General features: G+C 44.5%; 2 long non-coding RNA genes and 1 pseudogene across 2 annotated transcripts; 1 reads left to right on the plus strand and 2 right to left on the minus strand.

The window, feature by feature from the left end:
• Nucleotides 1–36,538: 36,538 nt before the first annotated feature.
• Nucleotides 36,539–41,398, minus strand: 4930484H19Rik (RIKEN cDNA 4930484H19 gene). Its single transcript, NR_131015.1, has 4 exons — nt 40,236–41,398; nt 39,806–39,940; nt 37,765–37,851; nt 36,539–36,903 (listed from the first exon to the last, which is right to left on the minus strand). It is a non-coding gene; the product is annotated as an RIKEN cDNA 4930484H19 gene (long non-coding RNA).
• Gm51788 lies at nt 37,323–42,300 on the plus strand. The gene is made up of 3 exons (XR_003948980.1): nt 37,323–37,558; nt 41,575–41,623; nt 41,702–42,300. It is a non-coding gene; the product is annotated as a predicted gene, 51788 (long non-coding RNA).
• Gm9111 (predicted gene 9111) lies at nt 57,278–57,988 on the minus strand (annotated as a pseudogene).

Consider the following 72,089-nt stretch of genomic DNA (forward strand, 5'->3'; position numbering starts at 1 on the left):
TGAGCATCAAAATAATGATTGCCGTTGGTTACGATACACAAAATCCACTGAGAAACTTTCTTATGGCAAAAGGAAAAATAAAAAATAAAAAAACTTTGAAGACAATGAATTGAGAATTCAGCTTACCTTTCTTTTAAAAAAGAATGTAATGATAATAATTCAGAAAGCCAAATAGCCCTATCTGAGGGACAGAAAATGACAGGATTCCAACTAAGAAATGGAGCAGGAACCCATATTAGGAAGTCACCATTTTGTGACCTGCATTGGGACACAAGCTCAGGCAGCCAAGAGACATTGAAACCGTGAAAAGACCACACGCAGGCATTAGCAAGGTACCAAAGCAAGCGACGTTCTTCCAATTGTTTGCTAGGCATTCGGAGGAATGCTGCTTTAGCATCTCCACAGCAGAAAATGCTTCCAGCCACGGTGTCATGTGGAGTACCAGCTCTTCTCTAGGCAACCTTGGAGGAAAGAGTTGGATTTGAACTTAATCAAGACTCTGGCGCTCGCTCCCGGTTTACGGGAAATAGAAGGGGAAGAAGAATCCGTTGAATGTCACCATTTGCAAACAGATACATCAGAAACGTGAGGTAGGCTCCATCACAAGCCATCGGGAGCTGAGGCACAGTTCCACACTGCCACCTGCAGCCTGAGATGTTCGCTTCATGTTCTGAAACTGGATCCTTAGTTATTCCACAGAAAAGAATCTCAGGGCGAGCCAAGGTGAAGTGCGGGAGGGGTTTATTAAAAGACATTTTGATGCACCAAGTTAAGAGAAATTGCTGGGGAAGAGGGTAGGACACCTGGGAGCATGCCATGACTTCTCAGAGGAGGGTCACACTTTATCGTCTTCGCAATGGTCATATATAAGCCTTGGTGGTTTCTGAAGGCATTATCTTTAAAGGGTTGCTGAGGAATTTCAATGATGCTGCGGAAGCCACAGAGGTGTGCTGCTAGCGGACTGTGCTCTCTGACCCATTCCCTGCCTCATGCTGTCGGCTTTCTCACCAGCCCACCCACCTGCCTAAGGATGGTACTACCTGTAGTAGACTGGGCCCTCCTACAACAGTCAGTATTCAAGACCACACCTTTATAGGCGTGCCAACTGACAATATGGTCTAGACCACGCCTCCATGGGTGTGTCCTTGGGCAATCTGGTCTAGGCAATTTCTCAGTTGATGTTTTTCCTTTATCCTAGGTTGCATCGATGACAATAAAGTCTACAGAGGAATGTCATCTCTTTGTCAGCAACCTTTGCAGCAAATTTGGAATTCCTGATTCTCACCTGGCTGGAGGCTTCACACAGACTCCAGAAAAAGGGGCTCAGTCTCCTTCCCGTGTCCTCAAAAGTTGCCCTCTAGTCCCCACACCACATAAATACACACATGTGTGTGCGCACGCGCGCACACACACACACACAGTTTTGGAAATTACAACATTAAAAAAAAAAAAAAAGAATTCCTTAACTTTAACCACCAACCAAAGAGCATGCATGGGAGGGATCTCGGCCATACACACACACACACACACACACACACACACACACACACACATATATATATACATATATATATGTGTGTGTGTGTGTGTGTGTATATATATATATATATATATATATATATATATATATATATATATGTAACCATTGTATAGCTTGGTCTTCTTGTGGAACTCCTAACGGCAGAGACGGTCTCTGACTCTGTTGCCCACCTATGGATCCCTTTCCCCTAACTGGGCCGCCTATTCTAGCCTCTATAGAAAAGAAAGTGACTAGTCTTACTACAACTTGATCTGCCAAGGCTAGTTGATACCCAAGAGAGCCACCCCCTTTTCTGAAAAGAAATGTAGGAGTGGATGGGGGAGGGGCAGTGGAGAGGAAATGACCAGAAGGAGAGGAGGGAGGGGAAACTGTAGTTGGGATGTAAAAATTAATAATAATAATAATAATAATAATAATAATAATAATAATAATAATAAAATGAATTCCTCAAATCTGATAAGATGTCAGGATAACTATGATTATTTGGAGTATTAGAAAATGAGTGTAGGCTTTCAAAGTGACTATTAAAGTCTCTGAAGTCTCAATTCCAAAATAAACATTTGTGTTACTTCCTGTTATTGGCTTTCGTCAACCAGGTATTAGATTTCTTCTGAAACACTCCCTCCTCTAAGGTTTACATCAGCTTCCACCTGCTCCACTATGATGTCTGCCTAAGTCTGCTCATTGATTCATTTAACAAACAAGTGTTGGTCCCAGCAGCTATGCAAGCCATAAGGCCATCCCTGATGCTGTGGGACTGGTGTCTATATGCTCAGAACAAGAAGAGAACCATGGTACCTGAAGAAGTGTGCTATGATACACGGGTAGGAGGGTGTCACAGGAGAGGGACCTAACCCAGTCTAGAAGTCATAGCTATGAGCAGGTTCCTAAAGAGCCAGTCAGGAGATCAAGCAAAGCCTAAACACGGAGAACAGCTTGTGCTTGTTCTTAAAACCTGAAGGAGTTCATCTGTGTGTCAGCTTGATCGGGAGTGAGGGTGCACAGGCATTTAATGAAACATTATTCAGAAGGTATCAGTCTGGATTACGTTAGCTTAAGTGTGGTGGTTTGAATGAGAATGCCACACACACACACACACACACACACACACTGGCTCATTTATTTGAATGCTTGGGAAAGATCAGGAATGTATCATGGGGGTGGACTTTGAGGTTTCAAAATCCCACACTCCCCTCTTCCTCCCTCTATTCTTCCCCTCCCTCTATCCCTCTCCCTCTCTCCCTCTTTCCCCTCTTTTCCCTCTTCTCCCTATCTCCCTCTCTCCCTCTCTCCCTCTATCCCTCTCACCCTCTTTTCCCTCTCTCCCTCTCTCCCTCTCTCCCTCTCTCCCTCTCTCCCTCTCCCTCTTTTTCTCCCTCATGCTTGTGGGTCAGATGTAAGCTCTTAGCTACTCCTCCAACACTACACCTGCCTGCCACCATGTTCCCTACCATGATGAACATGGCCTCATACTCTGAAACTCTGAGACATCCCCCAATTAAAAGCTTTCTTTTTTAAGTTGCCATGCTCATGGTATCTCTTCACGCAGCCATAGAACAGTGACTACGACACCAAGTAAAACAAAATTGCCCTCCCCAATGTGAATACGTCTCAGCCAGCCAAAGATCTGGGGATGGAAGAAGCTAAGAGAAAATTGTTTTGCTTCTAGTGTGTGGGGGCGGAAGGGTGCCCATATGAATGCAGTGCCCTTGGAAACCAGAAGAGGGCGTCAGATTCCCCAGGACTGGAGGTACAGGCTGTGGGTCACCCCTCTGGAGTACTGCGAACTGGACCCAGATCCTCCGTAACAGTAGAAAGAGTTTTTATCTACTGAGCCATCTCTCCAGCCTACAAGTCCAGTCTTATAATGTGTGGTTGCCTGCAGAAGAGTGGGTAACGTTATTTACATAACAGAGAGTTGTCATGTTCATGCTGTAAAGCCACTTGATCCTCATGTTTTATGAAGGTCCGTTTGGAGCCTTCGCTACGTATGAATGCTTGTGATGTATCAACGCGGCCAAGGATGTTGGAAAGAAGAAAGAAGGAAGACTAAAACCCAAAGAAGAGAGCCAACGCCAGCCAGGAGCAGAGAAGCAGGCCCTTCTGCAGTGAGAGGAGACATTACAGGCTATCTTGGCTCTGCATTAATCTCTATTGTGCAGAGCTGCAACCCCAGTGCTTTTGAAAACCAAGGATCAGCAGAATTTCGCAGCTTTAATAGAATGTATGAGCAACTGAAAGTTTGCGGGAGTCTTCCCTTCGCCACCTCGGCAGTCACAGCCTGACCTTCGGATAGTCCTCGTAAAAACACTTTTACGTTTTTTTTTCCACATAAATGGAATTAACGTTTCCCACCCCCACCCGCTCCACGGCATGGACTCACGGTGAGTGAATGTTTAATAGTTTGCAAGTAGTTTTTCAATGTCACATTTCTGTAACGGTGTTACGGAACAAAACTAATTGTCATCCGTAGCGGAGGCAATTCTGTGCACAGCGAGAGAAATTGGGTTTCTAAACTGTGGCTTCCATTGTATTACCTCTACGTGGCATGAAAGTTACCCTGATGTGCACAGCAGTCGGACTACTTACGGATACAGCAGATACAGCGGAGGCCAGCTCTGTGCTGAAGCCATGGGCTCTCCCTCCCGAGGGAGAACAGAAGCATGGTTATGCCCCACCGTCTAATGGAGGAGGTTAATGAGGAGACAATGTTTTAAATATCAGTGCGAACATTCAAAGATTGTAAGAAAACAACCCACTACCTCAGACAGTTAGGCACCGCTGTAAGTTTTGCAGTTTGTCACTGAGGACTTCCACATATGTGGGCCTATTTATAAAAATGCTTTTCAGATATATATAATATATGTGTGTGTGTGTGTGTGTGTGTGTGTGTGTGTATACATGTGTATGTGTGTGTATACATGTGTGTGTGCACACACACACATACATATCACTATTCCAGAATATAAACTACCATCAGTTAAAAACAAGCCTATCCCATAAATTCATACATTTTGACTATACTAATCATAAATTTTAATAAATTATATACTAATTTGGATGGCATTTTTTATTAATTTTCATTCCAGTTATTGCCCTCCTTCCCAGTTCCCCAACACACAGTTCCTCATCCCATTCCTCCTCCCCCTTGCCTCTGAGAGGGTGCTCCCCACCACCCCCAGGCCTCCCCCTTCCCTGGGACCTCAAGTTTCTCAGGATTAACCACATCTTTGCCCACTGAGGCAAGACCAGGCAGACTTCTGCTATATATGTGCCAGGGCCCTTAGGCCTTGTGCCAAGGTCCTTGGTGCCCGCCCCCCACCATGAGATGCATCCCAAGTTGGGCTGGTCATTGGACAGCCTTTCCTTCAGTCTCTTCTCCATCTTTGTCCCACATTTCTTTTAGACAGAAACAATTCAGTGAATTAATGAAGTAAACCTTGAGCCCGTGCACCACGATGCTCACACAATCTGAGCATAGTGGTGCACTCCTTTAATGTCACCATGCACTTGGGAGGCAGAGGCAGGTGGATCTCTGTGAATTCAAAGCCAGCCTGGTCTACATAGTGAGTTCCATGACAGATACTACTGTATAGAAATATCTGGTTTCAAGAGGGGGAGTACCCAAGGTTATATGAACACGAGATCTAGAGCTGATCCATATTTGTATGAAGCTCGATCCCTCTGCAGTTGTGATCCTGGACAAATCGTGGAAATGTGCCTCAGCTTTGTCATCCATAAAAGTGGGAAGAGACAAACAGACGATGTCTTAGATACTTTCCAGTTGCCGTGAGAAGACACGGTGACCAAGGCAGCTTATAGGAAAAGAAGTGTTTATTTGGGGCAAATAGTTCTCCGGAAGGTTAGAGCCCATGACCACCATGGCAGAGAACATGGTGGGAGCATGGTGGGAACATGATGGCAGGCTAGTGTGACACTAGAGCAGGAACTGAGAGCTCATATCTTGAGACAACCACCATGAGGCAGAGTGAGAATTAGATGTGAATAGTGTGGGCTTTGGAAACCTTGAAGACTACCACTCCCAGTGACACGCCTCCTCCAACAAGGCCACACCTCCCAATCTTTCCCAAACAGTTTTACCAATTGTGAACCAAGTATTCAAACAGATGGGCCTATGGGGGTGGGGGGAGCATTCTCATTCAAACCACCACAGTACATTATGGCAGTTATGTCTTTGGAAGGGTTAGATTAACAACAGACCCAGAAACAGAAGCAGTGGTGTGTGTTAGCAGTGTGTTAGCATTTTGTCTGAGCTCCGCCTCACAGTTACCTGGCAACAGCCAAGTATGCCTGACTCGATATAAAGGGGGCTGCTTGAGCCACAGTGGCGGTGCACACCTTTAATCCCAGCACTTGGGAGGCAGAGGCGGGTAGATTTCTGAGTTCGAGGCCAGCCTGGTCTACAGAGTGAGTTCCAGGACCACCAGGGCCATACAGAGAAAACAAAAAACAAAAAGAGGGGGTGTTTGCCCCCTTCTCTCTCTTGCCTTCCTGTTCCCACTCTGTCCCCTGGTCCCTTCCCCATCCACATTTCTCTCTCTCTCTCTCTCTCTCTCTCTCTCTCTCTCTCTCTCTCTCTCTCTCTCTCTCTGCCTCAACTACTCTCTTGATTCCCCTCCCCATGACCTGAATAAACTTTATTCTCTACCATTGTGTGGCTGGTCCCTCAGCATGGCCCTGCAGAGGCACCCCCTTCCCCCACACTGTACCACACATCCACCAAAACATATTCCTTCTTTATCTTTTTTAACACATCAGTGTGAGCGATCAGCATTAGTGTGAGCCAGAAGCATCATTTTCTCATGAACCAATGACGCTTAGTCACCCTGGCACACCTCCTCACTCCTGAGCTGCAGTGTTGTGCCCTATACACATGACAAGTATCTTTGAAAGCAAGGAAACCGAATGCCTTAAAAAGAAAAGAGAATGAAACAGCTGTCTCCAAAACATGTAGGAGAACAGCTGTCTCCAAAACATGTAGGAGACAGCCAATGGCTGCAGGCCTGGCCTGCTGCACACCAGAGCAGGCACCACTAAGACAGAGCGAGCGTGTGGTGGAGAGGTCGGAGGGAAAGAGAAGAAGTGGTTTGTGTACTATGAAGAAAGGAGAATCTAGAGACATGGAAGTGTTGAGCCTAATGTGAGAGCCCTGTAGCCACCCGAGGCCACGGTGACCCCTGGACCTGTGCAGCTGCAGATGGCCATGTCTGTGTCCATGGCTCTTCTGCAGCAGGGGTCTGACCTGCATTACCTCCAAAGCTGGACTAACCCCTCATCAACCACTCCAAGGTGGTGCCAGTGGTGTCACAGGCACAGAAGAGATGGCCCCACACCCCTCACTGGATGCAGAATTCAGGAGAGCTATCCCTGCCCCTCACCTGGACAGCACAGGAGAGCTGGCCTGGTGGCACAGGTACAAGAGAGCTAGCCCCCATGGTATGGACATGTGAGAGCTGGCCCTGCCCCTCACCCGCTATGACACTCAGGAGAGCTGGCTCCAGGGAAAGGGGTATGGTGGGCTGACCAACTCAGCTACTACCCAAGTCCAAATCCAGGGCTTTGAGCTGGCCCACCCCAGCACCTACCCCATCTAGGTGCTGCTGGAACACACGAAGGGGCCTGTTTTGCAGAACCAAAGCTGCAAGATCTCCATGACACAGGGCAACAGTAGGCCATCTAAGAGGAGTCTCTGTGAGGGTCCAGTACTGACGATGTAGTAGAAACCAAAGACCTCAAATCAGACTAAGGACTCATTGCAATGAACATTTGCAAGGAAAGATGTGTGGACAGAAGGGTACACTGTGGGACGCACAGCAGCTTCCACCGTGAGACTTTTTTTTTCTAATTTTTATTTTCTATTTTCTTTTGGAGAGAGGTTACAAGGGTGGAGGGCAGATGTTTGAAATGTAGTACAACCAATTTAAGTTTACCCCCGTCTAGCTTACAGGTAAATGAGACTCAGACTGTAATTATTTTATTTGGATTTGACAATTACTGGAGGGTAACCACTAATCTACTAACTGCAGATCTGGCTACCTCTCCAGCGGTGTACCCCAGATACTTGCTGTTTCTCCTGGACAAGTAAGTGTTCATGGTCTCTCCCCTCCTATAGCGGCTTCCTCTTCTTCCTCCTTCTCCCCCAACCCCTCTCTTCTCATTCCTCTCTCTCCTCCACCCCCAACCAGGTCACTCCAAACCCATCTACCTCTAATCTCTCCAGTAATTGGCTACAGCCATTTTTCTTTTTTTTTTTTTCCATTTTTTATTAGGTATTTAGCTCATTTACATTTCCAATGCTATACCAATAGTCCCCCATACCCACCCACCCCCACTCCCCTACCCACCCACTCCCCCTTTTTGGCCCTGGCGTTCCCCTGTACTGGGGCATACAAAGTTTGCGTGTCCAATGGGCCTCTCTTTCCAGTGATGGCCGACTAGGCCATCTTTTGATACATATGCAGCTAGAGTCAAGAGCTCCGGGGTTCTGGTTAGTTCATAATGTTGTTCCACCTATAGGGTTGCAGATCCCTTTAGCTCCTTGGGTTCTTTCTCTAGCTCCTCCATTGGGAGCCCTGTGATCCATCCATTAGCTGACTGTGAGCATCCACTTCTGTGTTTGCTAGGCCCCGGCATAGTCTCACAAGAGATAGCTACATCTGGGTCCTTTCGATAAAATCTTGCTAGGGTATGCAATGGTGTCAGCGTTTGGATGCTGATTATGGGGTGGATCCCTGGATATGGCAGTCTCTACATGGTCCATCCTTTCATCTCAGCTCCAAACTTTGTCTCTGTAACTCCTTCCATGGGTGTTTTGTTCCCAATTCTAAGGAGGGGCATAGTGTCCACACTTCAGTCGGATAAACCCTTAGCTAGACTCACTAAAGGGCACAGGGACAAAATCCTAATTAACAAAATCAGAACTGAAAAGGGAGACATAACAACAGATCCTGAAGAAATCCAAAACACCATCAGATCCTTCTACAAAAGGTTATACTCAACAAAACTGGAAAACCTGGACGAAATGGACAAATTTCTGGACAGATACCAGGTACCAAAGTTGAGTCAGGATCAAGTTGACTATCTAAACAGTCCCATATCACCTAAAGAAATAGAAGTAGTTATTAATAGTCTCCCAGCCAAAAAAAGCCCAGGACCAGACAGGTTTAGTGCAGAGTTCTATCAGACCTTCAAAGAAGATCTAATTCCAGTTCTGCACAAACTATTTCACAAAATAGAAGTAGAAGGTACTCTACCCAACTCATTTTATGAAGCCACTATTACTCTGATACCTAAACCACAGAAAGACTCAACAAAGATAGAGAACTTCAGACCAATTTCTCTTATGAATATCGATGCAAAAATCCTCAATAAAATTCTTGCTAACCGAATCCAAGAACATATTAAAGCAATCATCCATCCTGACCAAGTAGGTTTTATTCCAGGAATGCAGGGATGGTTTAATATACGAAAATCCATCAATGTAATCCATTATATAAACAAACTCAAAGACAAAAACCACATGATCATCTCGTTAGATGCAGAAAAAGCATTTGACAAGATTCAACACCCATTCATGATAAAAGTGTTGGAAAGATCAGGAATTCAAGGCCCATACCTAAACATGATAAAAGCAATCTACAGCAAACCAGTAGCCAACATCAAAGTAAATGGAGAGAAGCTGGAAGCAATCCCACTAAAATCAGGGACTAGACAAGGCTGCCCACTTTCTCCCTACCTTTTCAACATAGTACTTGCAGTATTAGCCAGAGCAATTCGACAACAAAAGGAGATCAAGGGGATACAAATTGGAAAAGAGGAAGTCAAAACATCACTTTTTGCAGATGATATGATAGTATATATAAGTGACCCTAAAAATTCTACCAGAGAACTCCTAAACCTGATAAACAGCTTCGGTGAAGTAGCTGGATATAAAATAAACTCAAACAAGTCAATGGCCTTTCTCTATACAAAGAATAAACAGGCTGAGAAAGAAATTAGGGAAACAACACCCTTCTCAATAGTCACAAATAGTATAAAATATCTTGGCGTAACTCTAACTAAGGAGGTGAAAGATCTGTATGATAAAAACTTCAAATCTCTGAAGAAAGAAATTAAAGAAGATCTCAGAAGATGGAAAGATCTCCCATGCTCATGAATTGGCAGGATCAACATTGTAAAAATGGCTATCTTGCCAAAAGCAATCTACAGATTCAATGCAATCCCCATCAAAATTCCAACTCAATTCTTCAACGAACTAGAAGGAGCAATTTGCAAATTCATCTGGAATAACAAAAAACCTAGGATAGCAAAAAGTCTTCTCAAGGATAAAAGAACCTCTGGTGGAATCACCATGCCTGACCTAAAGCTTTACTACAGAGCAATTGTGATAAAAACTGCATGGTACTGGTATAGAGACAGACAAGTAGACCAATGGAATAGAATTGAAGACCCAGAAATGAACCCACACACCTATGGTCACTTGATCTTCGACAAGGGAGCTAAAACCATCCAGTGGAAGAAAGACAGCATTTTCAACAATTGGTGCTGGCACAACTGGTTGTTATCATGTAGAAGAATGCGAATCGATCCATACTTATCTCCTTGTACTAAGGTCAAATCTAAGTGGATCAAGGAACTTCACATAAAACCAGAGACACTGAAACTTATAGAGGAGAAAGTGGGGAAAAGCCTTGAAGATATGGGCACAGGGGAAAAATTCCTGAACAGAACAGCAATGGCTTGTGCTGTAAGATTGAGAATTGACAAATGGGACCTAATGAAACTCCAAAGTTTCTGCAAGGCAAAAGACACCGTCAATAAGACAAAAAGACCACCAACAGATTGGGAAAGGATCTTTACCTATCCGAAATCAGATAGGGGACTAATATCCAACATATATATAGAACTCAAGAAGGTGGACTTCAGAAAATCGAACAACCCCATTAAAAAATGGGGCTCAGAACTGAACAAAGAATTCTCACCTGAGGAATACCGAATGGCAGAGAAGTACCTGAAAAAATGTTCAACATCCTTAATCATCAGGGAAATGCAAATCAAAACAACCCTGAGATTCCACCTCACACCAGTCAGAATGGCTAAGATCAAAAATTCAGGTGACAGCAGATGCTGGCGTGGATGTGGAGAAAGAGGAACAGCCATTTTTTCTTAACCAGTAGTTTAAAATCAAGGAACAAGGTTTGCACAACAAAAGCTTGTCACTAGCATTACAATATACAGCAATGAACCAAACCTCAACAATGAAAGGACAGGGAAATGAGTAGGATTGGGGTATACTCTGTGAACCCCAATTATTATTATTCATAAATTATTATTATTCATAAATAAATAAATAAAAATCAATTTAAAAATTCTTGGAAAAGAAGATTGCATGTAATTAAGAAGCACGTAATTAAGAAATAATTGCAAAAGAAATAATAGACTTAAGGGACAACCTTTAGAGCAAGAGAAAACATTTGCAAGCTATGCATCCCATAAGTTTGATAGTTGGGATATATAAGAAAATTTGAGGGGAATAAAAGATAAAAAAAAATTAAAATTCAGAACATCAAAAAAAGCAAGCAATTCAATTTTATAAACAGATTAAAGAATAATATGAATACTTCTCCGAAAAAAAAAATCGAATAAAAATGGAAAAGTACATGAGGGAAATGCTGTCTCAGTGCTCAATAGAGATTTAAATAACCAAACACAATACAACATCATGTCATTCCAGTCAGAATGGCGAATCTAAAAAAAAGAAAAAAAAGAAAAATTACAAAGGCTGGTGAGGATTAGAAGAAGAAGAGAACTTTTGTATGCTGTGTGTTTGCAGGAACGCAAATTAGCAGAGCCATTACAAAAAAAAAAAAAATTATGAAGATTCCTCAGAAAAAAATAGAACTAGAACTGCCTGTGGCCCAGCAATTACACTCTGAGGTACACAGCTCAGAGAGATGAAACACTCAGGGAAAAGAGAGTTGACTATGTAACTGAACGCAGCAGAAATGTGACGGGTCAACCCGGATTCCCTCCACGGATAAAGGCATGATTCTGTACTGGGGAAACTGGGGTGGTGTACAGGTTTACAATGCTGCCACTTATTAAGTGGAGAAAGAGTCAGTTCCAGGTCATCTTCAATGTTTGTGGCCAGCCTGAGATACTTGAAACCCCGGAGGGGGCGGGGAGCATTATATTTACATAAGAGGTGGGGTGGGGCCATTAAATTTACATAAGAGAACACACTTCAATCATTTTTTTTGAAAGACAGTCCCATCATTTGCATCAACATGAACATAACTGGAAGTCTCACATTCAGATACAAAGATAAACACCACATGTTCTCAGTAAGGCCATTCTTGAATCAAGTAAACTGGTGACCATTAGAGAATGGGCGGAGCCAGCGCAGTGGGAACAGAATAAAGTCACTGAAGGGCATCACACAGAGTACAGGAACTGCTTCTAGTTCTTCAGCACAGCGGGGTAGTAATGAAAACTATCTGTGTTATCTTTCAAAATGACTAGGAAAGAATGTAAAAATGATCAACGGCTGAAGAGATGAGAACACTTAATAACAATATTTCCTTGATTATCACATTGCTATTATTAATTGAATTGTCACCATGTACCCCATCAAGATATACAAAAGGGACACCTCCGTGAGAAAAGCGAGGCCCCGTATAGGATTCCTTTTATGTACAGTTCAAAGCCCAGCAATACTGTACAGGGTCTGTGGACTTAAAAGCATTCAGGGAAACGACGAGTAATACACACAAAGTTCAGGGCTGCAATTGCTCTGACAGTAAAGGAGGCGGTGGGTTTCAACGCAAAGTGGAATCCGGTACGAATGCATCCTCCAGATCATGAATTGCTCGGAACTTACGACACTGTCATTCTTTGAAATTTAAATATAGTTCATTTATACTCGTTTGTGTCTTTGTAATATTTAACAAAAATTTTATCTCTTAAACAAATACCTGGAGAGGTGGCATGGCGATTAAGAAAACTTACCGCTCTTGCAGAGGACCCAAGTTTGGTTCTCCGGACCTATGTAACTTTCTGTAACTCCAGCTCCAAGGATCTAGCGCCCTCTTCTGGCCTCCGTGGGTACCCACAAACTGGTCTACATACCCACAGACATACACATATTCATGAAATTGAAAAGAATTTTTTAAATAAATAAATGAAAGAAGAAATGACAAATTTTATCACATATGAAATAAAAGAAAAAAATAATTAAGGACACAAATAAAGCTACTACTACTATTTACTAAGAAAGAAAACAACACAGCAGGAAATGAGCAGCTCAGCTCATACAGTAAGAGGTGACTTGTGTTTCACTCAGCGGATATCAGGATCACTAAGGCCAGGAGAAACAGACTAAAAAAGCCGTGCATGGGACAGTTTGATATTATCCATCAAAAATGGAAATGTGAATATTTTTCATCCAACAATTCCATTTCTAGAAAACCATCTGATAAGAAAAAATAGCCATACATTTGTCAACTTCTGTATCAAATATTCATTGCAGTGTTATTTGTAACAGTAGGAAACTGGAAACAGACTTTACATCCTGCGGCTTTGTGGTCTCATCTTGGAATCAAAATTATATTCAAACCAGATAAGGGACCATGAGGGGAACAGCAGGTGTTGAGAAAGATGGGCAGAAGGTCACATGACAGCACAAGTAGAAGGAGGTCACTGTGTGGGCTTAGATGTTCTAAAACCTACTTTAATAAGGGTTCTCAAATGCTTAAACCCCATTCTAGCCCACCGTCCAAAGGTAGGGGAGAAAAGATGGTAAATAGGATAAGGGAATGTAGACCTGTTTAGAAGGAGTTCTTTGGGATGATTGCAATCTCCATTGTCAGGATACCAGCAGCCCAGTACAGTAATGTCAGGGTAGCAAACGTGAATCAGCAGCAGTGGCACGATCTAGCAGAAACCACCAGGCCTTCTCCAAATCAGCTGAGTCAGCAGGAGTGAGCAGGGTGAGCAGGACAGCCAGGAAGAGTTCTCTGCCATGCCTCTCTCAATGAAGTGTTGTAAGGTTAGCTATGCAAGCCTTCATCCCTGTTCATTGAATCCTATTTACACTCTCTCCCAGCATCACATGTCCTCCCATGGGTCTTAACTCATGACAAAGCATCACATGAGTGTGTAGCACATGACCTATCCAGAAACTTCCACTTCACCAATGGGCATGGGAGCCACAAGGAGGGCAAATGGGGAAGATATAGGTGAGGAAGAAAAAGAAGCAAAATTCTGTTTTAAAGATGCCTAAATGAACCCTAATTCTCTGTAAGCAAATAATGTCTTTTAAATGTATAAAAAAGTATATCACTGTAGAAAAATAGAGGTGTTTAAGTAACTTCAATCAATTAACAAAACTTCAAAATTATATTCAAAAGAAGGAAGTTAGAATTACAGGGAGGAAGGCCAGAAGTTGGGATTGTATTCATGACAATAATATTGCTTTTTCATCAATGATACAATTTCCCAGAAGCCTTTCTGCCAATCTCCCCTTGCATTTCCTAGGCTGGACTATGTCACCTAGTCTTTGTGGCTGAGGGGAGTGGAGATCAGGAGTATCTATCCACACTCCACCAAAGGGCTGCTGGGAAAGCACAGATGTGTGTGCTGTCTACGTATATGTCGGATAGTAGTAGACAAACTCAGAATAAGGAAGATTCACATATGGTGAAGGATGAGGGAACCAGCAATCTACCACAAGAATATCAGATTTCAAACAACACAGAAAATGGTCTTGCTAAACTACCAAGTAAGAACTACAGGTCTGTAGGACTGCACATGGAGGATAGCAGATACAGGGAGAAGGGTGAGCGAGCTCAGGAAACATGGAAGGTCGGGTTTACACGGACTTCACTTTCTCCTCCTGTATCTGTTCCTTGTGTTGTTTGAGTTTTAAGACTTACAACTCATGAGTTACAGATTTTAATGTAGCTTAAATGAGGGGGGTAGGGGTAGCCGAAGCAACAGCCAAGAGCTCAGATGCAGAACAACAAACAGGAAGCAGAGACCACCCCCAAAGTGACAGATCCTTTCCCCAAGGGCTCTGATCATCTACCTCACTCTCAAAGCCTGTCTCTTGGTATCTGCTGTCAACATTCTTCTTTGTCTTCTCCTTCGTTCCCTTGGCCCAAAGTTTAGAGCATCCCAAAGCTTCCATCTTGTTTGTGTGTAGGACGTGTGGAGTAAGAAGATGGTGAATCTTATGGCTCTGGTCCTGGGCTGCTCATCTTCCTTTAAAGAGCTTTCTGACATGTTAGTGGACATCGCCTTCTTAGAAAGACTGAAAAGCTTTTGGATTCACAATACATCCATAAACAGATTTGCACTTCCTCTCTCCAGTTTTCCTTGGTCTGTGTGTGCACTCAAACAGACATGAATATCCAACACACACACACGCAGAGTTAAATGAGCACACATCTACTGTGCTCTCCCATTCCACAAATCCATCCATCATCTCTCGACTTAACCGCCTCATCTTGCCCTGACAAGCCTGCCTTCCATCTGAGCACCATCAACTCCTTTACTTCAGTCTAGAAATGAGGTTTGCAAAGCATCAGCTACAACTCAGCAAGGTCCACCCTCTGTATCATTTGCCTTGGATGTGATCTGACCATTGCTTAGCTCCCCATAGGAAGAGTCTTTGTAATGTCCTGTTCCTGTATTGCCAGCTTCTAGCTGGGACTCTTTCTAGCTGAGTGATCTTTCTGTCATGGTTTGAATATTCTTGGCCCAGGGAGTGGCACTATTTGGAGGCATGGCATTGTTGTGATAGGCGTGGCACTATGGGTGTGGGCTTTAAGACCCTCATCCTAGCTGTCTAGAAGTCAGTCTTCTCCTAGCAGCCTTCCAATGAAGATGTAGAACTCTCAGCTCCTGTGCCATGCCTGTCTGGATGCTGCCATGCTCCTGGTTTGATGATAATGGACTGAACCTCTGAACCTGTAAGCCAACCCCAACTAAATGCTGTCCTTATAACACTTGCCTTGGTCATGGTGTCTGTTCACAGCAATAAAACCCTAACTAAGACACTTTCTAAAATGGTGATTTAATCATGTCATATCATAATATATAAAGTTACATTCAGCTATATATTATATTATAGTACTATATGTACTATATAAAATTCTTTCAGGAGCATCATCAGCCAGCATCAAGTTTAAATCCTTTAATGTAGTATAAAGCATCCATACCAAGCTGTAGCGTTCCGTCTCATGCCAGCCTCCTGTCAGAGCCTATGCTGAAGCCACACTGAATAGCCCACATGTGCTGCACATCCCTGCTTCATGCCAGATGCCTCAGTATACCCTGGAGTAGGCAGGAAGACGTGCGCAGAATTTAGGAGATAATTGGAATTTTTAACATTCACTAGGTATCTTATATTAAGGAATTATTGATGTGAGGGTTATTTGGAAATATGGTCTACCATACTGCCCTGGTATTTGAAATCCTCCTGCCTCAGGCTCCCATATGTTGTGATTGCCAACATTAGCCACCATGATCAACAGAATTATTAATTTTTAAAAATAATAAACAGATTAAAATATGTGTATGATGCTGGGATGGTAGTCATGTGATACTATACATTTGCCCAAGCTCACAGCATATACCACAACATATACCACAGCATATACCCTGCCTATAGTGAACCCTCACTTTAACTAAGGGCTCAGCTGAGAGTGACGCCACTCTAGGCTAATCAATAGTAATGAATGTGCTGTTCTTCTGGGGAGATTGATAATCAGAGGGTCTGTGCTTATTCAGGGACAGTGAGGACATGAGAAATACCTGTTCTTTACTCTTTTGTGGGGGGGGCATCTAAAACTAGTCCAAAATCATATTTTTAAAAGTCAAAAGCCATGAATAATGACCAACATGCCCAATTTGTTCATAGATACATTTAAAATACTGTCTTGAAGTATATTAATAGATTCTTCTAAATTTGGGGGGGGTGCTTTATATGAGGGGTATAGTTACTGGACTATGGCAGTCAGATACAACAACGAAAGAAGGCGCTGGTCACCGAGGAGAGCCCAGTCTCCGAGAGGAGAGGAAGGGGGAAAATTAGACCTCCACAAAATTGGGCCCTCCTCTTCAAGGGTGGTCTAGAGCTCTTTGAGTTGGGATATTAAATAGTGCTCAGCAAAGCTAAATAGTGGATCAATTTCTCTCATCGGCCTTGGTGGTTCCGGGTGCAGGAGTGAGGAATAACCAGAAAACCCCCTGCTCCATTAGCCTGAGATGCGGTGGGCAGCGGGCGGAGAAGATTCCATCTCCACTCTCATTCTTAAGTGTTTATCATTTGGACAAATTACAACTCCCCGCGGTTCTCCTCGGGGGAGCGGAAACCATCCTGAGGGAAGTGCTGGCTAAATTTTCGTTTTAGAAATCTTGATACTTTAAGCATGCTTCTTTCCCCTTTGACGAAGGATTGCAGCAAAACGTCTTCGACATCTACATATTTTACAGACAGTTTTCCTGATAGACATGTTGGTGCACACATGCAATTATGACATTTGCAAGGCTGAGACCAGAGAATTTTTAAGTTGGGACAGGCTTATGCTACCTAGCAAGTTCCAAAGCTAGCCTGATCTATATGGGAAGACCCTGTCTAAAATTGTATACATAATTTTTTCCATATTATTCTCAATATTCGGGGGAACAGAGTTCAACATTTAAGAAGCCTAGTTCTCAGAAAGGAGTTAGACATCATGAACACATGAACCACCCCCCCCCAAGGGTGTAGTGTTGGGTGACTTCCCTAATTCTTCATTTTAAGAGACTTGCTTAACTGGAAATGAGCTGAAGATCCCCTGGGATTGATAGCAAGACAGGGAAGAGGAGTTTGCTCTGTGGCTGTTGAATTAAACCTCTAAAGATGAACTGTGTGAATATACACAGAATTTATTGGTTTTCATGTAACCCCAGATACCAGTCTCCACCTGATGTCCACCTGCCCATCCTACGAGTGACCTCCATCCAGAAAATGTATTTTTCTCTCTCATCATCTCCTGTGTGGCATTCTCTGCAGAAGAATGACACATTCCCTATAAACACAGCCTGGATCCCTAGACCAGTGCTGCCATCCTCCCCCAAGCCCTCCCGCCCCACTCCACAGTCTCAGCACAAACATCAGCAGACAGATGAATGGGAGGCAGCCATATCATGAGTCTTAGATTTTGCTGAAGTGGTTGTTTGCAACATTGTAACAAACCAGTAATTAAATATTAAGTATCCCGAGCTTTAAAGAGCCATTAGCCACCTCCACTTAAAATGCATTCATACAAAAAAAAATATGATTTGATCATCAGCAGTATGACACATATTCTTCTGAGCTCTGAGGTTATGTTGGTGGGGAATAAACTGCAAATAACAGAAACTGTAGCAGCTAACTTGACCTGGCAGCTATTTAAACAGAATTCAGACAACCTTTAAAATAAAATAAAATAAAATAAAATAAAATAAAATAAAATAAAATAAAATACTGTTGAGAGACAAGACAAGAGGAGCTGCCTACAGGCAGAGTAAGGCAGACATGAGAGCAGGCTGCTCCGCTCAGTTTCTATGGAACCTGCTCTAAGAGGGATGGTAAGCTCTCTGCAGACTGCCCTGGCTGAATGTAACTGAGTGCAGCAGGGGTTGCTAGAGCCAGGCTGTCCCTCCCAAGGCTGGATTACACTAAGAAGCAGTCTGCACTGTCTATCAGGCTGGCAAAGATGCTCAGAGCAGTTTATGGATATCCCTGCCCAACCCTCCCCTCCTTCCTGGTCTCTCATCACAGGTGAGAGAAGCTCATCCTGGTCTGAAGCCATTCCTGCCCACGCCTCCTCCCGCTGCCTTTGTTTTCAGGCAACTTGCCCAGGAACTCTTCCACATCTAGTTCCATCCTGGCTCCTGCTTCCCATCTGGCCTGGGCTGATACCCAAGGGCAACTTCAGAACAATGAGGCAAAGGAGGTATAAGCATGCAAGGGTCAGAGTTGAGGAACCAGGACTTCAGGCTCAGGCTCTGCTGATACGAGTCATCCTACGTTCTCACACCCACAAAGTTTGGAAAGGGACACTGAGGCCAGGATTGTGGCTGCCTGTTGGGCAATGGGCGCAGGGGAGGAAAGGGGGTGGGAGAGAACCCATGTCCCGCCAGAGTTCTAGTGCTCTGGGCAGGCAGACACAGAGGACTGCCTCAAGCTCTCCACACGGCCCCGGGTGTGTGTCTGGCTGTGTGAAGCCATGGAATCTCAATCCGCAGGGGATGGACAGGGAGCAGTCCCAGGTCTCTGGGCCTCACGGAGGCCAGAGATAGCAGGCTCTTAGTCTCAGACATCCCAGACACCGCTGTAGGTCTCAGAAAAGCTGAGAACAAAGTGGGAGCCCTGGGGGGCAGCTCGGTCATCCCCAGGGCCAAAGAGAAGAGAGGGCAGGCGGAGAGGGGGTGTTAGGTGGTTCCTACGCAGGTGAGAGTCTCTGGTCCAGTCCGTGGCAGGAGGTTAGACATAGCTCTTTAGGGGAAAGCCTATTCCATCATTCAAGCACAGAGAGCCTTGATGAGCACGGACAGTCTATGGTTTTAGAGCGTTATTGTAGGAAGGCAGAGAGAAAGAGAGAAGGTAAAAGAAAGAGAGGGGCCAGCCATGGCCATGTGGAGAAAAGGGGGTGAAGAGAGGGGGGAAAGGAGAGTTAGAGATGAGAGTAAGAAAGGTGAGAGCTTATGAGACAGAAGAGGGGCCAAGCAGTCCCTTTTATAGTGGGCTGGGCTATCTTGCAATTGCAGGGTAGCTGTGGAGAGGAGCATACCTGGCTATTGTCAGGTAACTGTGAGGGTGGAGTCTAGCTAGAATGCCAGGAGCTTGGGGCTTTGTCTGCATGACTTAGAGTCACAGGATTGTGGAGTTGGGGGCTCTGTGGTGTCAGGCACCTGTCTCTGGGAATGTGGCTCACTGTTTGGTCCCTTGTAGAGTTTTCTACTGGGTCTCCGAAGCAAGCCTCACTCAATCGAAACAGGCTGCCTTACATGGTCCCACAGCTGCCAGGAGAGGAAAAACCACCAGTTCAGATGCTCTGCTGAGGAAAAACAGGAACGGGGGAGTCCAGTCTCCTCCTCATGGTGTTCATGGTAGCTTGGTGGGCCATTGTCAGAGTTGACCCCTATAAGGTCTATCAGCATTCCTAAGGGAGTGTTTCTCAGAGGACACTAGCTGTCCAAAGAGGATGGCAGAGCTTTGCTTCAAAGAGTCTAGTGGTCTGCTCAGGCACTCATCTACAGGCCTCTGCCACAGAAACATCAAGCAGCATTAAATAAGCTCTGTCCTATTTTTCTCTTATTAGTTTCGAGAACTTTATATGAACCTAAAAAGAATGAAATAGTTGTAAACCAAGTAGAGCTGCATTTCTGTGATCTCCATGATCTTCTGAAGCAGAACTTATTCTAATGTGATTGTATTATCAGTCTTATCTTTTCTGATAGATATTCTTCGATATCAGCTTAACTACATCTGGAATTAACCAAAACCCAAGTGGTTAGGCATACTTGTAAGGGAATTTTTTTCCTTAAATCATCTGAAGTAAGAAGATTCACTTCTGGATCTTTAGATTTAACAGATACATCTTTACTCCAGATTTTTGAAGTGGGAAAATAGACTTTTAATCTGGGCCATGCCTTCTGCTGGCAGCTTATACAGAGGACATAAAAGAAGGAAATTTGATCTTTGGCTGCTTGCCCTCACTCTTGTCAGCCAATCCATTCATTCTCTGGCCTTAGAGCCTACTTCTTTTGGATTCTAGCATATACTTAAGACCAGCTGAGATATCTAGCACCTAGAAATACTGAATTATTAGACCTTTCATTTGTAGACAGCCATTGTTGGACTAGCTGGACCGCAGCCTGTAAGCCAATCCCATAAATCATCTTTCTATAGATACAGATGATAGATAGATAGATAGATAGATAGATAGATAGATAGATAGATAGATAGACAGACAGATAGATAGAACAGATAGTTCTGTTCCTCTAGAGAAATCTGACTAATACACACATATGAAGTGGGAATTTTTAGTTTCACTGGAAACTCAATTGTGTCATGTGATGTTTTTCTGGAAACTCTCTTATGAGAGGATGCTTTGCTGAGAACAGACACGTGGTGAAAGGGCATGTGATGGTTTGCTGGAGCAAACACTTGAGAGGACACATGATGTTTGGAAAGAGTAAATATAACCCAACAGACAGCGGACAGCTCTCTGGTGTTGGTTCTGACTGGTCCTCGTTGACGACACTCTTGCAATGGTTCGCCTTGCTTTCTTCACTGATTTCCGCTTGTTGTGACTTTGTAGAAACACCAAAAGACTTCCAGCTGCTTCCTCAGACTCACACCAATCACTGGAGTCTCAGAGATTCTTCTGGATGGAGCTGCCACTACTGAATCATGTCTGGTGTTTGCCCAGCAGACCGTTGTGGACTGCTGACAACAAAGACTGGCATCTCCTCAAAGAACTATTTCTAAACAGATCCACGTCCCCCATTCCTATTAACCTTTCTTTTCTCCTGGTGGGTGGTGGGCTAGAAAGTAGGTTTTGAAAAATCTAAGCCTACCCATGTGGTCTTTGGGTTTTGTGTAAAGCTCTTCTGTTCTTTAGATCTTTTGCACAGCCCCATGGCTCTAGGGTTAACAATGTGCACAATGCATCTGGCTGCTGAGAGTACACATAGACTTTCCCTCCTCACACCCACCCACCCCCCAAAACAACAAGCACATACAGCGATAGGTACATTAATTACCCTTATCTAGTCACCTCCCATTGCAGGTCTATATCAAAGCATTATGCTATATACAGTAAATACATCATTTTCATTGCCAATTATACTCGAGGACAAATAGACTTTCCAACTCTGGGAAAATACTGATACTGTTAGGGTTTTACTGCTGTGAACAGATATCATGACCAAGGCAACTCTTATAAGGACCTTTAATTGGGGTTGGCTTACAGGTTCAGTCCATTATCATCAAGGTGGGAACATGGCAGCATTCAGGCAGGCATGGTGCAGAAGGAGCTGAGAGTTCTACATCTTCATCTGAAGGCTCTAGCAGAATATTGGTTCCCAGGCAGCTAGGGTGAGGGTCTTAAAGCCAACACACATAGTGACACACCTACTCCAAAAAGGCTATACTTCCTAATAGTGCCACTCCCTGGGCTGAGCATATACAAACCATCACACTGTCTAGTAATTTTATTTTAAAAATTTACATTTTCATCTCAGCATTAATGTTCCTTAATCCTTCTCTAATTAGTATGCTATAGAATAGGAAACAGTTCATTTTATCCAAAAAAAAAAAAAAAAATGTCATCAATTGTCCAAACAGTTTCCATTGAGTATTCTCTTTTTTTCTTTAACCCCTGGTTTAAAATATATTTGTTTTCCACTGTTTTATTAGCATATATTATGTATACACTAGAAGGCCTCATGGCATTTTCATGTATGTGCATATGTTCGGGTTGTAGTCAGGCCCATGACACCCTGTTGCCACACACACACACACACACACACACGCACACACACACACACCAAGCTGCTGCTTCTTCCCAGCAGCCACCTCTGCTTCCATCTTTGTGTATTGCTAAGGAGCGTGACAGCTATTCTTTCCTGTCCACTTGACTACATCTGGAATGCGTTGCAGTAGTTGATTAATTTGCTCTAAGCTCCCTAGCAGCAGTGACATCCTACATTCCTCAATGCTCTGGATTCTCAAATGACAGACACACACACACACACACACACACACACTTATATTTAATATGCCTTTATCAGCTCAATGGCTGGGCCACTCCCAAACTTCCACATTGCCAACGCCTCTTCTCCAATACTCCTGAAATTATTACTTACTAAAATCTATATTCTAACTCTAAAATCTCACACGTGAGGTTCTCATGGAATTTTGGAAACCCAAATAACATAGTGCAAGCATTAACCCAAATCCACAAAAGGAATGAGCTAGAATCCAGGAGTGAAGGGCACACTTGTGAGAGGTAATTTTTGTGGGGGTGAATCTGCTTCTAGTCTCAACCTCTGAGGTAGAAAGGCACACGTCTGGATCTTGAGGAGGGAAGACACATGTGTTTGATTTGGATCTTGAGACAGGAGGACACACCTGTAGCCTGGGCCACACCTTCTATGTAAGACAGGGAAGGGAAAGCTTTTGTCCCTAGCCTGCTGGCTTTCGCCGTGCTAGCAAGTCTGCTCCTTCACTGGCATTGGAGCCTGCTTCTTCAGAATCCCAGTGTCTGCAGAAGAGCAGCCTGTGAACTAAGCAACTTCTGGATTCTTGGACTTTCCATTCATAGCCCACCCTTCTTGGATTAGTTGGACCATAGCCTGCAAATGATTCCGGTAAATCCCACATGTAGAGGCCAAAGAACTCTGCCGGCTCTTAAGGAGCTGGGGCGCAAGTTTGTTTACAGAAGCACGGGCACCTTGCTCTCTCTCTCTCTCTCTCTCTCTCTCTCTCTCTCTCTCTCTCTCTGCCCCATGAATTGTTCTATGCTTCTAAATCTACAGGGAGAAGTAGAGTCACACCCTTCCAAGGCAGGGCGTCAATATGCTCAATCGAATGGAGATCTTGCATGGGTAACCCTTGCTGCTGGTTACACACAACCCTCTGTAACTCCAGTCCCTGAGACTCTGATAGCCTCTTGTAGTCTCCCAGGGCACTGTGCATCCATGGTATACAAACATACATGTAGGTAAAACACCCATGTATATAAACATTTAAAGATTTTTTTAACTGCCAAATATAATCAGTTACATATGTACAATATGTTAAGTCCTACCACTGGGTGGGAAAAGGGTGTCTTTAGATAATAAGCATAGTATGACTTTTGTTTGTTTATATATTGTAATGTAATCTTGGTTTTCACTGAAATGATTATCCTAGACACATATACTTTCAGAGGCCCATTAAGTCAGAAAATGATCTTCAAGACAAAAAGCCAAAGAATTCTGCCAGCTTTTTAAAAACACGGAAAGTGGACCTTCTGACTTGGCAAGCGTTCAGCTACTAAAGGACTGCCTGGCTCTATTGTGTTCAAGTGTGACCACAATCTGGCCATGTGTGCCAGCGAGTCAGTCATAGAACGTGTTCCGTCCTGCGGCTGTAACAATGCGCATCATTCACTGCTTGCCGTGGGTGGACGTTGCCACCTCTCACGTCAACCCCAAGGACCGCTGCCTTCATCTAAACAGGTTGTCCCAAGAAACACAAGTTTCACAAGCAACACGGTAAATAAACCCATCTGTGCTTCCCTGGAATCCACGCAAACTTTCCAATAAGCAAGCCCAGTGGGCTAGAACGAGGTGCTGGGCTCCAGGACAAAAGGAAATCTGTCAAACAGATGTTACTTTGTATGGTTGGCGCTTTTAAAAAGCTCCAGGTAAGTCTAGCAGCAAGCAGGGACCAAGGCAGCGCGGTTCTCTTTAGTCTGTTTCGTCTGTTGCCTCCGCTTTTTCACATAGAGGCAACTTCAACAGTTTCTCAGAGCAATGTATTCCTCACAAATGTTCAGTCATTTGGATATTTTTATGTATTACACATTCCATAGAAGAATTCTCAACTAGTTTATTTGCTCTTGTCAAAATATGTTGCTATTCACGACTGTTCTGGTTCACGATAGCCTTTTTACTTAACTTCCATTCTCCACATCTTACCAGCTTCTAAAAGATCATGTCATGCTAAAATTCCATCCATTTTCTTCAAATCAGATGTGATTTTTAGGGAAAGCTTAGATAAATCCATTTGTATCCACACCTGGTAACGCAGGCTGAGTCAGGAGTATTGCAAGTTTTACAAGCCCACAGGAGCGAGATCAAGCCAACCTGGGCAGTCCATCTCAAAGTAAAAGATAAAATGTGGTCTGGCATCCTAGAGCGTAGGATGATGGGGAGTATATCTCAACATAATGAGATTTATATATATATCCACCCTAAATGGAGATGAGCTTGAATCTCACTGAAATCAGAAGCACAATCCCCACACCTTTCTAATCTTGTCCTCAAAGTGTTAAAAGCTGGAACAATAAAGCAAGAGAAGGAGATTAAAGAGGGGCAAATCAGGAGAGAGGGCAAACCCTCCCTATTTGATATGACACGATATGATAAATAAAAGATCCCACACGTTCCACCAGAGAGCTCCTATAAATAATAAACAATTTCAGCAATGTGGCGGAATATGGAATCAGCGTGCACAGATCAATAGCTTTTCTACACAATACCAACAAATACACAGTGAAGGAGACCATGGCGCACTCCCATTCACAGTAGCCTTAAAAAATGCCTAGGAATAAACATAACCATGGGCATAAACGACTGTCACAATAAAAATCATAAACATCTGAAGAAGATAGAGAGAAACAATAAAATATGGGAATAACCCTATGCTCGGGGATTAGTAGAACTGATACTGTGACGCTGACCATTCTACCAAAAGTGATTTACAAATTCAACAAAATCCCAATCAAAATAACACCCTCGTTCTTCACAGGGATAGAAAGAAAAATCCTCAAGTTATTATGGAAACCCAAAAGATCCTGAAAAGGCAAAATAACCCTGAACGAAAGGAACAATGCTAGAGGGGTCAGCGCTCCAGATCTTGAGTTACGGCAGAGCCAAAGTGATAAGAATATAGCATGAAAGCAGACATGGAGTCCAATGGAATGAACTGAAGACTGAAACATGAATGTAGTTAACTTCTGCCATTTAATACTTAGTTACAGAAATGCAAACAAAACGGTTTGAGATTTCATCACCGCCCCCCCCCCAGACAGAACACACAAAAAAAAAAAAATTAATAAAACAACAGACAACAAATGCTCGGAAAATTTATTCATTGTTGGTTGGGATTGTGAACTGGTCTGAGCACTCTGGAAGTCAGTGTGGAGAGTCCTCTAAGAGCTAAAAATAAGCCTACTTCTTACTCAGCTATTCTATACTGACTCAGCTATTCTATACTGACTCAGCTATTCTACTCCTCAGCACATGCCCAAAGGACTCAACATACTACTCCACAGATACATGCTCAGCCATGTTCATAGCTGCTCTATTCAATAGCTAGGAAATGAGAACAACCTGAAGATCTTCCAATGAATGGATGGATAATGAAAATGTGGTTTATGTATATGTACATATTACATGTATAATATGCATATTGCATGTATTTATGCATATTGCACCTATACTATGCTTATTGCATGTATAGTATGCACATTGCATATATACTATACATATTGCATATATACTTACATATTGCATGTATACTATGCATATTGCATGTATTCTATGCATATTGCATATACACTATGCATATTGCATAAATACTGTGCATATTGCATAAATACTGTGCATATTGCATAAATACTGTGCGTATTACATATATGCTGTGCATATTGCATATATGCTATGCATAGTGCATATATGCTATGCATATTGCATATATACTGTGCATAATGCATATACTCTGGAATACTATTTAACTGTTTTAAAAAATGAAATTAGCAGAAAAATGGGATGGAACTAGAAAAAAAATCAGTAAGAATCTAGACCCAGGCAGACAAACATCACATATTTTCTCCCATCTGTAATTTGTAGTTATTAATCTTCAGATGTGAGTAATTACATAAATCAGGAAGGTAAGATGACCCTCCAGGGTAGGGAGCAGCAGAAAGGAGAATGAAAAGCAGCTCACATGAGATCAGAAGGGGGAAACAGGGAACTACAGTTAAGGAGGACAGAGATAAATACAGGAGGAGGAAGGAGGATTGTAAAAATAACCATGAGGATGTCTGAGAAGTCCTAAAGGATCATATTATTACCTACCTGCATTATTATTATTTAAAATACCTGTAATGCATCTAAGTCTGTAAATACATACATAGTTTAAATAAGATTTCTCATCCAGGCTGACAATGTTCCTTACAAGAACCCAAACACCAGGTGTAGGAAGCCATCTTGAATTGTTGGTCAGGGTTTTCCAATAGACTACCAAAACATTTTAAGGTATTTCTGTTTTCCTTGGCTGCTTCCCCAACATTGAGGGTAAGTCCCTCTTGCTGAAGGCACCGCATGCTTCGGACATAGAGCCAGAGGATCAGAGCTGGATTGACCTGAAAGCTTCTCCCTGAGAACTAACTTTCATGGTACCACAAGGTGCCATGCCAGCTTTGAAAGGAAGGAAGCAGCCAACAGTCCCGCCCAGGTATGACACCTTCCGATGAACCACAACGACCAGTATGGCATGGTAACCCAAAGGGTGCAGTAGTGGCACACACACCTTGTGGTAACCAACAGCTCTCTAACTGGACTTTAGGCCCCCTCAACAAGCAGCAAATTATGTCTGGTACTAGAAACAGAGCCAACTACCCAGAGCTAGTGAAGTCGTGAGTCTCGAAGTAGAACCTATAAATGCCACTTTACTAAGCCAGCCTAATCCCTAAGTTCTAAAGATTTATCTCCATACCTTCAGAGAAGTATAGTTCTTGTTCCCCAACACCTCCAATCAAGGAAATGTCTCTTTGCAACAAATGGAGGCCATGACAGAAAACTATAAACAATCAAAATGCAGTTGTGGAGCCCAGTCCTAACTAGTACATCTACAACACAACTTCCACACCTAAGTCACAGGGGTCACTACAGAAGAGGGGGAGGTAAGGCTGTGAGAACCAGAGGATCTGAAAGCTTGCTGCCAGATTATGTCTCCTAGAAATGTTAGAGAAACAATACACCTATGAAGAGCCACTGACATGGCTTCCTAAATAAGACCTGAACAAAGACCATGGCTGTAGACATGCTAAGCCATCAACCAAGAGCAAGCACAGGCTGGTCTGAGGTCCCCCACACGTATGCAGCAGAGGACTGTCTTGTCTGGCCCCAGTAGGAGAAGATACACCTAATCCTGTAGAGACTTGATGCCCCAGAGAAGGGGGATGCCTTGGGGGGGGGCCTCTCAGAGGCAAAGGGGAGTAGGGAGGGGTGAAGAACTCTGGGAAGGGGGAGGCTGGGAGAAGGACAACATTTGGGATGTAAATAAAGAAAATTATAGAAAAACTTGTCTCCATAAGAAAACCAGACACTGCTGTCTCCTGTGAATACTGTTGTGGATTGCTTCTCAGACTCAGAGACAGCTATAAACAATAAGAATGTTAGCTTTGACTTTTAATAAATGGGATAAATCCTAGCACCCTAGGGATTTTTCCCAATTTTTTCCCAAGCTTCTTGTAAACAAAAAACAAGGCAGCTTGACATCCTAACCACCAGCTCACTTGCTGCTCCACTGGTACAGCTGCTTTGTTTGACGTGTACATGTGTGTGTGTGGCACACCTGCCACATTAAGATGTGGCTACTCTGAGCCAAAGGTCTCCAAGGTCCACAAAGCATTGTTCCCAGGTGTCCATGAATGTAATTGAGGCTTTTCCTTCCGCAATCATGCAGGAAGTGGAGGACAATCTAAATGACAAACAGAAAACTGAAGTCTGTTTCCTCCCACACCTAGGAGGGTTTTATTGTAGTAAGATGTATCTGACTAGCATCTGTTCCATTCGGGTTACATTCTTTCCCGTGAAACACTAATCTCGCCTGAAAGTAGAGCATTTATTAATTTGCTCAACAAATACTGTGGTCACTGTGCTAACTCTGGAGAGAGAGAGGGGGGGGGGAGAGGGAGAAAGAGGGAAAGGGAAGGGAAGGGAAAGAGGGAGAGGAGGGGAGGCAAAGGAAGAGTACAAAGAGCAGCAGATCTTCCAATGGCTCAGCAGTGCCCCAGATACAGCTGAGCATCCATCCAGCTGAGTCTATAAAGGGAGAAAGAAAGGGGAAACATGTCCGGTACACGCTTAGGGTACATGTACATGAAGGGAATTGCACAGAGCCTGCCATACCCCAGAATTCAGGATTACGGCTTGGTTTTTCCACTGTAGGTACATAAATAATACTCCAAGCAGTGTGGGCACAGGTAGAGGGACTTACAAGCTAAGCAGCAGATTAGCACCCCATTAACTTCATGTTATAATCTTATTAACAAGCTGTATGGCTTAGAGCAAATCCATTAACTCTTTGCCTCAGACACCTCACAAATAATTGTTTGTAGTCCAAGAAGTCATCCAACCCCGTGTACACTGTGAAGTTTTACAAATGGGAGCTGAGAGGTGAGAAGGCAGCTGGCCAGCAGTCTCCTCCTCCTCCTCCTCCTCCTCTTCTTCCTCCTCTTCCTCTTCCTCCTCCTCTCCTTCCTCTTCTTCTTCCTCCTCTTCCCCTTCCTCTTCCTCCTCCTCCTCTTCTTCCTCTTCTTCCTACTCCTCCTCTTCCTTCCCCCTCCTCCTCCATGTTTGTCAGGGCTAAGGATGAACCTCAGAGCTTTCAAGCTGAATAAGTATTCCACCACTTGAGATCCCTAGGTCTTAGCTGAAATACTAAATGGTTTGGGCTCTTTGGATATTCATCTTTTCCAGCTATGACTTCCTGACCCCATAGCCTTTGCATGTTTCTTTCCATCTACCAGCCCAGAGTCCCACACAGTAGACTAGAGCGCTGCTAAAGACCTGTTCTGTAGTCATTAGAATCTGGGAATTGTTACTTTACATGGCAAAAAGACCGCTACAGATACAGTTAAAGAGCTTGAGACGACAAGGTTATTCTGATTATTAACAAAAGCCTGTTTATGAGAGAGATGGGGAGAGGTGGCTCAGAGGTTGAGAGAACACTTACTACTCTTCCAATGGACCCAGATTTCATTCCTGGCGCCCACATCACAGCTCATAACCATCCACAACTGCACTCCAGGAGACCCAACTCTGCCTCTGCAGTGTGTACATGGTGCGCAGGCATACACGCAGGCAAAACATCTGCACACATGTAAAAACTTTTTTTAGTTTTAAAAGAGATAGGAGCATTAAAACATGATATCAAAACCAGGCAGAATTGAAGACGATCCTCTACTGGCTTTAAAGATACCATTTTAAAGGCATCATTGCAAGATGACAACTGTCTTCTGTGTGTTTAATCAAGGGGAACAGAAAAAGTGTCCCAAGCCTAAAAAGCCAAAGGCCATGTATGTGACAGCCTCAAGGATCAGCCAGTGTGGACTAACTGATTTTGAGATTTTATGGATCTCAGTAGAAGTCCCTATGTGCCAGGCGGTGGTAGTCCACGCCTTTAATCCCGACACTTGGGAGGCAGAGGCAGGTGGATTTCTGAGTTCGAGGCCAGCCTGGTCTACAAAGTGAGTTCCAGGACAGCCAGGGCTACACAGAGAAACTCTTTCTCAAAAAAAAAAAAAAAAAAAAAACAACAAAAAAAAAAAAAAACAAAAAACCCAGAAGTCACTGATGTTTAAGAACTGTTAAACTTCTAAATGCAAATATAGGACCTGGGGAAATGACTTTTAGCTTAACAACATTTTTTAAAGGTTTTAGCAAAGCCACTTTTATTTCATGAAATGGTTTTGAAGCTTCATGATTTTTCTTTCATAAATGATATTAATCTAAAACTTTTTATTACCACGTGTACATGTGCGTGTTCATGGACGCGTGCTCATATGCTATGGTACTCATGAGGAGGTCAGAAGACAGCTCGTGGAAGTCAGTTCTCTCCTTCTCATATGGGTTACAGGGGTCAAAGTCTGCTCATTAGTCTTAGAGCCAAGTGCCTTTACCTGCGGAGCCATGTCGCTGGCTCCTAATGTCAGGCCTTAATAAAAGTGAAATATTGGCTTCCCTGAGGAGTCTATTACAGTGGAAGTGATGCAATTGAAAAGAGATGAGAGAAAATAGATTCCAACCAGCTCAAGTTACCCAAGAGGGAAAAAAGCACAATAAAAAGAAGTGTGACATTTCAATTCAATAAGAAAAAAAATTATATATATATATATATACACATATATGTGTGTAACTATATATGTGAATATATATATGTATGTGTGTGTACATATATTGATCTCTGTAGTTTACTGAGAGATACGAGCATCTACTGTGAAGCCCCCAAGATCCCTTGCGATTTCCTAGGCCACAGGGTTATCTTCTGCTCTTATGAGACATCTCTTGGTAGGCTTCTGTAGAGTTGCAGAATGAAGGCTAATTGTCAGAGGAGCCAATCATGTAAGGTAGGAATTTTCTGCCCCTAGCCTCCAGCATCCAAGACCAGAGGCAGCCGAGGACTGAGCTGATCACTAAGAGACAACGAGGTAAGCATGCGTGCATTCAGAGTCGCTTCCATCTAAAGGAGGACCACGTGATTTGGACATCTCAGGATTGCTGAACAACGACACCTAGGGACTGACACACCCAGAAAAGATATGTATGTTCCGTCTCTCCTCCCACATTTCTTGCCCTATGCATCTCCTCCATCCTCATGAAAGGAAAGGGTCCTTGAAAGGATCAAGGTAACTCCATTTGCCCTCTGTCCGACCTAGCTCATAAACAACTTGTCCTGACCCGCACACACACCCTTCCTAGGTAAACCGCAAGAGCTAGCCAGGGCCAATCAGTTCCTTGCTGACACGGACACAGCCAATCCCAGTAAAGGACAAGCTGCCCCCTTTTTCTGCTTCTGGTTTTTTGTTTTTTGTTTTGTTTTGGTTTGGTTTTTTGCGTGTCCAGCCTTGGTTCCTGCTCTCAAGTCTGGCCACGCCCTTAATGGATTCGCTTTAGAAATCCGTGGTAACCAAACTGTTCCTCCTTGACTTGTACAGCATGGTCCTCATCATTTGCTATACCTCAGAACCAACAACACTTAATGCCTTATAGTGTCGCCTGATGCCAAGTGTGCGAACCGAGGATCCCTAAACTGGTGGCCCTTAAGAAAAAGCCAGCCTTTGAAATGGTACTGGCATACCCCATCAGGAGCCCGTGGCTGGCTGGCTGGCTGGCTGGCTGGCCTCATAGCTCCACAGTAGCCTGGTAGGTCTCCCTGGCTGGTCACTTGCACTCTGCACATCATTTACCTGGACACTTTTGTCATGTGACATCCTGAGGCTGGCTCTCAAATACTCTCTCTCATTTTAATTTCAGGAAGTAGTTTGCAGGTACTTAGAGTCCTCTCACATACATATATTGGTACAGGAGTTGGTTAAGGATATGGTAATGCAGTCCCCTTCCAGAGTCCAAAGCCACAGACCCCCATGCATGCACCAATCTTTATAGATCTGATTCAACAACCCATCTCCCTGTTGCCTGTTGACTCTTTCTCTCTCTCCCTCTCTCCCTCCCTCTCCCTCACTCCCTCTCTCTCCCTCTCCCTCTCCCTCTCCCCCTCTCCCCCTCTCCCTCTCTCCCTCTCCCTCTCTCCCTCTCCCCCCTCTCCCCCCTCTCCCCCCTTTCCCCCCTCTTCCCCCTCTCCCCCTCTCCCTCTCCCTCCACAGCTCCTCAAGGAAGAAAGGGTGACATTTCACTTCTTATTTCAAAAAAATTTTTTGAGAATTTCCTACATGCCTACTGTACCTACATTATTTCCACAAGTTCCTCTCCCCCATAACTCCATCTTCTCCCTCCCTCCCATATGCATGTGCGCACACACAAAGACTGTAGTTCTAAGGGTGGGTCTGTGAGACTTTCCCCATCTCGTTGACATATCAACTGTTGTGATCATCATGCAGCTCTTGCTTGGCTGATCATGTTTTTGAGATATCAAAGGTGCAGCTTTCCTGTCATATACAGAAGACACTGTCTGGCAGCAGATGTCCTAGGTTCTCTGGCTTTTACAAGATCTCTTTCCCCTTTCCTACAATGTTCCCCAAGCCTCAGTTGTAGAGTTTGCTTCGTAGATGAATCAGCTGGGGTTAGATCCCCCACAGTCGGTTATCCTACACATGTAGACATGTGGCTTTCTCCCATGGTCTCCATCTGCTGCACAAAGGAGATTCTCTGGTGACGGGTGAGAGCCACACTTACAGTGGGCATGAACATGGTTTAGGAAAGTGGCCTAGTAGATTCTCCTCTAGGGTCCATGACCTCCCCCTGCCTATATATGTTTACAATATGAGGTATGGATCCCCTCCAACTAAGTGGGCCTGAAGTCCAATTAGAAAGCTGTTGATGACTCCCAACATAAGTGCCCACTGGTGTGCGTTGTGGTGGTCCGGAAGCTTTACAGCTGAGTAGATTGATTGAAGACCTTTCTCCACTGACAACTTACATAGCATCTGTCTTAGTCAGGGTTTATAAACCTGCACAAAACATGACCAAGAAGCAAGTTGGGGAGGAAAGGGTTTATTTCGCTTACACTTCCACATTGCTGTTCATCACCAATGGAAGTCAGGACTGGAACTCAAGCAGGTCAGGAAGCAGGAGCTGATGCAGAGACCATGGAGGGATGTTCCTTACTGGCTTGCTTCCACTGGCTTGCTCAGCTTGCTTTCTTATAGAACTCAGGACTACCAGCCCAAGGATAGCACCATTCACCATGGGCCCTCCCACCCTTCATCTCTAATTGAGAAAATGCCTTACAGCTGGATCTGATAGAGGCATTTCCTCAAAGGAGGCTCCTTTCTCTGTGATAACTCCAGCTTGTCTCAGGTTGACACACACAACCTGCCAGAATCTCGTAGAATCTTTGGATACTGCAAGAGCTGATCTGCAGGGAGGAAGCTTCTAGATCAGCCCCTTCAAGTCCTATGTTCCAAGTATGTGGTGTCTTGCACAATAAAGGATGAAAAATCTCTTTAGTTATTATACTGGCTAGTTTTGTGTCAACTTGACACAGCTGGAGTTATCACAGAAAGGAGCTTCAGTTGAGGAAATGCCTCCATGAGATCCAACTGTAAGGCATTTTCTCAATTAGTGATCAAGGGGGAAAGGCCCCTTGTGGGTGGTGCCATCTCTGGGCTGGTAGTCTTGGGTTCTATAAGAGAGCAGGCTGAGCAAGCCAGGAGAGGCAATCCAGTAAAGAACATCCCTCCATGGCCTCTGCATCAGCTCCTGCTCCCTGACCTGCTTGAGTTCCAGTCCTGACTTCCTTTGGTGATGAACAGCAGCATGGAAGTGTAAGCCGAATAAACCCTTTCCTCCCCAACTTGCTTCTTGGTCATGATGTTTGTGCAGGAATAGAAACCCTGACTAAGACAAATTGGTACCAGCAGAGTGGGGTATTCCTGTGACAACCTGACCATGTTTTGGGGAGGACTGTGAAAGGACTTTGGAACTTTGGGCTTGAAGATCCATTTGTTGTTAAGAGCTCTGCCAGATGTTGAGTAGGAATTTGGAAGATAATGTTAAGAACAGTGCAGAAGATGGAGGTCTGGCTTGTGAAACTTCAGAGGGAAAATTAAAGACTCCTTTCAGGGCCATTGCTGTTTTGATTGTGAAGATTCTGTAGTTCTGGTTATCTGGGGCTGAAGAATCAGCTGTGATTAACAAGATACCAGAACTACTAAAGCAAAAACTTTGCATTACTGGGACTATTGATACTGGTTAACTGGAGCTAAGAAATTAGTGGTGATTAAGAAGAGACCAGCATCACTGAGGTGAAATCTTCTGGGAAGTGTTTTCTGAGAGCACAAAGAGGCTGTGTTCCAGAGATAACCAATATTGTACTCCTGCTGCAGCGGGACTTGGTAATATGTAAGGGTCACCCAGGTGGTACTGGTTTTGAAGGCATGAAGGGGTCATGCAGAGCAGCTGAGGCTCGGCACTGTGAGAGGCCATGGAAGGCCATTGGTGAAGGTGCAGCCTCAGTTGCAATTGAAGGCCCAGGACTGAAGGGGTCATGCAGTGTTTTGGAGATGCCAGTACCATGAGATGACCACCAAGAGCAGCAGCAGCAGCAGTGGAGTACAGGCATCTGGAGCCTAGAGGACGACGCGTGTGCTACAAAGGGCATGGCTGGAGAAGTGACCCAAGCCCTTGGAGGAGCCCAGAAGATCGTGAGTTGGATCCCAGACATTGGACGGTTGGAGATTGATTTTTGCTTTGATTGTGACTGTGCCCTGATATTTTCCCTCTTGAAGGAAGAAACTGTTTTAGTGGAGCCCACAGTTAAGAGACTTTTAATTGTAAAAAGAGTTTGGATTTTAAAAGAGATGGATATTTTAAAGAGATTGAAAATTTAAGAATATGTAAAGACTGTGGGACTTTTAAAGTTGTTTAGATCTTGGGGATGAATAAGAATGTAAGGGTTGAGGCTTACTAGTGATGTGTTTGTGTGTCAAGTTGACAAGGGGTCAATTATACTGGCTAGTTTTGTGTCAACTTGACACAGCTGGAGTTATCACAGAAAGGAGCTTCAGTTGAGGAAATGCCTCCATGAGATCCAACTGTAAGGCATTTTCTCAATTAGTGATCAAGGGGAAAAGGCCCCTTGTGGGTGGTGCCATCTCTGGGCTGGTAGTCTTGGGTTCTATAAGAGAGCAGGCTGAGCAAGCCAGGAGAGGCAATCCAGTAAAGAACATCCCTCCATGGCCTCTGCATCAGCTCCTGCTCCCTGACCTGCTTGAGTTCCAGTCCTGACTTCCTTTGGTGATGAACAGCAGCATGGAAGTGTAAGCCGAATAAACCCTTTCCTCCCCAACTTGCTTCTTGGTCATGATGTTTGTGCAGGAATAGAAACCCTGACTAAGACAGTTATGTAAGACTAGACGAAGTTCTTATTGTAAAAGATAAATAACGAGAGAAGCGTGTACACTTACTTCTCTATATAACACAGGAGTCTTCAAATGAGAACCCAAAGAAACTCGTGTTTTTATTTGTAGGTTCTGCAAGAAGTGGGCAGTCATGGGGAAGTGTGGTTGGTTGGTTGACTGGATGTTTTATAAAACAGGGTTTCTCTATGTAGCCCCTGCCTATTCTGGAACTTACTATATTGACCAGGCTGGCCTTGACTCCCAGAGACCTACCTGCCTCTGCCCACAAGTGCTAGGGTTAAAGGTGTGCACCACCATGCTCAGAAATTGTGATAAATAAGGAGTTTTGCTAGTGGTTTCAACCTAAGTGGAGTTTAGCAAGGCCTGTCTATTCAGGTTCTTCTTGATACCCGGTCTTCAGAGACCAGGATGTGCCTTCCCTGTGGTGTAAGGAGGAACCACTCTCACGTTAGGATCATGTCTCCTACCTCAGAGGGAAGAGTCAACAGAGGCTAGAAACATCAGCCCCACTCCATGATTCTCCCAATGCCAAGGTGTTTAGGGATAACATACTGTGAACCAGGTGCTGAGTTTATGGATGACATATTGTGAACCCAACCTCTTCCATTTCCTCCTTGTTATATTTTCTTTCTCCTTCCAGATTCTTGGCCCATGGCTAGGTCTTCCTGGTGCATGGAATTTGAGAAAAATAGATCACCTTATCAGTTACAGGAACTAAACCTGGATCTTTGCCATGAAATTGAAAGACATTACTTTTAAAAGATATCTACCAAGTTCTCAAAAAATAAAAGTGCCCCTAAAAACAGGTAAGAGATAATTTCAGGGTGCCCTTGTGTGAAGCCAGCACAGATGGCATTTGAATGTGTACGTAATTGGGACGCGGGGGTATATCTATAGCAACAAGGTGTGTGGAACTTGTGATTTCCCCAGACTGAGACCACGGGAGAGGAGGATGTGACTGTTATGCTAATGATCTCATTAATACCATGAATACGATTAACAAATGAAGTCAATTATCACTGGCAAGCATTCATTACAGGGAGACCAGTCTCTGTCCTCCCTCCACACAAGTAACTATTTAGCTGTAGTTTCTACAAACCACCCCCCCCCCCACCTGCCCTTCATCTTTGCCCACTTATTGCCACTAGATGGGTAAATGCTTGGGAATGTGGGCTCAGCTCATTACTTCTATATATTACCTTGATTAGGATTTGACCTCATGTGCTTCTCAGTGAGGAGAACCCCACAAAATATCACTTCTATTTATAACACGGCTTCATCTGCCAAGTCCATGGGGGGGGAGAGCCTAATTGGAAAGAACAAAAGGTTGCCTTTGCTCGTAAACTGCACGTTCGTCCAGTCATCGATTTTATTTCATTCTAATTATCAGAGCTTGTGCATCTCCTGGTGTCTCAGAGGCAGTAGCTCTTCCTAATAACTCTGCAGGGACAGAGGCCCCGGTGACCACATCAGCAGTCTGGGAGGCTGTTTTATGGGCGCTACTGAAACTTCAGAAATGCCCAGACAGACTGCTGGCTCCAACTTCCATAAAACTGTACTTCTGGGGCCAAAGGTCACTGTAAGGAGGTGCCACTCGACAGACATATTCTAGGATGAAGTAAAACGTTCCTACCGGAACTCCAGAATCAAACACACACTGCACCTTATCAGAGCGGCTGTCCTCACGCTCTGTCCATCAGAAACGAAATCCTAGATGAAAAAGACAAAGCTGGTGATCTCCAGAGAGACGGACCAGTTACTAGTGCTCAGCCTCCGAGGCACACCCTTGTGCTCCCCTGCGCTAGCCGTCCAGACCTTTGGACCCACCCATGATCTCAGGATGCTCTAACACACTGGGTGGCTTAAATGGCAGAAACCGTTTTTGATGTTTTGATGCTTTGAAAGCTGCTACAGCTTTGGTCCCAAATACTCTTCCCAAAGACTTATGTGTTAAAGGCCTGTGCCATGCCGGGGAAGTGCAGAAGGGAGCTGAACCACACTGTAGAGAGCCCTCTTGGGGATTACCCTTATCTCTTTGATTCCTGGACACCAAGAGGAAGCATCTTCATGTACCTTGTGCCTCTAATCTGATGTACTGTGATGCCACAGGCACAAAGTGACATGGCCAAGGGACCAGAGACTGGACCCTCTGGATCTCACAGATAAAATGAACCAATCTCCTTCCAAGCTGATGAGCTGGATAAGGCTTTACAGATGGAAGAGTGAACAACATCAAGTCCAAGATCAGGCCACCATGTCTGGGCTCTGGCAAGGGCTCCCTCTTTGGCTTACAGGTGGTAGCCTCCTCACAGGCCAGAGTAAGAGCTCTGTGTCTCCTCTTCTTGCAAGGCTCCATCTCTGCCAGGTAAGGGCTCTATTCTCCCATCTTCAATTAGTCCCGCTTACCTCGTTGAAGACCCTGTCTCTAATACAGACTGCACTGGGGACCAGGACTCCAGTGCATGGACTTTAGGGCCATGTAAGCCCATAACATTCTTGGTCCTATCACACGGAGGCTACTCATCTGAGAAACATGTGCAGGAAGGCTAGAAGACAGACGATAGGACTTACCCAGTTAAACAAGCTATAGCCATTTGCTGTCTAGCGTCTGACTTAGATTTGCCAGGTGACCTCTTGCAGAAGTCAAGGAGGAAATTCCTGAGAAAGCAAAGAGGTGAGAAAGTAAAGGAGGGGGTGTTTCACCATCAGTATTACCTTGGCTCTGACTGTACTGCAAACTGGGAGAGGGGAGGCCAGCTAGAAGGATGGACTCCAGAAACCTCACTTGCAGTACCAGAACTGAGGAGCACTGAATGTGTTTTTTAAAAATCTGCCTGTAGTGACTTGAATAAAAATGGCCCCCACAGGGTCATGTGTTTGAACACTTAGTCGGCTAAGGAACTGAGTAGAACTGTTTGAAATGATTTCAAGGATTAGGAAGTGTGGCCATATTGGAGGAAGTGTGTCATGGGGTAGGTGGGGCTTTGAGGTTTTCAAAATAATAAGTCTGTCTGTCTCTGTCTGTCTCTCTGTCTCTGTCTGTCTCTGTCTCTCTCTCTCTGTGTCCCTCTCTGTCTGTCTCACTGTCTGTCTGTCTCTCTCACTGTCTCTGTCTCTCTGTCTCTGTGTCTCTCTGTGTCTCACTGTCTTTGTATCTCTATCTCTGTCTTTGTCTCTGTCTCTCTCTGCCTCTCTCTCTCTCTCTCTCTCTCTCTCTCTTTCTCTCTCTACCTGAAGATCAGTATGCAGCTCTCAGCTACTGCTCCAGCACCATGCGTGCCACCATAGTGATTATGTACTTAAACCTCTGAAACTGTAAGCAAACCCCCGAGGAAATGCTTTTCTTTATAAGAGTCACCACGGTCATGGTGTCTCTTCACAGCAGTCGCGCACAGACTAAGACACTGCATCCTCCCTGGCTTGATGTCAGGACTACACAACTGAGGGATATTCAACATTGAAATACCCGGAAGACATGGGTTCCATTCACATACACATGCTGAGCAAAACCTACTGTCTTTATTGCTTCTTACAGCACTAAATCTATACAGGGCCAGCAATAAAACAATTCCCCAAGCTGGGCGTGTTGATACAATCTCAGATTTAGGAGGCTGAGACAGGAAGATCATGAATTCAAAGTCAGCGTATGTTACACAGGGAGCCATTGTTTCAAATAAATGGATGAGAGAGTCACTGTATCTATTCAAGTCTTCCTAACCTTATCTAACATTTACTTGCAAATATTTTAGACAATAGGATACAAGCTATTTTGTGCTTAGCAAGGCTGTAGCCAGAAGTTATTCTGGGGCATGGTAAAAGCTCAGCTAACGTGACAGGATGCCTGTCACATTAGAATCCCCACCGTGCACTCGTTTGCTGTATTTTCTGATAGTTTATATGTCAAACAGGTCATTTTTTTTTTGCATTCAATCTCCAATATGGAAGTGTTTTTTAGTTTAAAACTGCATCTCTCTTAACTAGAGGACCTGCCTGGAGAAATGAGCAGCTTAGCCAGGTCAGAGCACGGACTTCCCCCAAAGCACTCTGAGTGCCTGTCTGCCCAGTAGAATATGAGGTATGATGGGAAGGATTGCCACAGCCAGAGGGGGTGCCAGACCTAGTTAGCTGTGCTTCCCAAGCACCGAGCACCACTGAGGGCTCTTCTCTGAATGGTGAGGTTCTCTTCCCTGATCTACCCAGGGCATAATGGTGCTGCAAGGAAGAGACTCAAGTTTCCTCAAATTAGCTCACAAAATGGGTTCCATTTGAAAGATGCATCCTGTGGGCTAGGGAGATGACTCAGTTGTTCAGAGCACTTGTTGTTGCAGGGGACCTGAGTTCAATTCCCAGAACACCCATGGTAGCTCACAACCATCTCTTACTCTAGTTCCAGGGGATCCAGTACCCTCTTTTCTGGCCTCTGTGGGCACAGAAACAAAATGCCCATACATGTAAAACGATTGTCTTCAAAACTTCTAAGATGCAGCCCTTCTGTAATCTGTGGAAGAGTAGACTGGAGTAGGAGGGAAAAACAAACTCAGAGGCCAACTAGGGCTCATCTGGAACCTTCTCTCTGCAGCACAGGGTCCTGACTATTATACCAGCTTCTTACCTGAGGCGTCAGCTCCCCTATATCTTCCATGTGACTTAGCCCCTTGCTCTTCACAGTTCGTTCTCAGGACCAGCAACATTGGTATCATCACCTTGAACTCTTTTCAAAATTCAGAATTTCAAGGCCAGACGAGCCCTGTAAAAATCACAACATACATCACTGGGTCTTTAGTCAAGGTGTCAGACAAAGATGGGAGGGGGGAGAAATGAAGGAGGAGCTAATAAAGGGAGATGGGGTCAGGACTGGCTGCCTGGTTGGCAGAAACATGTCACTGCTGAGACAGGATGGCTGCTGACTGAGTTCTGATAAGATGAATGGGCAGAAGGGCATAGGCATGAAGAGAAATGTGTTTCTTGGCTGAATCCAGGCTGTGTCTATTCTGAGTGCTCGGCTCCCCAAGGGTCAGAGGCTGTGGGCTGATTCCTGTCACCTCTATGCGCGTCTCCTGAAATGAGACATCCGTGCCTCTCGGGCGATTAGAAACGTCAGCTGTCATTAGCAGAGTGGAAGCTTGGTCCTTTTCGGAGACTGTTGTCACACAAACTGCAATCTGCATATAAAGCAAAGAGCTGAGGGAACTGTGGTTCTCCCCAGTTCAGTGATCCAGTAATGAGCTCCCAAGGCCTTCCTTCTGAATCCTTGAGAGGCAGTAGCTCTGCTAATGCTTCTACCCCGGGAGGTGGTTTCCATACCCGGCTGTACAACAGAGCTGTATGTCATTTTCTCCTTAGGGCTCAAATTGAACTTGAGAAGGTAGCCTGTGGGTAGCTAATTAATAGATTTTTTTTTTTTACAATTTTATGTACCTCGAATTATTCTGACTAAATTTTCAAGCTGATTAAGAATAAGACCTGAAATCTAGCAAGCATTGTTTCCTGTCCCCAAAGAGCTGACTGGGGGAAGCCCCAAGCAAGCTCTTGAGCTGACATATACCAAAAAGAAAACAGGGGAAGGCTGCAGGATCAAGATTCAAGACACAAAACAGGTTCCCTTTTCTCTCTCTGTCCTCTTACAAAAAACTCCCCTCTTCCTCCCTTTCCCCAGTTTTCAGCACACAAAAATTTCTGGTTCTCAAAAAAAAAAAAAAAATTTGGTTCTCATTATCAAGTGCCTGAAACATAGAAACCCCTGCAGCAGTGGATTAGAGATTTCTGCTGGAGCCCGTTCACGTCTGTCCTGCCAGTAAAAATGAATTCAGTGGGACCTATGCCCTGGGGCCACTCAGCCGGAATCCTGCTCTCACTGGTAGGGCCCTTGCCATGTGCAGCCCCCCTGCTCAAGACAAACACTGGCCACTCCTCTTGGTTAGATGTCAGAGTTTACATCAGATGGAGAGTGATGGGGGCTGGTGCTATCTCCATGTCCCTCTGTAAACACATAGATAAAATAGAGGGAAGAAAAACTTGAGGGATAAAAACAGGAATGGAGAAGGCATCTTCACGTAGATCCTTCTTGAACCACGTGCATCCTGTAGATGTTCCAACAAGCCGAGAGATGGGGACTTGATCCAAGCAGGTTAATCACAAGGGCTCATCCTTTGGCCTCCGTGACTACTCCGTTCTGGCCAGTTGGAACTCCAGCCTGGGTTTCTTTCCAAGTTAAACTGATGGAGAAGGATTTTCTATTGGGGCACGGGGCACGGGGGCGGGGGGGATTGTGATGCCGAAGCTGGACCTCTGTGGCCAGGCACAAGTGGCTAGCCTGGGCAAATAAGCCGATGCGCAGACAAGCAGCATGCGTTATCGCAGTGTTTGATTTCTCGGTTCCAGGTATTCCTGACGACAGATCTAACCCCATCCTTTTCCTGAAATATTACCAGTAAGTCAAACTCTATGTTGTCTGTAGTTCAATTTCTTTCGCTTGCCACCAAGAACGCCCTATTCCGTTCTCTTCTAGTGCTTCGTATCCTCGGAAACGCCCTTTGTTAAGTAGAAACGCCTCCTAAGAAACAGGCGAAGCTGACGGAATATAAAGGTCTATTACTAACCACAGTGCAACTGGAGTGCTATGAAGGGCAAAAATGGAAAGAAGGAGGAGGAAAGACAACGGTGAAGTAGTTTATGCCAAGATCCAGTTGCCATTTTTACACAGACCTTTCTTACCACTGGAATAAAGCATTGTAAGATACAGGATACCTATGAGCAGTGAAGCTGGGAGACAGGTCCTAGATAGAAGGCAAACATTCTTCCTGTTTGGACACCTTGACAAAATGTCGTAAAACTCATTCCCAGCTTTTGTGATAAAACCTCAAGTTTAAACACGGCAAACTGTCTTAACCAACAGTTAGCCGTGATAATCATCATGGGACCCTAGGCAGTTTCATGAAGTAACTAAGGAAACAGAAGCTGCGTCACAATAGCCGTGCCTCTCAGAGGCAGAACCAGGGCATTCTACTACGCATGCGCACTGATGGGGGCGGTCCTGCTTCCTCAAAGATCTTGGCTTCTTTATAATGCTGTTTACATTGGGATTTTGAACCCCTATCTTGTGGACTTTTCTAGAAAAAAAAAATCAAGAAATACCTCATCATAATTTGGGAAGGAGAAAAGCATTACTTTACCTAATAAACATACCTACCTCCCCTGTGTTCATAAAACCCGCTCAAACTCAACACCGGAGAACTTCCTGTTCCCTGACCCTCAGGGCAGCCCACTCCAGTCTCTCTCAAATACACTTTGCTTTTCCTTTGCTAAGTAAATTTCTATTTATAACGTCTGTGTCTCCCAACTGAATTCTCCCCTAAGACAAGAACCAGCAGGTTCCATTTGGAGGCTCCTGGCCAATGAGAAAGATGGTAGACAGACACCAAAAGCTGAGCGTAGAGTTCAATCCCTTCGCCTCTCTGAGAGTCTTTTCTCACCTCAACAAAGATGTTTTTTTAAGAAGAAGAAAAAAAAAAAAGAAAGGAGGGGGAATACCGGGAGGTGTCCCTAAACCCTCCAGCCACTAACACTTCAGAATTACACATGGAATTTCCAGGTATATACCCAACTTCTCCCATAAATCAAAAAAGAGGTTTAAAGAAAATTTGATCTGAGATATGTGGTAGATTGACTTCCTGACAAAGTCCACTCCTGGTTCCAGGTTCATGGTTCAGTCCCTCAGAGGTGAAGGCCTCATCTGGTAGAAGACCCTCATCTTGCTCATCCTGCCTGATTGATCTTTGTATTGCCCGATGATCAAATGTTGAGTAAAAGCTTTTTGAAAGCTAATGGGGGCTCTGCACTGTCGGGTGGGTGCTGTCTCAGGCTGACTTGCTTCTGTTGACGTAATGGCTACCCAGATCCTCCTGCAGTGCAGTGGTTTTAGTGTTGGGAATTCTCTGTGCAAGATGGGACCACCACGGGCCAGTCTGCCTCCAGACAGACCCAGTCCCTCAGAGCAGGAGGAGTTGGAGCATCAGGAAATACTGGCTCCTTCAGGGGCCTCATTATTGAATGTATAAGGAAAAGTGTTTAGCACTATCAGGACCACAGCCCCGCCCCACCAGTAACTTTTCCCATCACCATTTAGTGTGGTTGGCATGCTAACCCATAGTTTTTAAGTAGGTGGCTATGACCCAGTTGACTTCGTGAACAAACAGAAGAGGGTTAGGGTCCCATGACTTAGTCTGGGACTCTTCAAATGTCCATCTTACATTTATGTGTGGCTTCTGCCATTGGCTCTTTACTTTGACACCCTAAAACAACAGACAAGGAACAAATTTCAGAAAATTCAAAGGTGGAAGAAGATACCAGATACTCTACCAAGAACACTGAAGTAGGAACCCCAGGAGAGGATCCAGTATTACATAAGGAATTTGCAGAGTCCTGGTCCATTCTCCAGGAGACAGAAGCTCTCATATCTGCACCAATGTTACCCAAAAGGCTATCATTTAAAAAATGAATTTTTGCTCACTTTGGAGCAGAGTAAAATAGTGTTTACGGTTCTCTTAATCTGAGTTTTTTGTAGATTTGAGATGTTTCAAAATAAAGGTTGAGGGAACCATTTTAAAACAAAAGATTCTAAGAAAACAAAACAAAATTTCCTTCAGGCTAGATTAGTTGGTAGAGTGCTTGCCCCGTCTGCACAAAGCCTCGGGTTTGGTTTCCAGCACCACATAAGCCAGGTGTGCCTGGATCCCAGCACTTGGGAGGTGAAAGCAGAGGAATCCAATTTCAAGGTCATCTTCTGCTTCATAGCAAGTTCAAAGCCAGCCTAGGATACATATAAATAACTAACTAAATAAATCCTTGCTTTGAAGATGGCATGCTATGAACGCGCAGGTTGAATGCGTAGGCTACAGCATGTAAAACAAGAGCTGATAGCCAGGCACCTGCAATCCCAACAGTCAGGAAACTAGGGCCACACAGCATCGCTATGAGTCTGAGGCTAGCCTAAGCTACACAGTAAGACCTTGTTGCAAGAAAGAAATGGTGGGGGCCCAGACTACATCAGTGGGAGTAAATGTAGGGGAGAAACTGAGAGGGAAAGTTCTGACTGAGAACAAGAGAATACTGGATGGTGGGGGGGTGGGGGGAGAGACAGGGAGTCAAGGGTGATACCATAATGTTTAGGTTAAGGAAGCTAGGTCAAGATGATGATCCATCACCCAAAGTGATGAATGCCTGTAACCCTGGTACTTGGGAAGCTGAGGCAGGATTACAAGTTCCAGATTGACCTGAACAACACAGTGGGACCTTTCAAAAAGAAGAGAAAAGAAGAGAAAAGAAAGGAAAGGAAAGAAAAGGGAAGGGAAGGGAAGGGAAGGGAAGGGAAGGGAAGGGAAGGGAAGGGAAGGGAAGGGAAGGGAAGGGAAGGGAAGGGAAGGGAAGGGAAGGGAAGGGAAGGGAAGGAAAGGAAAGGAAAGGAAAGGAAAGGAAAGGAAAGGAAAGGAAAGGAAAGGAAAGGAAAAAGGAAAGGAAAAAGGAAAGGAAAAAGGAAAGGAAAAAGGAAAGGAGAAAGAAAGAAGAAAGAAAGAAAGAAAGAAAGAAAGAAAGAAAGAAAGAAAGAAAGAAAGGAAGGAAGAGAGAGAGAGAGAGAGAGAGAGAGGGAGGGAAGAAGGAAGGAAGGAAGGAAGGAAAGAAAGAAAGAAAGAAAGAAAGAAAGAAAGAAAGAAAGAGAGAGAGGGGGAGAGAGAGAAAGAGAGGAAGAGAGGAAGAGAGGAAGGAAGGAAGAAGGAAAAGAATAGAAAGAAAAGGATGTTGTGGGAAGAGAGTTCATTTTGAGTTGGCCAACTACTTCTGAGCAGGAGGCTTATCCTGAGGTGTAGTTGATATACCCAGTGACATTCCATTGGAGAAAACTGATTTCCCCTTTCTCAGCAGGTATCAACTGAATCTCATATCCTGTCTATCAGATATTTGCATTACAATCCACACAACAGATGCAAAATGGCAGTTATGAGCAGCAACGAAATAGTTTTATGGTTGGGATCACCACAGCATGGGAAACTGTATTCAAGGGGGGCAGTGTCAGGAAGGTTGAGAACCTCTGGTCTAAATTCTTAGACCCTGAAGCCAGTTCACATGTGACATAGCCAGAGAAACAAGAAGAAAATACAAGGTTGGGTTGGTAAGATGGCTCAGCGGGTAAGAGCATTGACTGCTCTTCCGAAGGTCCTGAGTTCAAATCCCAGCAACCACCCGTAATGAGATCTGATGCCTTCTTCTGGTATGTCTGAAGACAGCTACAGTGTGCTTATGTATAATAATAAATAAACCTTTGAGATGGAGTGAGCAGGGATGGAGCGAGCTGGGCCAACTGGAGTGCCGACTAGAGTGAGCAGGGTTGACCAGAGCAAGCAGAGGTCCTCAATTCAATTCCCAACAACCACATGAAGGCTCACAGCCATTTGAACAGCTACAAGAGTACTCATACATAAAATAAATAAATGTTTTTTAAAAAGTACAAAGTCTGCTTGGCTGCTGGGAGTGGCAGAGGGGAGACTTGTTCACAGCAAAGCTCTCGCTCTCTATACTAATCCTTATTCCACATTGGCTCCTGGTCTATTCTATTCCCAGACAAATCCCAGTCCTCGTGAGTATGTCTTCTCAGACTTTATTTCAGTGTTATGATGCTGGCACGCACACCAAGTGATCCTCCTAACAAATGACCTTCTTCATCTATTTTTATCACCCAAACAAATCCAAGTGCTTATAATTAGCGAGGTTCCCATAACAGGTATAATTTCTTGATAATAAAGTCAGCCCATTATAGCTGATTTTTCTTAATGGAGCATTTTGTGTTTGAAATAAACAGCAGGCATTAACCAAAGATATCTAGATAGCAGTAATACTTAGCCCTGACGGTGAGTGGCTTGCTACTCTCTTGAAGCTAATCATAATTCTAAAACAAAAGAAAAACATTAGGAGATTAATAAAAGCCATTTTATCAGGCCAGGCACATTCCTCCTTAGTACCATGTCCGTCCCACCAGGGAAAAGCATTTTAGTATATGGATAGCACAGCATTTATGGCAGGCACTGCTACTCCTTCTGAAATTCTGTCTCTTAGTTGTAAGCCACAGTGTCATCCAGATACACATTTTAAAAGGGGAAATGACCACATGCCTTAAATTGTTTCCTTCTTGCTAACATCAGAAGACTTGACAGATGCCTCTGCTAGGATTTAGACTGCTGAGATCTGGCTTCTGTTAAATCATAAATCAACACTGTAGCCATATGAGATCTAAACAAACAAAAAATTACTCAGCATTTCAAAGAGTCAAACATATAATTTTGAGGAGAGAAAATGATTGTGTAAATTGTTGGCCTTCCCATCTTACTCCATCAGGAAATTCAGAACTCCGACACTCTGCAAAGTTTCTGCCCCACCCCAACCTCACCCCAAACAAGTATTTCAAAAGACAGTGGCTATGGCAAAAATTTCCCAACAAAATCCATTCTTCTGCTTTAAGATCTAAAGACAGACCTGAGACCATCTGCTCACCCAGACAGGTACAGTTCGCACTCCCTCTGAAGCAAGGGAGAGAGACAAGTAACTCCTTGTCATGAACGGGGGCAGGAATAGTCACTTTGGGATCAAGGCTTTAAGAAGTTGCCATCAAGCTGCCGACATAGCTTAACAGTAGTTTACCTAACATGTGTGAGGCCCCAGATTCCACCCCACCATTGCAAGTAAAAAGACAGAGGAGAAGGAAGAGTGGAGGAGAAGTGGGGAGGGGAGGAGAGGGAGGAGGGAGAGGAGCAGCATCTCTCCTTCATCCTTGTTCTCTTCTTTCCTGTCCACCAGCTAGATGTGAATGATAACTGGGTCCCTAGATACTGCTGAATCCCAACATGAAAGTCTCCCAGGCCCCTAAATCATCACATAGAGGAAGAACCATCGACTGGCTCCTTGTGTCTGTGTGCTAGAGCCTTTAAACATTGTTACAAACATGCTACTTCTATAATTAACAAAGTATCAACTAACCAATCAGCCACTAGTCATTGCGTCCTCTTCCTGCTGTTTCCATAGAAGGCACCTCACGTCTGCCATCTGCTGGGCCTCAGTTGGTTGTTACTGTCAGTTTTACTGAGATTACCAGATATCACTGCCTCCATGGGCACTTCTGCTGCACCTCCCAGGTCCTGACACCCCACCCTTCCTAACTCAGCTTCCTCTTCAACTGGAACCCTCAAACACCTCAAAATGGAGCTAGAGAGATGGTTCAACAGTGAACCGCACAGGTTGCTCTTCTAGAGGACAGGGATTCTCGTCCTATCTGCTGGTGTTTCAAAGACCTTTAACTCCAGATCCAGTGCCCTCTTTCTGGCCTCTGTAGACACTGCACAGACACACACACACACACACACACACACACACACACACACACAGTGCACAGATATACACAAAGGCGAAACATCTGTATTTAAAAAGAAAACATTGTTTTAATCTTTAAATGCCTTCAAGTTTGTGGTGAAGTCTTTCTCCATTTGATGCCACATTCATTTGGCTTTAGCAGTGAAACAAAGAAAAACCTTAATGTTGGCTTAGGCAAGAAAAGCATTTCTTTTCTCAATTCACAGGAAGTGTGGATGCTAGAGAGAAGACTCAGCTAGTAAAGTGCTTGCCACAAAGGCATGGGGACCTGAACTCAGATAGCCAGTGGCCACACATAAAGCCAGGCATGGCAGCCCATGCCTGTAACCCCTAAGCGAGGAAAATGGGGACAGGCCCATCTGTGGAGCTCGCTGACCAGACAGCTCTGGGTTCAATTACCTGTCTCAAATAATAAGATAGAAAACATGAAGGCAAACATCCAGCATCAACCTCTCACTTCCATCTTTATGTGTGTGTGTGCGCACACAGACACATGCACCTGCATACATATGCACATATATGTACATACACTCATAGAAACACACCACACATGTACACCTAAATGCACACACATGTGCATACACACATGCATGCACATACTCATACAAACACAGCACACATGTACACACTCATAAATGCACATTCACACATGCATATACATGCACACATGTACACACACATATGCATATACATGCACACATATATTCCTCGTACACACACATGCACATAAAAAGCAATGTAGAGCATAGAGCTCCAGGTTTGACATTGTGTCTCCTCACACTATCAGTCAGTCGCACAGAGTCTTTGTGTCTCCACATTGTCTCTCTTTTCTTGGCTTTTCCTTATCACCAGTGCATCTTCATGCAATACTGATGGGACCCAAAAATGTCTTTTTCTCAGAAGCCCACTCACTGCAGATTTCTCCAAACATAGTGTTGAGCAGAACCAGCTCTGGAAACTCTGGAAGGGACTACGTCACAAGAATGAGATGAAGACTTAACCATGACTTTAGTCCCGGCAGTTAAGCATACATAAGTCTACTGCATGCACATAAAAGTTTTGCACAAGACAAGAATGGCAATTGCAAGAAAGGTCAACTAATTGTGTCTGCCACAGACCCAAATCCCACCCTCATCTTAACACAGAAAGAGACAGTCACACTTCTACTTCAAGAGACAACAGGCATAGGTGAAGGGCATCTGTAACCATGTCACATGAATAGACACATGCACACACAAAGACACATGCACACATACACATGTGTGCACACACACATGCATGCATGTATACACATGTAAAGACATACACATGCACATACACACAGGCACATGTACATGCATACATGTACATGCATATACACACATAAAGATATATACACATATACACATGCACGCATATACATACTCACATGTAAAGATATATACACATATATATGCATCATGCACATACATACACACACATACACACACACAGTCACTGTTTGGGCTCAAGTCACAATTTACTACTTTGTCACATCCTTCCTCCTTTTTGCTTTGACAGTCACCTGACCAGACTTCAAATCAGTAAACATCACGTGATTCTTAAACAAGGCTTTGGGAATGTGTTAGAAAAAGTATTGTCCCAGAAATTGCCTATATCCTGATGCTCCAGACAGAAAGAACTATAAGGGTTCCAGTTGGATTAACAATAACAATAATAAGGGCAGATTATTTATTCAATATTAACTGCATTTAAGTGCAAAATGTAGACAGTGCATCAGAAATGATACATGTTAATATTCTGAGAGGGAAATGTCTAATTCATCCACGACTTCAAAGGAAAACATCTCCAAGGGAAACTAAGTTCATCATAAAAGGAAAAATGCCCTCAGAGTTGAATGCATTTTTTTAAGACTCAATATTTTTTTCCTTCTGCCTATTTTAATGAATTTCTAAAATTATGAACTCTGAGCTACCTGAGATGAGCTTTCTGATTGTCCAAATTTCTATACTCAGGGCAGTTCAGGGACCTCTGTGATAAGAGGCGGTGCACGGGCTGCGCTTCCGATAGAGATTTCTACAGCTCGTCTCTGTCAAGTAACAGGTGACAGAGATGTCTTCTGGGCATCTGGTGGCTTAGGTTGGTGGCTTCCACTCTACATAATCTCCCTGGAGCCGACTATGAACAAGTTAAATGGCTGCCTGGTACCAGCGATGAGGAGAAGAGCAAACAGTGTTAAGTAGCACAGAGGGTTTGGAGGGCTTTGTTTCTGCTCTGTGACTACAGCACAACTCAAATCCCTCTAGCCATTTTCTTCCTGTCCTTCCTCCCCGCTCCATCCCAGGTGCGTCCATGTGTCCCCAAGGAAAGAGCTGTTATAGCAAATGGGAGTTAGAGTTGCAGGTAAAGAATCAAAGAGAAAGGAAAATGGAAAGAGCAGCCATGGGAGTGGGAGTCAGGGTGTCTCACACAGCCACAAGTGGCCACTTCAACCCACAGCTGGTTGGATCAAAGAAGACAATAGTTTAGGTGACCTTGAACTTTTCAACCAATATATATCATCTATGTTAAAATATATCATAGATATTAATATATCATCTATGTTAATATATATGTTAATATATCGTATATAATATGTATGTAATATATGTTAATGATATTAATGTTAATCAAGTCCCACCCCTGTTATCTTCTCCTATGGCCTTCCCCCTCCCTCTTTCATGTCTTTGCATATCAGTGTGCCCCACTGCATTAATTAAGGTTGTCTGAATAAGCATGGGTGGAGATTACTGGCTACTCCAGAGAAGAATATGACTCCCCTTCCCCCAGCAACCATTGACTCCTCTTCAGGGGGGAATTGGGGCCGATAAGTCCCTTCTCCATCCACAAGAGACCGATGGTCTCAGTTTTGTGCAGGTCTTGTGTGGTTAACCACGGCTGTTGTGAGCTCTTGGTATACCAGGCATTCTGTGTCCAGGAGACAGCATTTCACAACATTCTTACCCATCCCCCGACTCCCACATTCTTTCTGCCCCTTCTTCCTCAGAGTTCCCTGAGCCTCCAGCAGGGGAGGAGAAGGGAAGGGAGGGGAAGAGAAGTGCTGACTTAGTACTTTACTAGGTATTCTTAGTACTTCCACCTCCATGCTGATGATGAGGAGCACTGATCTAGAACACCAGTGTGGCCCTAGAATATGGCAAGGAATGGAGTTGTCACCAAGGACCCCAGAAGGAAAGGCCACAGACAGCGCTGTGAGTTCTGCTAACCTTTTGAAGGGGGCTGAGTAGCACTCTTCCCTCTTCTAGAAGCAGAAGAGGAGCCATGTCCTCGATCATCCTTTGAGGCCAACACTGCTCTGATTCCAAAGCTGGACGACGACACTGGAAAAGAATCTACATCAACCCTGCCCACTGCAAACACAAGAATTTACCACATTGCCAGTGAGAGTCACAGAACTCTCACAACCACAACTGAAAGGACTGGTCAAGACAGAAAAGAAAATAGTTTGGATGGTTTTGTTTATTCACTAGAGTTTTTTTTTTTTAATATCTGTTTTTTGAGATGGGTCTTGTGGCGATCTGAATGAAAATGGGCCCCATAGGCTCATAGGAAGTGGCACTATTAGGAGATGTGGCCTTGTTGGTGTGGGTGTGGCCTTACTGAAGGAAGTGTGTCGCAGAAGGGTGGGCTTTGAGGTTTGAGGAGCTCAATCCAGGCCAGTGGCTCACTCTCTCTTCCTGCTGCCTGTGGGTCCAGATGCAGAACTCTCAGCTTCCTCTCCAGCACCATGTCTGCCTGTGGGCCACCATGCTTCCTGCCATGTTCACAGACTAAACCTATGAACTGTAAGCCAGCCCCAATTAAATGTTTTCCTTCATACGAAGTTGCTTCATAAACTACTGCGTCTATTCACAGCAATAAAACTGTAACTAAGACTGGTGAAATAAAAATACTTTTCCACTGTGAATAACAATAGACAAGAGTTTGCTTGGCACATTTTCAGCCGAAGAGCTAAAAGTTTCTGAGCCTTTGGCAGAGAGATTGTTCTCTAAGCTGATGCTTTTCTTTGTCTTCCTTGCCTTTCAAGGCAATATCTCTGGGTCTCAAGGGTTTATTCTGCAGCCAACACATACACACACACACACACACACACACATACTGAACTGAAACCTTTCAAATCATCTTCTAACCCAAACTGTATTTTAATTTTTGCTCTTTTTAACAGCTTGGCGATATAAAATCTTGACATGTAAACAAATATTGATGCTTCCTTTGAAACCTGGGAGGAATGAGTCAATACACTGGATAAAGCTAACCCTTTTGACCAGCTAGCTGGGCATAATTAGCCTAACGCTGTTGCTCAGGTGAATTGTAGCCTTGTGTTCTGAAGGCAGCATCAGCCGGTGACTCCTCTTTCCTCCCCTCGGCAGGGTCATCTTTTAGAAGTCTTACTGCCCTAGTTAGTTCAGTGCTATTTATTTTTACTTCTGTTCATTAGTTTGGTCCTCCCGAGAAATGTTCATTGTTTAGCAACATTGTTTATTTCCCATGTGTAGGTCTGGTTACAAAGCTGATACAAATCCCTCCAAATCTCTCCTGCCGCCGCCTCCTATGCATTTATCATTTTCCTCATCTTTCTGTCGCCAGCCAACCATCCCACTATTATTCAGTCAGGTCCAAAGTAATCTAGGTAAATTGGGAGTCACAGGTGTAGAGCAACGCCCCAGGGACTGCTCACCTGGCCCTCTCGCTGTGGAAGCTTTCTCTGTCAGATCAATCATATAGCTACCCGGTGTAGACCTGGGCACTGGCTTTACTTAAATGCTGACTTCAGAGCACAATCTATCTAATCGTAAGTCATCACCCAGCAATTATTTATCTCCACTCATGTGGTGCTTTCCTCTGGTGTTGCTCTGGGTAAAACAAATAAAACCAGAATAAATGACAAGAGATGGGAGAGGGGAAAGCTATGTGTCCTGGTTAGTGTTTTTGTCAACTTGACACAAGCTAGAGTCACCTGGGAAGACCCACAGTTGAGAAAAATACCTCCATCAGATGGCCTGTAGGCAAGTCAGTGGTGCGTTGTCTTGATTAATGATTGCTATGGAGGGCCCAGCTCACTCTGGGCAGTACCACCCTTGGGCAGGTTGTTCTGGGTTGCAAAAGAAAGCAAGCCATGAGGAGCAAGCCAGTAAGCAGCACTCCTCCATGTCCCTCTTTGGGTTCCTGCCTTGAGTTCCTGCCCTGACTTCCTTCATGTCAGACTAACTACACCTGGGAAGGAAAATTAATCTTTTCCTCCCCCTCCCTCCCCCCTTCCACCCCCAGTGCTTCTAGTTAACAGTGTTTGTCTCAGCAATAGGAAAGTAAACCAGGACACATTATCAGTAAATTTTCTTCAGTGTTGATTCAAACTTGGCTGAGGATCTAATAACTTCAAGAGAGAATGTCATACACAAGGAAACAAAGCCACCCTCAACCAAAACAGACTAAGGTCAAGCAAGCTACATTGAAATATATTTAAGCGGTATTGAAATTTCTCTAGGGTTAAGTTAATCGGTGTTGTCTGATCAGGAGGCATGTGCTCATGTGGATTCATCTGTGTAGATGTGGACACCAACATGCTTCCACCAGGCCGAAGGTCAGCCTTGTATGTCCTTCCTCAAAAGCCATCTGTCTTGTTTGTCCAGACAGGCTTTCCCACTGGCCTGAAGCTTGTTGGTTAGACTAGGTTAGGTGTCAAGCAAGCTCAAGGGATGCCCAAGTATCCATGCCCCAACTCCACCCCACAACCACTCCCCACAGCACCCCCCACAGCACCCCCAACAGCACTGGGATTACAAAGCTGCATTAGCAGGCCTGGTTTTTATACATAGGCTTGAGGGCTCAAACTTGGGTCCTCGGGCTTGCAAGACAAGCAAACACTTTACCAACTCAGCTACTTCCCCAGCTATTCAATCAACAATTCTTTTTAAGAACCACAATTTACAGTTACAGAGAGGCATGGTAGCATATGTTTTTTAGTCCTGGACTCCAGAGCCAAGTGGATCTCTGTGAGTTCAAGGCCAGCCAGGCCTTCATAGTAGGCATCTGTCAATAATAATAATAATAATAATAATAATAATGTAATAATAATAAAATTTTCCCAATTCCTCCCCTTCCTCTCCCTCCTTCCCCAAATTTACAGCTTCTTCTTTTTTAACCATGCTGTTACATATACATATAAATGAACAGATATATATCTACAACTGGCTGAGTCCATTCAGGGTCACCTTATCTATAAGTTCCCAGGGTTGACCACTTGGCATTGGAGAGCCAGTAGGAGCTCTTTCCCGAGGAGAACTTAGTTCCCCCTTTTCAGTGGTTGTCCATTGCTTGTGTCTTTTGAACTAAGGGTGGGGTCCTCATGAGATTCCTGCCGTCAATGTTGGGATGTCAACTGTCGTTGGAGTTGTTCGAGTCTTATTTAGGAAATCAACGTTGAGATTTCATGGGTGTGCCTTCGGTCATAGCTAGAAAGCACATGCTGACAAAAGACTCCTGGTCCTCCAACTCATAATCTTCCTGTCTGGACTCCCAACCTGCTTTTCTCAATGTTCCCTGAGCCTTAGGTACAGGGGTTATACAATAGACACATTGAGCGCTATAGAGAAAGTCATAATTAGTCATAATGACTAATGCATCTTAATTAGCCCCAAGGAAGTGATGATAATAAATTCCTCAACATACACAGACACCAAAGTCAACAAGAAGGCAAGTCCAGAAGAAGATCTCAGAGCAAAGGTGAGGCCTATCTATTTTCCCCATGCCCACCTTGTCCATCAGAATGTTCTAAAGGTGTGCATGTATCCCTCCCTTGTAATGAGGGACACCCTCCCAAAGAAGTTGGAGCTTGCCCTGTGTCTTAGTTTGGATTCTGTTACTGTGAAGAGACGCCTTGGCCAAGGCAACTCTTATAAAGGACAACACTTAACTGGGGCTGGCTTACAGTTTCAGAGCCATTATCATGAGGGGAAGCATGGCATTATACAGACAGACATGGTGCTAGAGGAAGCAAGAGTTCTGCATCTTAATCAAAGGCAGCCAGGAGGAGACTAGCTTCTTCAGACAGCCAACAGGAGGCGCTCTCCTAGGCGCTGGGTGGAGCTTGAGCAATAGGAGCCATCAAGGCCCACCCACCCAGTGACATACTTCCTTATACAAGACCACGCCTATTCCAACAAGGCCACACCTCCTAATAGTGGCAACTCCTATGGGTCAAGCATATTCAAGGCACCACACCCTAAGAATCTCTTGTTAGGAAGAGGAAATGGCTAAAACTAGCAGGACAGGGAGAGAGTGTCACACAGTTCTGACAAACTGTCAGCGTCTGAGGCAGAACCCCACAATGACCCGGACGGCTTCCTCATACACTCCTCTTGCCTCTTTTCAAATGTAAACTCCATGTGAAGAACCCAAAGATGGGCCGGAGACATCACTGGGCCTCTCTGTTGCTCTTTCCAGAGTGGCCATGTTGAGTAAACCTCCTTCCTCTGCCTTCTGCTATTACTGTCTGTTTGATCGTGCTGCTGAGGATGGGTGGCCAAGGCTGGGTTGTTAGGACTACCAAAACCCGCGCTCTGACCCTAACAATTCTGGTAACTAAAAGGATGAGTTACAATCAAAGATTAAAGGCTCGGACTCAAAAGATCCAGAAAACACAGCCAAAGCCTTCATCAACCCCATTGGTACTCAACCTTCCTGGTACTGTCTCCCTTCAACCACAGTTATCTTCATTGTCAGTTCATAGCTGTAGTTTTTTGCTACTGTTGCAAATTGTAATGAGAATATCTGTGTTTGCTGATGATCTTATGAAATCCCTCTGAAAGGGTCATTTATTTAACAACCCCCCAAAGGGGTGTAAACCACAGGTTGAGAACCACTGATCAACAAGAAAAAAAAAGTTAAAATAAAACCTAGAGAAAAAAAAAAGCATATTAAGCTTTTATACCAAATTAACCAGGATATTCAGTTCCTAGGTGTAATAAAACATCTAGTCATTGATTTTTGTCATTTTTTTAATATACCAGAATTTTACAATGACTTCAAGGGAGAGAGAGACAGACAGACAGACAGAGAGAAAGAATGTGGTGGTTTCTACTGTAATTAACCTGTTCCTTCTGGGCCTGATTTGCCATGTCTCTTCAAATGATCTTTGCAATCATTCTCTATGCAGAATAAATAGTTCAGCCCTCATTAATAAGCACACTCTGGTTCTCTCTCTACCTGGCTCTTCTGTCTCCTGCCTCTCGGGATAGCTAAAGAGCAGCACAAGAAGAATGCTTGCAATCTTGCTTCAGATCCTCCCGCTCTGGTGGGGTGGAGGAGGCCCCCGGGGCTACTTTGCGTGTTAAAGGCACTCCTGGAAGTTACCTGGCTGAAGATCTGAACATCCCTCTCCAGTGTAAGTAAGCAAGGGCGAACTCTCTTTGGTGACAAGAACTGACAATAAGGAGTATATTCAACAAACTTCAGAAGCCCTTTGTGCCCTCTGTTTTTGAAGTCAGAAAACCTACATTAGAAAGTTTGGACCTAATGTATCTCTGCTGTGGCACACTGCCCTCACTGGCTCTGCCCGTCACTGACAGCCAAAGACATCTGAACACGTTGCTGCTTCTTGGTTCTGTAACAAGGCAGAAATCTCTGCCTCTATTTTTAAATTATTTTATCAGTTCTTTATTTGCCCATCACTCATTTTCTATACAGAAGTATTTGAATTATGCATAAAACCTTTTAAAGGGCATTTTCAGATAAAGCACTTTATATTATTAAGCATTGTAAAATTATTATTGCACACCACTTTTATTATGTAGTTCATTTTAAATGGGCCAGAATATTTTAATCATCCATGGAAAGCCAGAGTTTATAGCTTAAAATTGAAAATATACCTACACATTTTTTCCATAAAATATGCGTGCATGATTTTCAACCCCATTTAACTAATGTGTTTTTGGAAATATGTTACAATAGTAAATTCAACAAACCTCAGTCAAGGAAAAAAGTAATATAAAAAGTGTGATTTAATAGCAATGTGGTGGCCTTTTTTTTTTTTTACAGAAGACCCTATTTTGAAATATGAATCATTTTACATAGATAACCTCTATATTTCCATGTCGTTTGTCTAAACAGTAGTCTGTACAACTCTGGGTACAGAATTGAAAATTATAGCAGAAAATCAAACTGTCAAAACAACATAAATTACCCACAATGCAATGCAAAGTAAAAAATTGCAACTGGTAAAGAATTAAAGAATAACCAAAAAAAAAATCGATAGTATGCGCACCCTAGATAAACACGGGTTTAGAAGTGTAGAATATTTGCAATCCTGTCACTAGAGAATATTTCTTTACTGCACTGGTGATCTGAAAACACACTGTCAGGTCATTGAACGATTTAGCTTTGCAATTACCTCCTGGTCAGCACGCATAACATGTACAGAAAAGGAATTTTTCCTAATTAAGTCGCTTTTCTCAAGATATGATGTCACATGAAATTAAGGCTTTTTTTTTTTTTTAATGGTTCAGTGCTTTTATTGGAACCATTGGCTGGATTAAAAGCTTTTGATTCTAGTACAATCCCTTCCCATACAACAAATGCCAAGATAAGCATCGATCTTATGCCCTGCGTGACCAGTTGCTGGGATTCGCGTGGGCAGCTGGAGGGCAATGCTGAACGGGACCAGGTTCTCATGGGGCTTCACTGCATGTTAGCGGGCACCAGGCTGCTGCCCGCAGTCTGCTGGAGCACGGACCACAATGTGAGCTGGTTCCCAAGCGGCCATTCCCACAGCAGAGCTCAGAGAACAAACAGCGTTTTCCTACAGCGCCCTCTTTCAGCTCAAACAGGGCGATAGGCACCACGGATGAGAGTTCAGTTGACAGCCTCGTGCTTCTGACACAGTAGAATACGTGCAGTGTTCCCTTCTCTTTGGATGGCACATGGTCTGCACACTGAACCTTGTGCGTCTTGGGCACGTTTCTTGCACATCAAAATGAAACCAAGCCCAGCGGGTCTGATAATTGCCGCGGGTCTGTTTTCTAGCCGGTTTCCCTCGGCGCTTGAGCAACTTCTTCAGCACATTCTTGATTGATAAATGCATGTGCACGCTAGACAGGACCCTGTGGCGTTCACGGAGCAGCCACAGGGACAGGGAGCCTGGCTTTGCATAGATCACAATGTCGTTCAGTTTCCCCATCCTCGCCAAGCACTGAATTCAACTCCAATGCATTAGTGGTTACAGCTGTAAGCTCATCAACTTGCCAGGTGTCGATTCCGTCCAAGTCGGCATCTGGAGCGTAAACAGTCTTTGAAAGACTATGTCTGCCGCCTAAAACTCATACAAGAACTTTAAAATATCATCTTGACATGGTTTCCTGAATGTGGCTAGCAGCTGGCGCTCTTACTGGGCACACTGGGGAGAGACAGGTACGGGTGGGGGGAGGGGTCCAGACCAGGCATCACCAGATTCAACAAGACCCAAACCAAAGGAGAGGGGGTAATGTGAGAGGGACATGAATGCTCAAAGACTGCCGATGGCCATGTTGGCGCCCAGCCACAATGGCTCTCTGAGCTAATTTGTTAGATGTGCACATTTCTGTGGGGCAAAATTGTTTCCTCCTGCTGCTTTGTCAGATTTTGTCACAGAGCACTGGCTAGTTTTATGTCGAGTTGACACAAGCCAGAGTGATCTGAGAGGGATGCACTTAGATTGAAAACTTGCCTCCATAAGATCTGGCTGTAGGCAAGCCCATTGTGCGTTTCCTTAATTAGTGATTTAGGACATCCCTGGCTGGTGGTCCTGGGTTCTATAAGACAGCAGGCTGAGCAAACCATGAGGAGCAAGCCAGTAAGCAGCGCCCTCTGTTGATTGATGTAGGTAGTAGGTGCCACCGTGGAGAGAGAAGCTCACCAAGTCGTTAAGCTTCATTTCCGGAAAGATCAGAGGGTTTTGCCTTCTTGGAGAAGCCTGACACCCAGCTAGCTCACTCCAGTTACTTTGTTCAAACATTATACAAGGTTAATCAGGCCTGGGAAAGGTTCCAACTACCACAGTTCTCTTGCCCTTGCTGCCCGTGAGAGCAGACGACCCACACAAATCTCAGGCCCTTCAGACCATGGCTAGCCAGAGTCAAAAGAAAGAACTCCAAGTTTGGCAGGGGTGTCTTAGGAACAAGGTCGGTGCAGCTGCAAGTTTTCATGTAGCACCAAGTGCAGATTCTCTGGAGAGACATTTCCTCAAGGTTCAAACCGTCTCACAACCATCTCTCAGCCTCTAGTGATTGACCTGAATATATAGTAAAGGCTTAGCTGAAACATTTCACTCAAAGCCAGACATAAAGGCCTTACATACGTATCACTCTATCCCACCATGGTCTCTGCATCAGCTCCTGCCTCTAGGTTCCTGCCATGTTTGAGATCCTGTCCTGGCTTCCATCAGTAATGAGCAGTGATACAGAAGATCGTTTAAAACAAATCCTTTTCTCCCTCTGTTGCTTTTGGTCATGGTGTTTCGCCCAATCCATAGAAACCATAACCAAGAGTAGGATTGTTTATTTGGAGGTGGGGGGGGGGGGGCGGGGGGGAGCGTTTGATTGATGATTGGTTTTACTCCATATTGGGATTGAATCTAGAGCCTCACTCATCCTGACTAGGTAAGAACTCTACCACTGAGCTACATCCTCAGCCATAGAGGAAGCCCTGTGCAGAGAGGAGCAGGTCTAACCTCCGGCTTTGCATGGCTGGGTGGTAACTAGAGTTCTCAGCTCAGCCACGTGCCATGAATACAACACAGTGAATTTGCATAGCTCTTCCCTCCGTGGAATTCCAAGAACTGCATCGTCTCATTGGGACACATAACATCGTTTCTGGGAGCAGCAAGCTGGGAAATGTCTCCATTTTAAACACCCAGAGGGGGAGGCATAGGGAGACCGACGACACCAAGCAGATTGAAAAGCCTCGTGACTGCAGAGCTCCTAATGATGGCTTTGGCGGGATTCCAGGAGCAGGTCAGCCCCAGGTTCCTCATTGTCACAGTGGTTCATCACACAACCATAAGACATATGCTTCAGTGCTGACAGACCCCTGACCTGTGCCTTCTCTATCGCCTCTGTCCAGTATCCCTTCCTATTCAGCCCACCGCCACCCGCCGCCACCCGCCCACAGCCAGTTTTCTTCAGCCCCTACAATTCTGCTCTCCTTCTCAAGGGACAGTAAGAAAGGAAACACTTCTAACCTCCTCAGACCTTGGCTTCCATGGCATGGGCTTTCTTCTCTGCATCTTCTTTTGAATTAGCATAGCTAATAGCAATACTGTCTCCTGATTTGGACTGCTGTGCCCTAGCTCTCCTTCCGGGCTTCTATGGCTCGGTGATGCTGATCATCTTTGAATCCATTCTGCAGCCTGATCCTCCCCCAGTGCTCCCAGGGCAAAGCCCAGACGGCTCCTCCTCTGGGTCATGCAGCTCCTACCGAGGTGAACTTAGTGTAACTCTTATAGACCAAGGATGGTGCGGAGGAAGATGACCCCACCCCCACCCCAGGCAACCATGAGACTGTGGTCATAAGTATACTGCTAGTGAATTCCCAGAATTGTAACTGAGTCTGGCTCTCTGCCAAGGAGGAAGTGGGAGAGGAAAGCCAATCAATATCTGGAAGCCAGGCAACAAACAGCCCAGGATATAGAATCCCACAGGCCATAGAACTGAAGATATCTGCCTCGGAGAAGCTTTCCTGCTCAAAACTGAGCAGCACGGCTGTATTGCAAGCCTGAGGAGAAGGCCCCATGTGGAGAATGGAGCTCTGGGAGGCTGTGGTGCATTATGGGACTTCTCAGCCTTTCTTTTATGATGAAATAATGCAAATTTTAATTTGGGGTGAGACATTGTGGCTAGGATTTTCTACTACTTGTAACCAAATGCCTTCTTACTCAATTTTTTTTTCCCATAAAATGTTGACCAGAGTGATGACCGATAGTCAAAGCTCACAGGTTTCAGACATCTTGGCGTTTTAATTTTTAACTGGAAACACGTTCTAACAATTGAACAAGGTTAAAGCCCCTTCATCTCTTGGATAAACCATAATAATACATTAGGTGTTACTGATAAAGTTATATTTTAAGCTTAAATTACTGTGTTTAAGGGATCTAGCGAACAAAAATGCCTAACCTGTAAGCCTCACCTGCCTAAGGACAGAGAATTTCCTGGTATGCTGGGGGCTGCTGTCCATGTAAGATGACGAGCCACGTGTTTTCACTTCTGTAAACGAAGCTGGCTGCCCCAGCTGCACAGCATGTGCTGGGTCACAAGTAGGTGGGAGGTATGTAGGCAGGAAGTTGCGTCAAAATGTATGCTTACAGGGCTGGAGAGATGGCTCAGCAGTTAAGAGCAATGATTGCTCTTCCAGAGGTCCTGAGTTCAATTCCCAGCAACCACATGGTGGCTCACAGCCACCTGTAGTGGGATCTGGTGCCCTCTTCTGGTGAGTCTGAAGATAGCAACAGTATACTTATGCATTAAATAAATCTTTTGTTGTTGTTGTTTAACGTATGCTGTTGATTGGATGAAGGCAGGAAGTATGTGGCCTTGTAAATTTTGCCTTTATGAGCTCCTGTCTAATGTAATTAGGTTCCATTCTCTGAAAAATCCCAGGTATGGACCTGACCAACATCCATCGTCCTAGCTAGTATTTAATAAAGCTTGCTTCAAACTTGGCTCAAAAACAGTAATCATGCTCTTATTCTTACCCAGGAGCATTAGCAAAATGAAGTATTTAAGCACGAATGCTTAATTCTGTCATGAAATGCAGAATATTCTGGCTTAAGCAAAGAGACACAAAGGGGGTGGTAAATAATTTCAGCTCAGAAAAGCCGAGTCCTGTCTTCAGAGCTTCCTAGCTGTGCGTCCATGCGGAAATAACCTAGGCCTAAGCTTTAGTTTCTTTATAAACAGACTCTCTGCTCAGAGGACTGTTAACATAAAATGAAATCACACGTGCATACTAGTGACTACTGACTATAACAAGTACCTATATGAATGTATTTTCTACAGTTTTGGTAATAGCCTCTGTTCAGGTTGCTGTGACAAAATACCATAAGCTAAGTAGCTTATAAACAATGCAGGTTTGTCTCTGAAGACTGAGAAGTCTACATTTAAGGCCCCGGAAGATTCAGGACTTGGTGTAGGCGATTTCCTCCCTTTCTTTAGATGGTAGACAGGGCAGCTTTCTGGGGTCCTTAAAAAAACTAATCCTATCCATGAAGGCTCCGTAACGGACCCCAGACCTTAGCACAACTGACTCTATGATGGACGTGCCATTCAGGCTGTAAAATTCAGCATGTAGACAGCACCACCTGCCAAAACTAAAACAAAGACCTAATCCATCAAAGTCCATGCAGTTCTAGGAAAAGTCACACAATGTACTAACCTTGTTTTTTGCTTCTGTAGTGCTGCTCCTGGCTAACTGTTCTTGTTAACTGAAGCATGCCAACCCAGAATGTGGGTTTTGTGCTTAAAAGCGCATCCTGAGAAAGGCTTGGGGCTACACTGGGCTCCTGAGCAGCCAGTGTCATCACCAGCTGCCTAACATAGGCTTGCTGTTCCAAGCAGTCCTCTCTGGTGGATGCTCTACAACAGGCTCCCCTCTCATGACCAAACCCCGGCCCAGTATCATCCTTTTACTGTCAAGCAAAAAGATAAGGGCAGAAGTTGTCCTTGATGTGGAGGCTTGATTCTAACCGAAAGTAGACCCACTCTGACATTACAGCCTCTCGTGAGCAGAGCACAAAACTGGAAACCTTCCAAACCACCCCAAATGAGATGATTGGGATTTTTCTGGTGGGCAGCTGTTAAGTAGTCAACTAAAAGGAGGTTTCTGCACTTTGTTGTGAGTTTACCTGTCCATATCTGCACCATTCACTGAGACGACTCCAGAATGTTTGGTAGGGGTAAATCCCTTATCGTGATTTTTCTTTCAAAAAGCACAGAAACAGTAAATGGGATTTCCAGAACCCAGGAACTTGGGTGTCTTTCCTACCCCCCCCCTTTTTATTTCCCCACAGGAGAGTAATCAGATATGTATAGCTAGGAACTAGGAAAACACGGGAAGAATTTGAGATCAGAATTCTCAGAATCCTAGAGGAGCCGTTTCCGACACACAGTCCTAAGGATTTCCAGACGATGCTGAAAGACTGCGCATGTTTGGAAGCGACATGAGAACAGCTTTCCGTGGTGCTTAGACGCTGTGGTTTTAAGACGCATGCGTGGTCTACAATATGCTGATGAGGTCTGCTAGCCGTTCCGTGTAGAGTTTTTTGTCCCTCCTGTCAAGATCGGTAATTGTCACCGTCTTCATTTTTGTTTGCGCTGTGTGTGGCCGTGGGTATTAACTTCCACACCAGTATCCATGAATACTCACCGCAGCCCTGCGGATCATGGAACTTCACAAGGTTAACCTTGAGAACATGAATGTCAGATCAAAGCAAGGCAGAGAAACATGGCCAGAGTATCTGGGTGATCCTGAGAAATTACAACTCTGGTCACACCCTGGAAGGTGTGGGCAGGTCCACCTCCCACTGGCTCAGTACCTGTCCCTACTCCCGAGGATCCCACCTCACAAGAAAGACCTATAGTTTTATGTGGCCATCAGCATAGAGTTGCCACACGTTGCGTAAGGGGAGGAAGGTGACTTACAGTTGGACAGAGGGTGTTTTCCAATCTGTGTAACTCCTTACATTCTCCAAACTGCTGTTTTCTGGCTGAAAAACGGCTACAACAACATATGGGCACTTTATGCTTCTAGGCTTGAAAATGGGGGAGGCTAAACAGCATGACTTCTCTCTTAAAAGCACTTTGGGCTTTAAAAATGTCTAGAGCATTTGGCCAGGTGATTCACATTGGGAAATCGTCCTCAGAAAACATCTGAAAGAGACCTGAGCCTGCACTTGCCAGCCAGCACTCCCCAGCCAGCACTCCCCAGCCAGCACTAGGCAGCAACCATTCACCACACACACACACACACACACACACACCCCGGCTCAACACAGCACTGCCATCTGCCTTCCACCTCCAACATTCGCCCACTCTCCTCATCTACTTCCTCTTGGGAGCAGGAACCCCCATGTCTTTAGGCGAAAGGAAGCCAAAGTGAATCGTGCAGAATCCCCTTTAACAGGCAAGAGAGAAATGAGCATCCACCATGCAAGTAAGAAAAACCCCCTCCGTGTTTATTGGAGAGAATCTGATCACAGGACGCATTCAATGCTCCAGGTTACATGCCCTGTCTACTCTTCTCTTCCTCTTTTTGTGCAACTAGTTTACACTAAATGCCTTTGTACATCAGACGCCATCCTAGTTGGTGGGATCATAGCGTTTACACTTAGTTGATGAGGTAAACGTGAAGCAAAACGTTGTGAGGCTGAAGACAGGGCTCAGTGGACTCCCAGAGGACTAGAGCTCAGTTCCCAGCACACATCCCTATCAGGTAGCTAACAACCTCATGTAACTCCAGTTCCAGAGAATTCAGTTTCCTCTTCTGTCCTCTGGAGGCAGCACACACACACACACACACACACACAATTAGAAACATCTTTTAAAAATAGAAATGGAATGGGAAAAGTGAGATAAAAGAGGGAGGACATGATTACTCCTCAAGTAATCATGCGGAGATTTGTATTGTAGCTCTAAGGGAGAAAACAGACTGAGGGGAGAGTCCAGGCTGAACATGGCCGGCAGACTAAAGCTAACCATGAGAGAAGAGGGGGAGGGAGAGCAAGAGAGGAGACTGGTGTAGCCAAAATGTCTGAGTTAAATGGGAATCGAGCATACATCCTGTGCAACTGGGGCAACCACACTTGTTAACGGAGGTAAAACCACGAAGCTTGTTGGCTTGTTGTCTTACGTGAACAGCACCTCCTACCCCAAGGGTCCTAGGACATCATCTGTCCTCGGACAAGTGGGGTTTCTGTGTTACAGGCATTGTTGTTTCATAAACCCCATAAGCACAGCAATTTAAACTTAAAACAAAGCATTAGCCATCACAGTATTCATGACTAGGTAAAAATAAGTCAGGGGTGAGAGACCGAAAAGAAGAGGAGGGCTGGAGAGATGGCTGAGCGTGTAAGAGCGCTGACTGCTCTTCTGAAGGTCCTGCATTCAAATCCCAGCAACCACATGGCGGCTCACAACCACCTGTAATGAGATCTGACGTCCTCTTCCGTGTCTGAAGACAGCTACAGTGTACCTATTTATCATAAATAAATCTTTGAGCCAGAGAAAACAGGGACTGAGTGAGCAGGGGCTGTCCAGAGTAAGCAGAGGTCCTAAAATCCAATTCCCAACAACCACATGAAGGCTCACAACCATCTGTATAGCTACAGTGTACTCATATGCAAAGGAAAGGAAAGGAAAGGAAAGGAAAGGAAAGGAAAGGAAAGGAAAGGAAAGGAAAGGAAAGGAAAGGAAAGAGAGAAAAAGCAAAGAAAAGAGAAAAGAAAAAAAGGAGAAAAAAGGAAAAGAGGCTGAGCTATGATAGTTCCAAACTTTAAAGGTTTAAAAATGGCAGAAAGTAGAGAGAAGAAGCCTAAGAAGCCGCAACCACCAGGGCAGGAGGGAGCATTGTCTCAAGACAGGGAAGCAGGCCAAGAGCTGCCAAGAGGACAGCCTCAGTGTGTCAGTCCAATTGTAATGCATTCAAGAACCAGGGACATGGGAAGAAAAGGGAGCGATGAAGACACGGCTTGTTCATGAAGTTTCGGTGTCAGGGAACCTGTCTGAGACTGTCCCTGGAGAATGAAAATGTAGTTTACTCAGAATGGCAACACACAGGACAACAACATAGGCACTGCAGGGATAGCCCCAGGTCTAGATCCTGCTACGGAGTGCTGAGTTTGAGCTGTAGATACCCAACAAGCCAGAAATTAGCTTCACACTCTAAATGAGCTCAGAAATGAACATAGGCGAGTATCCTCGGTTTAAACTATTTTCCAGCATCCCCAGTAGACCCATGGCGTGCAATGGTTTATCATATTGCTCAAGCATCAATCTGAATCCACACACACTACAAGAAAAGTGGTGGGCAGGACTGAATTATTTAGGTGGTGAATGGACTAGGCCGACTGCCCAGGGTCTGCTCTCAATGCTGTGTGCTCCTTAACACCTGAAAACAGTTATTCAAAGAACAAAAAGCACGTTTCCGGAAGAAAACCATCCTTACGGTTGAAGGCTGCAGAGGAGTAGAGATTTTCGAATACTAGGCAGGTAGTGTGATGTCAGCTTGACACGAGCGAGAGTCATTCTGAAGAGAGACTGTTGAGAAAATATTCCTGGCAGAATGGCCTGCGTGCAAGCATGTGGTGCCCTTTCTTGGTTCATGATTGATGTGGGAGGGTCCAGACCCTGGGAGGGTGGTCCTGGGAAGGTGGTCCTGGGAAGGTGGTCCTGAGAAGTATCAGAGAGCAAGCCAGGAGGAACAAGCCAGTGAGACGCCTGCCTCCGGGTTCTTGTCCTGATACCCTGGGTGATGGACTAGAAGGTGTGAGTTGGAATTAACCCGTTCCTCCTCAAGTTGCTTTTGGTCAGTCTTGGGGTTTTATTGCTTCGAAGAAACACTAGGACTAAAAAGCAGGTTAAGGGAAAGAAAAAAGGTTTATATCCATAGTCTATCACTATGTCAGGACAGGAACTCACACAGGCCAGGAACCTGGAGGCAGGAGCCGATGCAAAGGCCATGGAGGAGTGCTGTTTATTGACTTGCTCCCTGTGACTTTGTTCAGCCTGCTCTTTTATAGAACCCAGGACCACCAAGCCAGAGATGGCTCCACCCACAATAAGCTGGGCCTTTCCCATCAATCATTTATCAAGAAAAGGTCCTACAGCTGGGTCTTATAGAGGCATCTTCTCAATTGAGATTCCCTCCTTTCAGGTGACTATAGCTTGTGTCAAGTTGACATAAAACTATCCAGCACAACTGACCCCTTGTTAACTTGACACATGAACATATTGCTGTTAACTTACAACCTGTCCTTTCTTGTCTATCCCTAAGGTCACACATAAACGTCACCATCGCAACATAAAACATTTTGCAAACTTTAAAGTCCCTGCCCGCCTTTACAAATTGAAACTCTTTAAAATGTGTCTCTAAAAATCCAGGAGGTCTTTTAAAACCTAAGAATCTCTTTTAAAACTCAGTCTCTCAACTGTGGGCTCCAGTAAAGTAAAAAAGTGAGTTAAATACTTTCTTACTTCAAGGGGACACAGCCACAGTCTGAACAAAGCAAAACCAAACTCCAACAATATAAATAACTCGACGTCCAGTGTCCGGGATTTACTCACGATTTTCTGGGCTCCTCCGAGGGGCTTGAAGAGCTGCTTCTCCAGCCCCGCCCTCTGCAACACACACAGCTCCTAAGACCCAGCAGGCTCCACTCCACCACTGCTGTTGTTCTTGTCATCCTGTGCTCCTGGGGTCCCTTGCAGCAACTGGGTACATTTTTACCAATAGCCTCTCATAGGCACTTCCTGGTGCCATGCCTCAACCTCTTTGCATGACCCCTTCAGTTCTGGGCCATCAACTGCCACTGAGGCTGCACCATCACCAATGGCCTCTCCTAGGCTCTCACACTGCCAAGTGTCAGCTGTTCTCCATGACCCCTTCATGCCTTAAAACTGGTACCACCTGGGTGACTCTTACACATTATCAAGTTCTTCTGCCAGGATGAGCTACGACCTCAGCCAGTTCTGGAACACAGCTTCTGTGTGCTCTCAGGAAACACTTCCCAGATTTCACCTCCGTGATGCTGGTCTCTTCTAAGCACTGCTAATTTCTCAGCTCCAGTTGGCCAGAATCAACTTTCCCAGAAAAAAAAAAAAAAAAAAATCAAACGTTTCACTTTAGTAGTTGTGGTATCTTGTTGACCACAGCTGATTCCTCAGCCCTAGCTGACCAGAACCACAGAATCTTAATTCAAAGTAACAAATGGCCTTTATAGAGTCTTTAATCTTCCCGCTGAAATTCACAAGCCAGGCCTCCATCTTCAGCATAGCTCTCAAATTGCTATCTTCCAAGCCGTCACGGAACAGTTCACCAAGTTTTGAACTTCCGATGGCTTCTCTAGCCCAACGTTCCAAAGTCCTTCCACAAATCCTCCCAAAAATAACAGGGCCAAGTCTGTCACAGCAATACCCTGCTCCCTGGTACCAAGCTGTCTTAGGCGGGATTTCTATTGCTGCAATGAAACACCATGCCCAAAAAGCAACTTGGGGAGGAAAGTGGTCCTCACTCATTGGTCCTCACTGAAGGAAGTCAGGACAGGAACTCAAGCAGGGCAGGAACCTGGAGGCAGGAGCAGATACAGAGGCTTCCTGGCTTGTTCGTCATGACTTGCTCAGCCTGCTTTCTTATAGAACCCAGGACCACCAGCTCTGAGAATAGCACCGCCCACAATGGGCTGGCCCCTCCTCCATTCATCGCTAAGGAAATGCCGTACAGCTGAATCTTACGGAGGCATTTTTTCAATTGAGGCTCTCTCCTCTCAGATGACTTTAACATGTGTCAAGTTGCCATGAAACTGTGCAGCGCGCAAGACAGTGGAAGGATTGTGTCATCTTGCTTTTTGATGATGGGACCTTGAGTACTGAGGAAGATGAGAGGGAGAGTAAGAGATCCACAGAGCAGTCACCTCGGCCAGATGCAGCAGTGGCGTGTAAGTCACGTGCTATAAGTGTTTTGCTTCTACTAACATCTGCTTTCACCACGGCGTCTTTATGAAACAGCCTGCTTTCCTGCCTGATCGGAAGTAAGTTAAGATGGAGTTGCGCTCCACATTTTTGATCGATTCAGAACAATTTCTAAAAGAAAACAGACACAGGAGTCAAGATGATGGTGGATTTGAAAGTTCCGGAAGGCAGGAAACTAGACCAGCGGGTGACTGAGAGGACAGAGTTCTTCCCTGGACAAAAAGATATTATGCTACTTAGGCTTTTCCAGAGACACAAACTGGTTGTGTAAGAATCTTCCGCGATTGTTGCTAAGGAACGACCTGGGAGGCTGCAGCCTCCCAAGCAGCTGTGGGCCTGGTATCCCGATGGGGCCCTCAGAGCAGGCAAAATCTGGATGCCAAGAAGACAGAACAAGGAGAAAGTGAAACTCACGGGACCGCCTGAAGCCCTCCCAGTCTCCAGCCATGACAACACAGGTGGTTTGCCCAAGGAGCTGGCATCTCCATCACAGAGTCAGCACCAGGGTTTGGAGATGCGTAGGGAGGAGATACAGCAGGGGCTGTGGGCCTGGATGCTGCCCTGTGTCAGTGAGATGCACATGAGGTGAACGGTAAGTGTGAACTATGAGAGCGCCTGGCATCTCAAACTGAACACGCATCTCACACACAGCAGCAGCCCGATGTTGGTAGTGATAAAAAGGTATCATCCCCAGCCCACATGGTTTGCCGGCATCCAGGACTCCCAGCTCTTATTAGTCAGCGGTTTAGCGCCTATACCATATCCTGACATTCTTGTATCTCCCCTTTGCAAGGTATAACGACCCAACTGGTGTGGAAACTAAATCTTTGGAAGCCCATTCCATCATCCTATCAGGCCGGCTCCTTCAGAGTGCTGAGGAACGTCGTGAAGACCGGTAAATTCCATGCGCACGAGTCAAGTTCACACTTGCATTGCTGTTGGTCAGAAGCCACGTGTCATCATACCTTGATCGGACTATATGATGTCAGCTCCACAGATGGCAGCCTTGGCAAAAGTGCCAGGGTCAAGGAGAACCAATCCAGACCTAAAGCAAACACCTCTTCCAGGAGAACAAGGAACCTCTTCCAGGGCTGGAATAAATGCCCTGAATAAACTCTATTCTATTTTTAAAAGAAAAAAGAAAAAAAAAAAAAAGATAGCAAAGGGAGGACTTCCCCATGAGCTGGAAGCACAGTTAACCTATACTCATGGGCAAGTCACTGATTTGGGGGTCCAGATGACGATCAGTTTATAATCAGCCCCTTGGTGTTCACTTGGTGGTCACACGCCCACGTAGCTGGTCACATGTCCATGCAGCAAGCCATAGGCTGTTTCCCAGAAGACCAATGATCTACCGAGGTGAAAGTCCTGCTCCATCCGTAGGTATGCACTGTAATTCCCCTGTATAAGGCTCCTGGAGTCTCCGAGTCACACAGATATGTCACAAATAATCAGATCTGCGAGGTCCCACAACAAAGTACTTCGGGTGACAATCTCTTGCTCCTGGCTTTCTGAGTAATGCTTTGGCCTCTGTCTGTAATCACACAACCGTACACATGATACACCATCATGCCTACATTTCTTTCAATTGGTCCAGAACTTAAACGGGGCGGGGGGGGGGGGGGGGAGTCACACTCTTACCTGTGAGTCACAAGGACTCCAGCTCTTTTTATTTGAGCACTTGAGGAAGGGCTCACGCTTAAGGCTGAGTTCCTTGTGGTATCCAGTGATGGCCTATATGAGACACATCTGAAAGTCAAGGAAGAAACAAGCACCAATAACCAAAGAAGGTTGACTCAAAAATAATTTACTGCAAAATGGAAAATCCAGTCGATCAACTCTTTGGGGCTTTTTTTTTCCACTGCGCTAATCGCCCAGTTTGATGGATGGCCCAGTTCAGTTTGGTTCCACAGCCTATAAATAACAACCCTAAGCTTCCTTGCAAAGCAGGGCCTTTGGTAAATGGAGAATCATTTTAACTGTGTGAACATTACAGCTTCAAACCCTTGGCTTCAAATCATATTTATTTTGTATTCTTTCAGGCCAAGCTGAACAAAAAAATGCTAATCTAACCCAGTTCAAAAAACAAAGAGGACAAAGATTTCACTTGAAATGGGGTCATTTTTATTCCTGTCTTCTCTGCCTTGGACATAGACGTTTAATATTTAAATGTTATTCCCAGTGAGATCTGGACTTTCAGTATTTTGTGCCTCTGACAGGATTCAAATTTCAGATTCTACCTTGTGTGAAAATATCATTTCAAAGTGTGTGCCCCAGGAGAATGATATTAAAGCCGAGCCTTAGCATTTTTTTTTTAAGATGAACTTTTTTTCAGAGTTCTCTTTAAAAAAATGTGGGTTCTTTCCTCTCCTTCCCAGACACCAGGAGTTAAGGAACAGTACCTATCACTTTGTCCCAATTAAGTGCATTCTGGATCTGCTAGCAAATTATTTATTGTAAGCAGAAAAGTAATTGCTAAATGCAGTGAGGTTATTGAATCTGCATCTAATATGTTAATTACAATGTCTTACAGCACGCTAACTGTGCCTTTTGATTCTGCTCTAAGATGTTGCTGTTGTCTTTAATTATAATTTGAATATTAAGAACAGGCCCGTTGTTTTCGTTTGCTATTAGTATAATCCTGAAAACACCTGCCCACCACGTTCTACGCACTAGGGGCTGCAGCAATTAATAGCAGCAAATCTTATGAAATCGCTTTTTATCCTCCAGCAGTCTGAACAAATTGGGTCATTAAAATATCTTAGCTTAAATGCTACATTGCTCTGGCACGTCTCACAAGGCTGCATAAATTCTGACACTCCGAAGACCATAATTCATATCACAGAAGAAATACACCATTCTGAATTTAACCATAGAGTGTCCACTCATAACCACGGGCATGTGTCTGATGGAAATGCATGAATTTACCAAATCACGGCAATGAGGATTCCCCACGTGTCTTTCACTGGTATTTTCCTGGCTAAGTTCTTCCCTGTTCCTTTCACATCCTCCATGACAACAGTCTTCCAAGATTTCCTGAAGAGAGCTAACTTTAAGAAAACACAGAGTTGGGCTGGTGAGATGGCTCAGTGGGTAAGAGCAATGACTGCTCTTCAGAAGATCCTAAGTTCAAATCCCAGCAACCACATGGCGGCTTACAACCAACCACCCTTAATGAGATCTGATGCCCTCTTCTGTTTGTTGTATCTGAAGACATCTACAGTGTACTTATGTGTAATAATAAATAAATCTTTGGGCCAGAGCAAACAGGGCCAACTGGAGCGGGTAGGGCTGACCAGGTTGAGCAGAAGTCCTAAATACAATTTCCGGGCGTGGTGGTGCACGCCTTTAATCCCAGCACTTGGGAGGCAGAGGCAGGCGGATTTCTGAGTTCGAGGCCATCCTGGTCTACAAAGTGAGCTCCAGGACAGCCAGGGCTATACAGAGAAACCCTGTCTCGGAAAAACAAAAAAGCAAAACAAACAAAAAAAAAAAAACTAAATACAATTTCCAACAACCACATGAAGGCTCACAACCATCTGTACTCATATACAAACAAATAAATAAATACATAAATCTTTTTTTTAAAAAAGTCCTGCATTTCAGTGTATGTTGGGATGATAGAAATCTTTTTCTCTATCTCTTTTTAAATGTGTGAGTATTTTGACTGCACGTCTGTCTCTCTACGTACTGTGTGCATTCAGTGCCTCTGGAGAACAGAAGAGCTCACAGATC

Source organism: Mus musculus, chromosome 10 (genome assembly GCF_000001635.26).
Source record: "Mus musculus strain C57BL/6J chromosome 10, GRCm38.p6 C57BL/6J".
Taxonomy (NCBI): Eukaryota; Metazoa; Chordata; class Mammalia; order Rodentia; family Muridae; genus Mus; species Mus musculus.